Genomic DNA, 72,089 nt, shown 5'->3' on the forward strand with positions numbered 1-72,089 from the left:
CATAGTATCCATATATAGAGGTATAAATTTACAGATCCATACTCGGCATAGTACCCATAGAGGTATAAATATACAGATTCATACTCTGCATAGTAACCAAAGAGGTATAAATATACAGATCCATACTCGGCAAAGAGCCTTAAAAAATTTTAATTACTTCGTTTAATTCAAAGAAGTTTTTTTTTAAAAAAGATCAAAGTTTATATCTTGAACTATCTGCGTAGACAATTAAATCTGTTTATTTATAAATCTTTAATTCTATACTACAGCTTTTACTACTGTTACTATAGCATATTTAGGTGTACAAAATAGGAAATATGTTTTTCTTTTTTTATGACAAAATATTTATCATTCCATGTACAATGAAAGGGAGGGGAAGTTAAATGAAAGAGTGGGGTAGTGGGTTGGGGGGGGGGGGGTCTTAATAAAAACCTTTTTATGTCCTTGACTTAGCAAAACTTTCTTTTACAAGTCATTTTGGCTTTTACAATGTAATTACAACAGTAATGTAAATTTAACAATTCAATTATAAAATCAAATTAACTTTTTTCCATATTTTTCGGCATTACTATTCGTTGGGACGATGAACGATTAGGAATTAAATATAGAACTTATAAACGCTACCTCATAAAACGCTACCTCATAAAACGCTACCTGATAAAACTCAATAAAGGGAAAAGCGCTACTTTATTTTCTAATTTATTAACACCGCAAAAAAAAACATCAAAAGGCCAATTTGACGAAAATTTCGTAAACATTGTAAATCAAAGTAAAAGAAAGAAATTTGGTCTTTACAACAAACTCTGATTTTCTAATCTCTTTATCTTTGCATCCTAATGTCGGATCAAATAATCTTAGTTTGAAATATCAAAGATTTGTTGTAAAGACATTAGGGTTAGAAAATTTGAGTTTGGTTTGTTGCAAGGACTCAATTCCTTTTCTCTTTTCTCTTTCTTAAAGTTTGTCCAATATATAGAATAAGGTTAAGTATTAATTACAACAAACTTTTCTTCTATAATTACAGATTTAATTATACCTATCTTTAGACTTTTAACCCATCACAAACTGAACAGTTATTAAAACTAGTCCTCAACTAGGGAGAACTCAGTATTTTCCGGTCTGATCAAAGGTATTGTAGAACGTATTTTTAAGAGTGGCGTGTCATTGTCCATTTTACACCAGAAACCTTTAAATATCAAACTTGGTAACGATGAAGATGTCCCAAAGTGATTCAGGATGTCCAAAGCGTGTTCTTTATCAAACTAATGGTCGTCTGTATGACGTAATGACGTACTTTAGGGAACATTGTTTTGCCGCTATATGTCTCCCGTTCCAATTATCTATCCATCAGATAAGAAACTTACCTGAGACATCTAGGACCCAAACTATCCTCCCTCAAAGGACGGACAAGTTTTTATATATATCTTAGAGAAAGAACGGCCTCAGATGTCGAAATTTTTGTACGTAATATTGTTAATCTTGAGGGTTTGATCTCGACATCAAATGTCGGCGCTTATAAGTTTAAATATTATGATACATGCTAAATTCCTCATTAAAATTTATCCCTGCAGGGTATGACCATGTCAGGATATCAAAGAGGAATTAAATTAATCCTTGGGTCTGCATTGTAGTAAAAATATATATATAACTCCGTCATACCAATATTGTGATTGCTTAACTATGTTATAAATAACAGCGTATAACTTGTAGTTACGCTGTTTAGAACCCAATTCTACTTTTGATTTGGCTTGATCTATAGATCACTATTGTCTTTTTGACGTAGCAAACCAGATTGAGTCCTGTGGTAGTGGCGTTGATAGTTCACGGGTTTGTAGCAGTGTGGATTGTGTCCTGTTTGAGACATTGATCAATAGATTGCTATTGTCCAGTTGACAAAGCAAACAAGATCGCGTCCTGTGGTAGTGGCGTTGAAAGTTCACGGGTTTGTAGCAGTGTGGATTGTGTCCTGTTTGAGACATTGATCAATAGAGTGCTATTGTCCAGTTGACAAAGCAAACAAGATCGCGTCCTGTGGTAGTGGCGTTGATAGTTCACAGGATTGTAGCCATGTGTTGACATTTATAGTCAAGAGAATCTGAGTTGTACTTGGATAGATACTTTTTCGGGAAATTGTTATGGAGTAGGCGTTTTCTACATAAAATTGAGATCAATGATTGATTTTAAGATTTACGACACACAAGTTCTGACTTCTGGTCTTAAAAGCATAGCTGTTGGCCCGGTCTGAAAAGTTGGATGCATAATTTTGATATGTGTTTGGATCCCTGTGTAATAAATCCATGTTGATTGTTAAAAATTCCATTAAATGTAAATATTTTATTGTTTTCTTTTTTATATTTCTGAGTATAATTGAATATTGAGGTTAATACAGGCTTTATGTAGATATATATTTCTGTATAGCTGTAAGCCTTTATTCCTATTATACTATATGTGGAAATATATAATCTTGATAGAACTTAAGTTCCTGTATTGTGTAACCCCCCCCCCCCTTCTTTCATATTTCTTAGATATATGCTCTTTTACCTCCCATACCCCCCCCCCCTCCCCATATACAGACTACAGTTGTGGAAATATAAATGGGGCGTTGGTGATCAGGGTCTAAGGCTCCTAAACTCGGATCCATAGTTGCAAATAAACAGATAAACAGATCTATTTCAAACCTACAAAAAAATACAGTTTTAGTAAAATAAATATTGTTATATAAAATACATTTTGAATGTTTAATTGAATAAATTACTAATTGAGTGTGTCTGGGTAATTAATGAGTGATCAGAGATGAGAGGATTTAATGGATCAGCCTAAAACATTTTGATCTTACTTCACTGGTTAAATCGTCTTACTGTTCGATGTTTTCCTTCGTCGGAGACTGAGGCAGAATGCCGGAGTATTCTTTGGTTTAGACTTCTCCGAGATGAGGAGGGGTGGTAAAGACGGCATTGAGTGGGATAAAATTGGAAGGTATATTTATGTGCAACAACAGTGTTCCCAATAAACATGATATTATAAAAATAACCAAGTAGAAAATTTAACTCGCAGTGTTTGGGTTGGTTCACGATTTTTAAAGTATTTATTCACTTTGGTTTTCCATGATCTCTTTACTGGCTGCATATTATTTAGAAATGAATATTCAATATCATGTTTAGTAGTCTTTACATTGTCATTAATAAATGTTGAATTTGAAAATATTTAGATGTCTCTGATGACTGCATCATATTATAGTTCTTAAAGATAGGAGACATGCCGTTATAACTCTGATTGACATTACAGCTAGGGTATAAAGTAACCCTTGGACAACTATTTTTCAAATTACAAACACGTTTAAAAACAAGTTAATTTGAGCTAACAAAAAGTATGAATTTTTTTTATTTTAAAGAAAACTGGGTCAGCTCAAGCATTCTTTAAAATCATAAATCACTAATGGAGGTCGATTTAAAATTTTTTTCGAAACATGTGGATATGGGTATATAAAGTTGTGCCTTGAACCACTGAATATTGCCCATTTGCATTATAAGGATTTAAAGATAGATAGATAGAAAGTAGGACGGGTAAAATGTAATATTTATTAAAGTTGGGTACTATTGTTGTTTAGGTCAGAAAGGCAGCGATCACACGTCTCAACTAAATTAAATATTCCACCCTGCATGTACTCTGATTTATTGGTCCTTAGGGTTTATTTACGGCTCTGTCTATGGTAGCTCGAGTAGAATACGATTTAGAGATTGTGCGAGGGGCTGGGGGGGGGGGGGGGCACTAAATCCTAACTCCCCTTTCCCCAATTTTTGTTTCCTGTTCTAGAAAGTTCGGAAGACTAGAATATAGTTTATATTTGATGCAAACTTAGAAACCAAGAAGAAAGGGGATACAGGGGATGGATGTGGTGGAAGCAAATATCCAAAATGCCAACACTCAAAATATGAACAAGTATGAACATTTTATCACAGATATAACAACTAGGGACATGTCTGTTCACCCTTTTGAAATCGGCTCAAGAGTGTTAGTTTCAAAGCAATGTGCGAAAATCTATCAAGCCTTGCAGTCCTTGCAGTGCTGTCATCATACCACATTTTTAGAAAACGAAAAACACTAGACTGGGACCAAAAGACTCCATTTCTGAAAACCACCTCTGAATATCTAAACTATACTCATGTTAAAGTCTTGTATTGCACCTGTTTTTTTTTTAGCAAACCCTGTCAATCATAAAATGCGATATTCAGAGAAAAGAGTACTAGTATTAAATTGTAAACTTTTATATTGTTTAATGTATTTTTGCTTTACACAAGTATAAATGAAGAATATATTTGATGCAAACTTAGAAACCAAGAAGAAAGGGGATACAGGGGATGGATGTGGTGGAAGCAAATATCCAAAATGCCAACACTCAAAATATGATTATGGCCATAACATGAAAGTAGTTTATAGACAGGATATTAAAAATTAAACTTTGCATCCATTCCTCACTTTCTACTTATTTTTACATTTATCATAATCAGTGCCGGTGTTGGGAGTGGAGAGCCTATCCTTGAGAGCCTGTTTACGCCATTCCTACACAATTCTAGACATCAAAGCTAATTTTTGACACTTGCCGAGTACTTTGATTACAGGAAGACGACATTTGTGAGGAATTGAAACATCTTTTACGTTTTCCCTCTTCAAAAATACCTTTTAGAACTAAATGTGAATTTATTTATGTTTAACTGAGGTAATAATTTTAAATGTTTTAAAATTGCTATTGATGTATAGAATTGTGTAAAAATGGTGTAAACACAATTGGAATGCTTTCCACGCAGGACCCCGGAACATTGTAGCAAAATAAAGTGGAATACAAGAACTAAATTATCATTAAATGATGTATTAAGGTAAGGTACCTTTATACCTAATTTTATAAATGTAGTTTATTTACAGTGAAACCCTTCATAACGAATACATCGAAAGAATTCATCAAATGTCGTATTCTTCACTTTCTGATAATGGAATGTTGCAGATATTTAGTTTTAACTAAATGATTATATGGAACTCTTTAAAACTGTTCCCGCATATTCATGGCTATTTATTTATTTTTGTAAATACTAAAATTTACGTAATATAGTATAAAACTCATTGAAAAATTATCAAGACGACATTTGATAAATTCTTCCAATGTATTCGTTATAAAGGGTTTCACTGTATCTAAATTAGATTTGAAATTTTTTTGTTAATTTCTTGAGAACTTAAAAATCAGGAAAATAAAGGGACTGTATGTGTAATTTCAATTTTACCCTCCTTGACAAGATGTTACAACAGTACACTTGAAAGCTTTATTTAATCAATAATGTGGAAGATATTGTCGTTTTTCAACGCTTGACAAATGTTTTTTTTGACAATTCCTTTATTCTTTACTGCAGTAGAAATCCACAAGAACCAACAGTTAAAAAAAATCTCTTTTCAAAATTATAAATATTGATATCTAATTCAGACCTGATCAGAAAAAGTTTTTAATGGTACTGTTGTTTAAAATACATAAGTTTTAACCTGCAACTGAAGACGACAACTACATCCAATTCTGAAAAGTATTTAGACGAAAGGGTTGGATCGGACTGATGACGTTGAAGAATGGTCAAATACTAATTTTCCATGAAAAGTAATAGAACTCATATTTAGACCCTTCAATATCTGAACAGACACCATCTCCCAGATAAATATGAACCACATTTATTATTTTTTTAAAACATGTGGAAAACATATTTTTAAATTTTTGACAATACACACTTATGTTTTTTGTTTTATGAACAGTAATTTTAAATAACTCGCCATGCAAAAATTGCAATGCACTGTTCACAACGGTACCTTTTTCAATTGTGGTTTTTTCTACAAAAGGGACTTGTGCAATTATACTCTGCAAAAAAACATCTATGAATTATCAAAACTAAACACTTTAAACCCTAGAAAACTACAATAGCTTTCACATTGATAAAGGTTTTAAGGATTCCGTTTTGAATGAGGCAATGCCATCTTTAAGTTTTTTTTCTATTTTTGTTATTCTCTGAAATGTTTTATATTTTGTATCTCTGATATTTGATATATCTGTTCTCGTATACTGATGCTTATCCTTCCTCAACCTTAATACTCATCATTTACTGTAATACCTATCCATGATGTACCCTATCATACACTTCATGTTTCTTCAACACAAACAATACGATCTTTCTTCTTCCACAGACAGAATTCACTCTTTCCAAATAAAGGGAGCATCTACAGTAGTCGGCATTTATATCAATACAATGAAGACGACTTTCTATCTAAGTTTTGATGTCAAACAAGCTTATTTCAAGTTAAACAGTCAGCAAAGAGAAGCTGTTCCTATTCACTCTTGGCTACTCCCCTGTTCCCATACTCCCCTGAAAACTCCGCTTTTTCTATACTCCCCTGACTTCACCCCTGTTCCTATACTCCCCTGACTACTCCCCTGTTCCTATACTCTCCTCACAACTCCCCTGTTCCTTTACTCCCTGACTACACCCCTGTTCCTACACTCCTCTGACTACACCCATATTCCTATAATTCTCTGGCTTCGCCTGTGGTCAATTGTTCCCATAGCCAATTTCCACCCTATTTCTTTACTCCCCTGACTACATTCCTGTTCCTTTACTCCCCTGTTCCTATACTCCCCTATTTCTATAATCCCCTGACTACACCCCCCTGTTCCTATACTCCCCTGACTACACACCCCTGTTCCTATACTCCCCTATTTCTATAATTCCCTGACTACACCCCCCTGTTACATTAACCCCCTATTTTTACAATTCCCTGACTACACCCCTGTTCCTATAATCCCTTATTTGTATACTCCCCTGACTACACCCCTGGTGAATTGTTCCCCTAGCCTCTATCCATCAGGGGGGACTTGTCCAAGGAGATTGAGAGTTTGACCAGAAATGGATCAGGGAGGGGGGATTATAGTGAAAGGGAGGGGAGTCTTAAAAATTGGAGGAGGGGGGGCATGGGGGAGGGGATAATCGGCAATGGAAAAGGGAGAGGGTGTATGGATGCTGAGGAAGAGGGGGGGGGGACGTGACAAGAGTATAATATAAAATCTAAACATTTATTGGAAAATATCTAAAAAGTGGAGGGAATATATTTACGCAGGTCAAGATATATATTGGAATATAAAAACACAATCAATTAGATATCTAATCAATCAAATAGATAACTAATCAATCAATTAGATAACTAATCAATCAATTAATCATTTAGTCAGTTAATTAGTCAGTTTGATTAATAGAATTATATTAGGAAGTAAAGAGTATATCTATAAAAGATTACAGTATGTAAATTTTTTAATAATTTTTTGTAACAACCCCCTTCATAACATTAGCTCCTGTAAAAATGCAATGATAAAATATTTACATCATGGTGGACAAGGAAATTGGCCTGATAACTGCAATGAAAACAAAAAAATGAGGCATAGAAAGACGACATTTAAGCAATATTTTGTGTTTATGATTTTCTTAATCAGTCCATTTAAGTCCATTTAAGTGAAATGGATTTGTTTACATATCAAAATTGCCGTTTTTCATGTCCGTTGAACCATTTAAAATACAAACTTGACTCTAACAATCCTATTCTTCCATTGTTTTATGGGTCTTATGGCTAAGAATATTTCACTAGATTCTATAGACTGTAGCAATATATATAAAATAGTTTTTTAGAAATTTCAGAAATTATGCTTCATGCTGATTTTTCACGTTCAGGATTTTATGTGAGTGATTCTTTAGGATTGAAGCTAAAACTAATTCACGTTGACTAATGGGCCGAATACGAATCAGAAAATTATTTTAAGAATAAGTATAACATATCTCTGAAAATAAACTACACTCCATTATATGTAGGGTTGTTAATCGTTTTGTTTTCGAAAAAAAACGATAAGCAACAGTTTTTTATACGATCATTTTTTTAAAACTATTGGTTTTGAAAAACGATCATTTGTGAAAAAAATGTCATTAAAATAATTATAAGCTTTTCTCATTTTTTATTTTGCAACATGAACACATTTCCAGTATTAAAGTATTTTTCGAACATTTGAAAATTATATGTAAATAAATATCTTTTCGATCAAAAAAATATTTATTGTTTTATTTGTGAATTATCTGCCTCCTATGGTATTCATGTAAGAGAATATAAAAGATTATTATAGGAGTGCTGGGGTACTTGAAAACCAGGATATGCTGGGGGGGGGGTCAATTTGACCCCCCCTCTAAATCCCAAGTTTGATGTCCAAATATGACAAATTATACATCATTAGAAAGCTCTTGTGCTCTACCTTTAGAATCTGCAAAAGAAATTTGCAAATTTGCCAAGATTGATTTTTTTATCGCAAAATCCAGTTTTTAAAAGCCCTTGACCATGCCATTTCAAATATGCAAACATTTTTGCAAAATTTTAAATAACATGATTTTTAATCAAGAAAAACTAAAAATGTGCAAATTTGCTTTGACAGGGTGTTTGCAAAAAATATTTTTTTTTCGCAGAACTTGTGCAATTCGTTTCCTTATGTCATAGGCTTTCCAAAAAGCTAAATTTTATCAAAATCTGACAAGTGAAAGTGGGTCAAAACAAAGATTTAGTTTGTTACAGGCAAAAGCTGTCATTCAGGCAGTGTGCCTAAGGACTCAGGCAGTAAGTATTAAAGCCCGGTTTTAGGCCTAAAGGGAGGGCTTTGGGTATGTAAGAAAAGTAAGAAAATTTCAACAGCCTCAGACCAATACTTTTTGAGTTATGTAAAAAAAACTACAGGGGGGGGGGGCAAAAACCCACCCCCCAGCAGGAATAGGGTTCAAAATGAATCGATTCAGTGTGACTAGTAGAATGAAACATACATCGTTTCTCACATTGTTATAGTAATTCTGATTCATGTAAAAATATAAAAGAACTTAAATATGTAACTTTATATTTTTCGTAGAGATTATTATTATAATTATAAAGATTTATTCTAACACAAAGATATAAATACACATATAAATGGTGTAGTTTAAATTTGTTTAAATAAATTTTTGAAAATACGGGTTTCCAAAAGAAAAGAGAAAAATATGCAAAATTATGCACAAATAGACAACATTGATCATTACTCATTACATAACATATTTATCATTTCAGTTATTACGTAATCATCGAATCCTTCAACATATAAATTATTCGTTCTTGTATCTAAAAGTTCTTGTAAAACCGGAACTTTCCGTGCATGTTCCAATGGGACATGAAAATATTTCATTTGTTTCTTAACTAACATTTTACTAAGATCAGAAACATTTACAGAACAATCATTTGAAATAGAAAATAAATTTCTGCCGAAACTGTGTTAAGGTCATTTTTGCATAAATTAGAAAGAAATCTAATTGTGTACAACTACAGGGTTAAAATTACGTGTTTTATTTGCAAGGTCTAACTTTATGTAGTTTAGTACTGCACGGTTAAACAACTGTAATTTAGTTAGAAGTTTTGAGATCTGAGATGGAATTTAAAGAATTTGAGCCGCGGTTTAAATCCGCCAATACCCGGTTTAAATTAAGCGCCAGCTTAAATCTTGAAAAATTTGATACAATTTTAAGTGGAACCAACCATATTTAAACCGCGGCTTAAATTTAAACCACCGCTCCATCAAGGCCTACACCTACTCCAGCTCTCCGCCTGCTCCGGAGATCTTTAAAGATTATCCATGTAGGAGTAGTTGAAATGCTCTGGAATCCGGAGAAAGATCTGATAAGTATTGACATCAAGGATCTTTTCTTAGGAAAAGCTTAAAGAGGTGTACTCCCATAGGTTGTCTCCGGAAATGTTGAAGAAGCCCTCCGTAAAATCTTTACTCATCAAAATCTTCTAGGGAAAGTTGCTGGTGTGTATAATCCTGTGGGTTTGGTTACTCCTGTAACCTCGGGTCTAAAGCTAGATCTCAATGATCTCTGCCTTGAGAACCTGGATTGGGGCTGTATGTATAAAATGCCTTTTTTTCTACTACGAAATGTGCACCCTTCAGTAGGTGGGTGGTGAGGATAGTAAAGGTCGGAGAGTATTATGAATGCCAGAAACAAGCTTAAAACAATTGATTTGATGAGAATCAATACCCATATTGTATACCATGCGCATAGAATAAACACAGAGTGGGGATGGGGTCTCTTTAAAAACTGAAGGTTGTTGGGGTAGTGAGGGTAGTTCCTATACAGATTCAGCTTCAAGGGCGGGGGTCTCTCTAAAAACAGACGGTAGTTGGGGTAGGAAGGGTAGTTGCCATCAGATTCAGCTTCTAAGATTCAGAAAAAGCTTCAAAGGGTACAGTTTCGAATCGGACATGCCACTCCATGAATGAAGGTTAACTTGAAATTATGTTTACTGACCCATTGGACATCAGGGTTTTTCTAATTCAAAATGCCGTCATTATTTTAAAACATGTAAAACTTCTCTTTAAATCTTTTATTCATATTTATCACATAATTGTACGTAACTGTATATACAACCTTGGGATTATAGATATGTTATTATTCATAATTGGATTAATATTTCTTATTAAATTGTATATATGCGGTGCTGCAATTTGATATGATAAGGTTTTATTAGAAACAGTAAAATTAGCATCTATTGTTATCCTTTAAGAATTCACAAACAACTGTTTATAAAATCCGCAAACAGTTCGACCAAAAAATAGGATGGTTTTCCAGGAGTCGGAACTTCCGTTAGGATTATCCTTAATCTTTAACGCCTGATATCAATATCCGAAGTGGGCAGTTTTTATTTGAGAATAAATGCTTGAACTCTCAATTAAAGGTATCCTTGGATTTGGTTGGATATCAGATCTACGGATTAATTCAAACCCTCTTCTATATTCCTTGATTGAGGGATAAAGCATTGCACATAAATTTCATTAGAAGGGGATCATTAATTTGGTGTACTGTCCCGATTCGCCTTACAGAGTCTGTAATTGTTCTGTACAGCTAGCTCTAGCTGGTTAAAAATCGACCCGGTACTTGAAATGTACCGGAGTTTACAGTGATTGATCCTCAAATTTAATAGTGTCCTTATCGGATGTCGAGATCAAGCGTTCAAGATTAACAATATCCACAAAAAATTTCCGATCTCAGGTTTAGACTTTTAACCCTATTTCGCCTGACATCTGGTTTACCGACTAGCTGACTGGGGGGGGGATCACATTTACCCCCTCTATTTTCTTTTAGTAATACAAATCTTTAACATTTGATACGTTTTTGGAAAGCCCTTGGGCTCTACTTCAATAGTCTGCATAAAAAAGGCAAATTTGCAAAAATCTTAATATTTATTGCGAAATCTAGTTATTAAGCAAAAAATTGCGCGAATTGTAACAAATTATACATTTTTGAAATTGGAACTACAAGAAACATTGAAGGCCTGCATTAATCTTTTAACGCTGTATTAACCTAGATAAAGGAGTTTTTTTTACCTAGCTTGATCCAGATCTTTCTACTGACAACTTTAAATATATTCCTTAATAACTAGCCTGGTTAGCTGTTATTAAGTATCCGAACTCGTCAGAAAGACGTTAATTCTTTCTATTGGATCTGGTTCTATGTGTAGGCATCAAGAGAACTCAGAACAATCAGGTTCCTCTACATCTCTATCCAGTTTCTTGTGGCTGAACAGAACCCTGTGTGGAATAACATGGTAGTACACCCAACTTGATAAAAAAATAGAAAATCACAGTGCATAGAAGAAAGGGTTCTACGCTTCTCTTCCCCCTCCCTCTTGCCAGCAGAGACGGGAGCTCTGTAAACCTGGACCTAGAATACTGATGGGTGTTCACCAAGCACTATGATACCAGTTTATACTCTGCTGGTTGCAAGGAAAAGATTGATGTAGACGAGGCTGTATTCTGAAGCACTGCGTCCGAGATGAACTTACAAGAACCAAAATTCTTTTATCGAAAATATCCACTCCTTATCTAACCTTTCTTATCCCATTTGTCATTATTAAGGCGGAATTCTAACAATAAATATCCTCAGAATTTTCAAACCCCACTTAGTGCAGTGAACTTTTTTTATACAACTTGTGTAAGAATATTGAACAATGTATTTGAACATTTAAAATTTAGTTCAAAATTCTTAGTTAAAAAAATAAATTGAAAAACAAATATATTTTTGAAAAGCCCTTCCCTAGCGAATGCAAAAGTCCAAAAACATTTGCAAAATAAACCTAAATGTGCATTAAAAAAAGCTGAAAATGTGAAAATTCCCATTAAAGACGTCTGTGCAAAAATCTGCGCAAATTTCTTTGCAATCTGTTTGCTTTTGCTACAGGCTTTCCAAACAGCTGTAAAATATTGAAATCCAATGTCTGGAAGTAGGTGTAAATATAAATTTAGATTTAGGTAAAATAAGGCATTTAGGAAATATGCATTGGACTCAGGCAGTAAGTATAATAGCACAGATTTTAGCCTTAAGTGAGGGGCATGTGTTAGATAGAAAAGCCAGAAAATTTGAGCTTCCTAGCTCTAGTTATCGCAAAAAAATTTAGTTGATAAATCAAGCAGTCATCCTTAAATTTATAAGTGCCTGCACTGGATATAGAGATCCAGCGTTCAAGAATAATAATATTCCAGAAAAAAAAGTAGCAACTCAGCTGGACTGTTATAGTTTTGTATGCAAGAACATTTACTGTACAATACATTCATATATATAAGTTAAAGCGCGGTAAATACTGTCTCCATGAATCATGATAGAGGATAAAAGGATGTAAAGGGGTAATTTACTGGAAACAGAATGAAGAATGAAAGAGGGATATTGTTATTATGATGTATAATGATGAATATGTATGTGTTTATTTACAATTAGCTGTACACTGTGTTTACACATTAGCCCATGTATCCTGTAAAGTGGTAAATATTATATATTCATATATAAAATATATCCCAGTATTTTAGCTTTGTACAAAAAGATTTGTTCAAATGCAAAAAAAAATGTTATTGGAATATAAATATTTTCTTTAAACTATAATGCCTATTAATTCCATGTACATTGTACACTAGAGCTGAGGCGAGATTTAAAAATATTAAGTCCAGATTTTTCTTTTTCGTAATTTTATCGAAAAATTAGTAATTTTTCATAATTTTCATCAACAAACATACATTTTTGGACCACCCATCACACAAGGGTCTCAATTACAAATTTTTTTCATAATATTTATTTTTTATATGAGTTTGAATAGCAATTACTCCCCCCCCCCTGCAGCGTTCATACTCTGCCTTTTGTTGAAGAAATGTTTGCTTTACTAAACAATACCTAGTTAGTTTCCCTTCAACACTAATATTATTCTTCATGTTAGTTTATATACTTTAGAAATATGCAATTTATAAACTGAATACATGTTCATTTATGATTTTTTAAAGCAAAGTTTTTATTTTTTTATTGAAGTGCACTTTAAAATCATTGTTTTACTTTGTTATTCAATGTATTCGCTTAATAACGTGTATGATGTATATTTTTTTCTTTTTTTTCTTTGTATTTCTTTGTAGAATGATATCTAAAAAACGTCAAAAAGGACTGTGTCAATCTTTTTTAAAAATTAGGAACTCTTAGATTTGTTTTATTTATATGTTTTTATATGTATCCAATCAACGTCAAAACAGCTGAACCTATCGGGCCAAATATATGCAAACTCAAGGAAGGTTTATGGCTGGTCGAAATGGAAAAATTGGGCCTAAAAAAATGTCGACTTTCATGATCAATGAAAAATCCGCAAAACATTTGTGTTTATTAGTGTACAAGAAACAAATGGTGACCTGAAAACCAACTGTTTAGATTAAATTTGTTACCGGAAAAGGTGCGACGCACCCAGCAATATCTTGTTTGAACCCAGGAAGATAGCAGAACCCTGCCCGAATCCAGGTAGTTAGCAGAACCCTGCCCGAACCAAGGTAGATTGAAGAACCCTGCCCGAACCCAGGTAGATAGAAGAACCCTGCCCGTGAAACCCAGAGCCCAAAACTTAAGACAGGGTATCGTTATGAAAACCAGTTTTAAAACCCGGGTTTCACGGATGGGGTTTTGTGAATATCAATATTTTTGTCATGAAATGTTATTTTTCAGTTTGTTTATATTCTCCATTTTTTTCGAATCTCATAAATCAAAATGTACACAAATGTTAAGACCCCAAAAAGGAAACTCGGGAGTTTCGTTCAACGATACTCTTTTAAATTTTGGGCTCAGGTAGTTAGCAGAAGCCTGCCCGAACCTCGCGGAATCCTTTTTAAGTCAAGCAAAAGACTGCTCAAAAAAAACTTTTATTGACAATTGACTTAAAAAAGAAATCAATTTCAAAAGTGAAAAAGTGGTGGAAGTATATTATGAATTATAAAAGAATTATAATTATCATTATTATATACTTTCTACACATTTTAGTATGAATGGAAACCCCTGGACCTCATGAGCCTCCGCTATGCAGACACGAGCCTCCCAAATTTGCTAGGCAAACTGAACCTCCGCTATGCAGAAATGAACATGCGCAATACATCAAAATGTGCCTGAGTAATACAGGATTTTTTTAAATTTGTGTTTTAAGTTAAAATAAAAGATTTTTTTCAAACTTTTCGACATCTAGCGGTATGAGAGTTTTCTCAAAGATGGAAAGTATTTATCAATTATCAAAAATAGTGCCTACAGATCACTAATGAAGTGGTATAAAAAACTTTAGACTTTTTTTACAAGAAAAGGAAAATATTTGAATTAGATTTTATATAATCTTTTATTCTTTGATTTAAACAATACCTTTTTTTGAAGTTCAAATTAAATCCAGAAAAGTTGTATCATTTATTTGAATCTTAAAATTTATTTTTCTGAGTAAGAAATGTTTATTGTCTCATTATAAATCTTAAAAATCTTAAACCACTCCGCAAAAAAAAATTGTTAAAATTTTTTATTACACAAAAAATCCAAGATTTTAAAAATGCTTTGCTGTATGATGGAGGCTCGTTTACTGCATAGCTGAAGCACGGTCTGCAAAGCAGAGGCTTGGTCTGCATAGGGGAGGAGTATGTTATCTAAATCTATTCCCCCAAGTTTTCATTTCTGAAATTTTTTCGTTTTAAAGTCAATTATCATTACAAACAAATTTTGAGCAGTCTTTTGCTGGGATTCCGTTGGGTTAGGGCAGGGTTCTGCAAACTACCTGGGTTCAAACAGGATACTGCTGGGCTCATGGCTCCCCCTCCCTAGCCCAAAACAGGTATATGATGCAACCAACAAAATTTAAATCGCCAATAGAAAAAAATAATAGTCTAGAAAAAAATAACTAACTGACTTTGAATGTATATAAAGAAAAATTCCGCGTTTTTAGAAAATTGACGTTGTCGCAAAATTATGAATAAAATATGCCAATATTTATAGTTTGGAACAGAAAACATATTTATATAGCTGCTTTGTGCCAATAGTTTGATGAGTGTTAATTAATAGATAATTTTATGAATATATAAAGATTAGGAATACTGAATAATTTGATCAAAAAAACATAGAGGGATATTGTTATTATGATGTATAATGATGAATATGTATGTGTTTATTTACAATTAGCTGTACACTGTGTTTACACATTAGCCCATGTATCCACCCCCCTGTCATCATGTTGAATCCTTTTTACACAGCTGATGAACACTTTAAAAAGTAGGAGAGCCTGAAAAAAACGTCAGGTGTGCAACATACTTTTAGAAGCACAGGGGTTAAAATTCTTTACATTTTTCAATATTTTCCTTAATGGTGTTTGCAATATTTTTTACCTTGTTTTGCAACAATGAATGATTTTCACAAAAGAAGCATGTTCAAGATCATATCTGAATTGTTTGAACATTATAGCTTAGAACTTTTGAGTTAGATACTCTTAATCTCGATATTCACTGTAGAAACTTTTGATTTTCTGCTTAATCCTCTATTTTTTTGTATCTCTGATAGGTTCCTATTATTGAAAGTTCTCTCATTGGTTGTGCGAAAAATGTACGTCCAGGCTTCTAATTGGCTATTTGGTTAAATCAAACGCGCCGCCCTCATGGTTGAATTTTAGATACTTTATGGGATACCAAATAACGATTAAATTAATCTACAGATATACAAAAAAAAGATAAAGCATTGATCTCGATATCCACAATACAAGAGTTTTCAGCTCAGGCATACATTCTTAGTTTGAAGTTATACAGGGCATCACATATCATATTGGGTTATCTCCAAGTTCTTAACGCCAAAATATGCACATAACACTCGAAAAACCTAGTATTACATAATACTCGAAAAACATTGTAATACATAACACTCGAGAAACACCAAGTATTACATTTCACTCGAAAAACCTAGTATTACATAACACTCGAAAAACAAGTATTACATAACACTCGAAAAACCTAGTATTACATAACACTCGAAAACCTAGTATTACATAACACTCGAAAAACCTAGTATTACATAACACTCGAAAAACCTAGTATTTTCTGCTAAAAAGTTTAATATTAGCTATGTACATTTTTGAAAGGATATTGTCTTTCTAAATCTAGCACTAAGTCCCTTAAATCTTAATTTAGAGCTATAATCGATAAACTTTGATCTGGTTAGAATATGAGTGTGTTGTTTATTTACCGCTCTATGATGAATACGGAACTCCTAGAATCAGATTAGAGATTTAAAGTAAACAAACCTACTACGCACAGGGTGTCCCAATAAACATGAGAATTTAGTGACGACTTCTTTATATTCTTTGATACACGCATGGCATTGTTGCGTAAACAGAGTTTTTGTAAGATCCGGAATTAATTGGCATAATTTTAAACGCTAAATAAAGGCAGACAGCATTTTGGATGGGTATTATATTATGTTATGGGTATTACTAAAAATCACAAGTCTTTGGATTTTTAAACTATGGTCTACCATTTTTACATCTTCAAAATTGGCGGAGATATTGAGAAATAATTGTACAAATTACCATTTGTTAAACAATGGGATAATTGTTAAATTGTTTGTTCCGTGAACTTCGAAGATCCAAAGAATGAAAACCACGCATTGGAAAGCTAACAAGACGTACACACTATTTGTATCTTTATTTGATACACACTCTTTGTCAATTACCAATTATCGGAAATTAAAGACGATTTCAAAGTCTCCTCTTCTTCTTCAGTTCCCTGTTTTATGTTTACTAGGCCACACTGTATATATTTAAGAAAATTATAAACCTACTCGGCCACGGTCTTGAGACAAGGCTCAAATTCTTTAAATTCGGCCTCTGGTTAATAGTTCAGGGACTCTCCTATATCTTATCAACCATTTAGTGTTGAATTTTCGTTCCGCTATTTTATATTTTTTGTTGGGGGGATGTATTATAATTATTTAACTTTATAACTTACGCTATTTTCGACAGATTTTGAATGAGAGATCAAAATATGAATAAAAATTATCCAATAAACCGGGTGCACATAGATTCACGTGACACTAAATATATTTTATCATTCATAAATCTACTTTTTATAAATATATTTAAAGATACTACTATAACCTACTACATATATATTCAGAATATCACATATTTGACATCTTTATATACTTTTCTTTTCTGGGTGTCTGTTTGATACTTTGTCCGATTGTATCCAAAAAAATTAAAACGGCTGAACCGATCGGTCCAAAATTTTGCGAGGGACCTGACATGATCCTAGTGAAGGTTTATGAACATCAAAATTATTAATGTAATATATATTTTGAAAATGCGCCAATTTAAAAAGAAAAATATTTCCTAATATAATGCAAAATTGATTGGAAGGCTTTAGTGGTTTTTCAAACAATTAAAGAATTAAATTACTGCTTTTTCCATATTTTTTTTTCAGGAAAAATTTTTTCAGCTAAATGTTTTTAGAAATTATTTTTTTTTCGGACAGACTTTTGTATTTCAAGAATCTTTTATAAACATTTGATATTTTTTTATTAAAAATAGAAATACAGGAGAAATAAGTGAGTTTATTAATTGATTAAAAATTTAATAAATCCATTTATTTTGTTCTTAATTAGTGCTTCTTTATTCTAGGCAGCCTAAAGGAACTCTTGTTTTTTCAAGTTTCTCTTTATTTAAAAAAGGGGGCATGTCCGGTTCACAACGTTACACTTTAAACCCCGTCAGGACAAATGGAGGAAAATGTACGCTAGATTGTGACGTATGTATTTAGGTTAATCAACTACACTGATACCCCCCTCCACGAAATTTTGGTTTATTTTCAAATCCCTTTTCCACGTACTGCACCTAATAACAATGATCAATGTAGTTGATTAACTTAAATACACACGTCAGAAGCTAGCGTACATTTTCCTCCATTTGTCCTGACGGGCTTTAAACCTGTATCTCAGATCAACAATGTGAAGTGAAAGATATCGTAATTTTTCTAGATTCACAAATGTTTTTTTCTGACAATTTCCTCAAGTGTTTGTAGTAGATATCCTCATTTTACAGTTTTATACAGAAACCAGAGATAATATGAATCAAGGTTATAATGCAAGGAAAGTTATTTCAGAGCTGTACGCATCTTTAGTAATGCAGTCTCTGCGCGGTAATGTAAGCACAGGACAGATATTGAAGCCTGACATGGAATCCATCTTTCACATAAAATAGCAATGAAATATTCTGATCATAGAAAAATTTAATGCTTTTAACCTCCTCGGATACTAAATGAACACTGATGCATCTATTCTTGTTTACTCATTCCACCCAGAGAGAACTGGTTTCAATATGTACGCAGAGTATACGCAACAGCAATTGACTTTCCTTGCATTATAACCTTGAAATGAATCAACATGCGGTGATTTGGAATGCCATGATATTAATGGAAAACACCAGAAATTAAGTCGAAAGACCCTAAAATAGCAGTTGTTCTGAGCTGTTCAATATTAGTATACAAAAGATTGTTATGAACTTTAAAAATTTTGAGTTAAAAGAAATATATTGCCTTTTATTTTTCAACTTTGGCCATAGCAGTGAAAATTGTTTTATAAATTATAATTTCTCCTCTTCTTTAAATACCCTTTATCCCCTAATTAATCTAATCTTAAATAGAATAAAATTTTTTAATTTAAAAATAAAATGCCCGGTTTTATAAACTTTGAATGTGTTGACAAAGCTTGTATGTGTATACTAGATTGTGTATACTAGATTGTGTTGACAAAGCTTGTATGTGTATACTAGATTGTGTATACTAGAATGTGTTGACAAAGCTTGTATGTGTATACTAGAATGTGTTGACAAAGCTTGTATGTGTATACTAGAATGTGTTGACAAAGCTTGTATGTGTATACTAGAATGTGTATACTAGAATGTGTTGACAAAGCTTGTATGTGTATACTAGAATGTGTATACTAGAATGTGTTGACAAAGCTTGTATGTGTATACTAGAATGTGTTGACAAAGCTTGTATGTGTATACTAGAATGTGTTGACAAAGCTTGTATGTGTATACTAGAATGTGTTGACAAAGCTTGTATGTGTATACTAGATTGTGTATACTAGAATGTGTTGACAAAGCTTGTATGTGTATACTAGATTGTGTATACTAGAATGTGTTGACAAAGCTTGTATGTGTATACTAGAATGTGTTGACAAAGCTTGTATGTGTATACTAGAATGTGTTGACAAAGCTTGTATGTGTATACTAGATTGTGTGCAAAGTATTGAGGATTGAGAACTCCAAGTATAGTTTACAAATGGAACAACGCATGCAAGAAATGTAGTTCTATTGAAAGGGGGGAGAGAGGAGGAAAATAATGTTATTTTCTAAGTATGAATATTTTATGGTCTTTAACGAAGAGTGGACGTTAACGACGACCCTTTCACTGCGATTTAATGGTCTCACGCTCTCAAGCTTAAATTGTTGAGAATTTTGCCAATTACTTCTAAAAAAACAAAGCTAACAACAAGTGCTTTTTAGTGCTAAAATTTCCATGTAAAGGGCTACAGAAAAGCAAAAGTGAGTTAGATCGGTAAAATCTAAGCTCAGGGCGTTGCGACACTTCAAAGTCAACCCTTTCTTAAAAATTGATGAGACTGTTTATAAGCAGCCTGAATCTATGTGAGCTTTGTTAACGATTGTTAACAAAGGGTCGTCGTTAAGATCGTCAAAAATTATATAATCGAACTACTTTCGTTTAAAAACCAACCGATAGTTTTTCATAAATGTCAAACGATTCATCCCTAGCTGGAGGTCCCTGTGACGAACGCATAACTTTTTTGACAGAACTCCAAGTTCTGTTCTGAGGCTGTACAATTTGGCTGACCTTTCTAACAAACACTTTAAGCTAAAGCTTAGCTTTGGAATTCATAATTTTCGCTCTCGGTAAAAATTTAGAAATGCTTAAAAATGTATATTTTTACCTAAATTTTAGTATTTCAGCAAAATTAAATAAAATGAATAAATTACTTACTTACTTACCTAGGTAACGAGTTAAAACTTTAAAGATAAATTTCCGTATAAATACAATTTATAAGTAAATACAAATTTGCATAATATATTTAGAAAATTAATCCCTTCTTTTCCCCCTCATTTAACAGGATTTAGTTGAAGCCTCATTCATGTTAATAATTATAAGATTATTTTAGAAGTATTAGAATTTGATAATAATATATAATAATAATAATAATAATGATAATAATAATAATAATAATAATGGTATTGATTATAACAGTGAAGAATTATTTTAATAACATTTATTGATTGACTCTATTGAATTTACATTACTTTGTACATTTTTCAAAACATATTATTTCCAATTAGTTAGTTAAAAAACATGCATAATAACAATCTAGAAATAATAAAACATATTTCACTTATTTCAAACTCTACAAAATTTTAATCAATGTTGCATTTAACAACTTAAAACTTTTAATATTTGACAATTTCAATTTTTTCCTTGAACTTATTCTTTTTGTGGACTTTAAAATGAAACCTCAAAGTAAGAAACAAGTTTACAGTTGCAGAGAATCATAAATGTAAGGACACAAACAGTATAAATTCCGTACAGTCGTCTCTGAAGTCTCATCCTTTGTAGGTTACTCTGTATACTTGATGAAACATTAAAACTTTAGACGGCGGTGTCTTGATATAATTGTGGCTCTTATAGTCTTTTATGAGCAAGAAGATTTACTATTCATAATACCTTTTTCAGAGTTACAAACATTTGCATTGTAAATTTTTTAATCAAGCAGCTTTCCGCGCAATTTCTCGCAATTCCGCGCAATAAGAAAACAGTTTTGCGTAATTCCGTACAGTTGCGTACAATTCAGCGCAATTCCGCAGAACGGAATTCCGATTGGACACCCTAGGTGTCAGGCGTAAACTGCAGAGAAAAGTAAAACTTAGTATTAAGCGTGAAGATTAGTGCTATTTCACTCAAAAGTATTTACCTCATGTACATAATTATGTGTACATAAAAATGTACATAATTACAAATAATATTACACAGTCAAATACAGTATAACAGAACTCTTGAAAATTACAATATTATTGTTAAGAAAACGGAAACTTAACTTTGCTGATGGTTAAAAGTATTTTTAACAACTATTTATCTTATATCTTATATTAAAAAATGTGAGTGTTTTAAAAACAACATTTGTATTGTACATTGTTATACACTTACATCAACAAGTTTAATAATAATTTGGAAGATTTATAACAGTAGTTTTAACAAATTTAATGCTCAGAAAGGAAACTAATTTTTCTTCTAAAACATGTTAAAATGATTAAANTCCTATACACATTTATTCTTTTCCACCTTCTCCAGAGAAAGGTTAATAGTTGTTTTTAATTAATTGTTTTTTTTGCTTTCTTTAATTATTTTCAGCAAACCTTTTAAATATTTAATTTCTGAGGTACGGAGTTAAATAATATACTTTAAACTTAAAATTATCACAGTTAGTTCAAATATTATTTAGTTTTTTTTTTTAAATTATTCTACGATTAATTTACGAAAAGAATAATAACTTAAAAGGAGGGACTGCAGATAATTTGAAGAGTGGCGTGTCCGATCTACAATAGAACCGTTTATACCTTTCTCTAATTAAAGTTTACGGAGATATTCGTATTTGTAAAGCTGAAGATGGAAACCGATGGTGTATCACTGCAAACTCGATAGAAGAACAAGGTCAAACTCATGTGACTTTACTGGTCTGAGTTTGTGATCTCTTAGCTCCTATACTTTTAATTTTACGTACAAGTATGAGAAAACAATTGTATCCGTTTATATATTAGAAATTCAAAACATCCTTTCTTCATTTAAGAGAATTATGATTAAAACATAAAATATTTCAATCTTACTTCAATAAACGTTAGTTTGACATATTCATGGATTATTTAAAATAACAAATAGGACACTAGATGTCGTTTTCTCAAGATTTTTGGGATTTATCCTACACAATAACCCTGAGGCAGAAGCCCAAATGAGATGACTGCAGTCGATGTAGACCAGGCTCTCTTTGTGTCTTGTAATTCTACGCCGACTGCGCGTAACTCCTTTGAACGTCTGCCTTAGGGTTATTGTGAACGAAAAACCTCTAATTCTTGAAAAGACGACATCTAGTGTTCTATCTGTATTGTTATTGATCTATGGACGCATTGTACACAGAATAAATCCTCTAATCTCCAGAAACTAAAATTTATGCCTTAAAAATAAAAATATCAAAACATCATCCTTGATTGAACAAAGGTGTAAAGGGTACCGTTGTGAATTGGAAACGCCGCTGTACAAATGGTGGATTATTTGAAATTAATTTTAAAAGAGTTTTATTTACAATTTTGTTCAGTCTTGTTAATCGATATGCTTTTTAATACCAGCACTCGACTTTTTTCTAATCTTTGTCGAGATAAAAAAAAATTTGGGGAGAGGTTTAATTCTTTTCTTGATAGCTTAGATTATTGTACTTGAGCTTTTCTGCTGGTAAAATTTAAAATGTTTCTCCACGTTTACACAAATAAAAATGTGACAATTTTCAAGATTTTTTCTTTATAATCTAAATTCCAGTTGTTTACTTCACTGTCTTCACTTCTTTGTCTGAAAAAAAGATAAATGATTATCGACATTTTAACTGCAATTATTTTGTTCAAAATTTATTTTTTAATTATTATCAACAATAAGAATTAGTAGTATTTCCATTTTTATCCTCCGTTTTTCTTCTTTTAAGCATAAACTTCTTTACATTGAGGCCAATAAAATTCCGGAATAGAAAGACAAAGTGATTTGACTCAAGTTATGATTTTCAACAGTTCAATGAACATGAGACAGTGCGCAGTGAACACAGACCCATCTTACATATTTTTAACTTTTGCTTTACAACAACATCAAAAATACTAATTATTGCCTAAATGCCGTCTTTCATTTTACAATTTGTATGGGTGGGTCTTAGGAAATGAGTTTTTGCCACGAACTCTGATTTTTTATCCCTATATCTCTGCAACCTTTCAAACAATGAATTTTGCCTAAAAAGTCTAAGTATGAAATAAAGGTTGAGATGTGATTAGAAAATTTGGGTTTGTGGCAAAAACTCCGTTCCTTAAGAATTTATTTGCCTATTTTTTACTTTTTCTCCATAAGGTAATATTTTTAACATTCTAGAAAAATTTCACCTGGATTATATTAGTTTGATATCACAATATTCACTGTTATTGTATCCTGTAATCGAATCATTGTATCCGGTAACTGTTTTCTTATATCCAGCAGGAATATTGTTGTATCCACTAGTTGTATTCTTGTATCCAGTATCAGTATGAGTGTATCCTGAATACAGGGGAGTTAATCGTTTTATACGATAGAAAAGATCATTTTTTGTTTTGTTTTTCGTTTTTGAAAAAAATTCGCTAATTAATCTGATTTTTATGACAATTAATTAAAATTTTTTTCAAGAAAATTAGTTTATGAATTTTGTCATAAATGTTTTTTATCGAGACGAATAACCTGAATGTGTTCTGAAAAAAATGTAATTTCTCAAAAAAAGGTCGAATTAACGATTGTCAAAAATTAAAAAGGATCTAACATTGTTAAAGAAACGATGAACTAAAACTAAAAAAGACTTTTTTTAAATTTTAAAAACAACCGTTTTGCTTTTTCTTCGTCGATTTTAAAACAAAACGATCGTTTTTTCAAAAAAGTGAAAACAAGCCATTTCTACCTGTATATCCCTTCATATACTCCCATTGTTCTTTGGTTTCAGGTCGTAAACTTCTACACCCAGATTTACAAATTAAAGAAAACTATTTGCTAAATATAGTTATTGAAAATATTTATGCAAATTTTAGATGTGTCTCAAACCTTCAGATGAAAATTAAGGTTGTCACTTTTTTTAATTATAACTTAATATTAATAAATTTTGATGGAATTTTTTGTTTGTTTTTAGCATTAATCTTAAACATGACTGTCTTATAAAGTATTACTCCGGGGGGATTTTAAAGTTAGGGGGGGGGGGGTTCAGAATATTGACTTGAATAAATTGTTTCGTTTCTAAAATAAACTCCAATATTTTCTGATTGGTAGTTTATTGTTGACAATTTTTATTTATTTGTCCCTAAGATATTCTAAACATTAAACACTTTGGAATTTAAGCAATCTTTCTATTTTACAGTTTTTTAAGTTCCAACATATATCAAATACATTTAATTTTGATAACATTTCTAATAAAAATTGTTCATCAAAGTGTAATAGAATTCTAGATTAAAATGTCTAAAACCTTTTCCGATCCTCCCTCTTGATCCATATTGTCCCGATCCCTCCCTCCTTGATCAATCATTGATTTTTTATTTGAAAGATGGATCCCATGTCAGGCTGTGACACCCCTACTCTTGTGTTTATATTAGAACCCAAAGACAGTACACTGCAGTACAAAAAATGAGTACACCACTGAAATGACTTTCCTTGCCTTACATTCATTGCCCCCTATCATCTTTTCCACCCCCCACCCCCTCTCTCTATTGTAAAGCAAAAAAGTAAATTTAAAATTAAATACTTTTAAAATTAGAATCAATTGGAACCTTTGAAATTTAAAATATTATTAATTTCTTAATAAAATAACACTTCATATTTCAACAGACTAAAAATAAAAAAGTTTTGATCTAAAGTGTTGGATATTATTCAAACATAAATTTATAGATTGTGTTTAACGAGTTCACTTTTGATAAATAAGAGAAATTCGTTTTTTTAAATGTACAGGGTGTCCCAATAAACATGGGAATACAGTGACGAATTCGATATCGTCTTTTTAAAAAATTCTTTGATTTAGTATAGTGATACCTACTGAGAAAGCTGTAATCTGTAAGAGTTTCGTCTCCTATGTTCACATTTTGTTTGTTTATGTTTTGTCTACATACGGTTGTACTTAGTAAAACAAGAAAAATGCGGTATACAAACAGAGTAAACTTGTCCGTCTTCATTGTTCATCTTGCGGAGACATTATAAACACGTCTTTACAGTCTTTTATCCTTTTCATAAAAAAAAATCCTAGCAGACATAATAATATTATGGCTTTTGAAATGAGGTCTTACAATGCTAATTCATAGCAAAGACGATATCGAATTCGTCACTGAATTCCAATGTTTTTGGGACACCCTGCAGGATTGTTGGGATGACTTAATGTCCGCTCCGCTTTTTGTATAATTTCTAAGCATGTATACTATCTTCTCTTCCTATTGGTCCAGGAAAGAGTGTTCATATTACAGGGGTATATATTACTTTGATTGTTATACTTGGGGNTGAAAAAAGGGGATCAAACGGCAAGTTTTTCCATCCTTTTTGACACCTTAATACCCAAAAATTCATTTTGATAATTTAATTTCACAATATTGAGCAAATAGAATATTTTAAAACCCTAAAAAAGTTATTAAAATGATAAAATAACTGGAGGAAAAATAGTTTTTTTAAATTATATTTTAAAGAAAATTAACACCCTGTCATTTTAATTTATCGTTACAGAAACATCAAAACATGGCAGTACCAAATTTTAACAAAGACTTACAAAAAATTTGTAAAATTTTGTAAAATATTTTATTTTGCAAAATAATGTTTATATTTGTAAATGGTTCCTGTTGCTGTACGTCAAGGAACGAGGAGAATTTGTCTGACTTTGCCTAAAATTAAAATGCAGGTTAACCCAGAACTCTGGATAAATCAAAGAATTTATAAAATGTCGTCTTTACAATTTTTCAATGGGTTTTATTACTTTTATACTATTCTACCTAAATTTCAGTAATTCAACAAGAAAAAGCTATGAAATATGTGGGAACAGTTTCAAAGATCTCCGTATAATTTGTCTAAAAAACAATATATCTATTATCTACAGCATTCTTTTATGAGTAGTTTTGGAAAACGACATTTTATAGATTCATTCAATGTCTCCCGAAGTTTTGTGTTAAACTGTTTATAAAAATATTTTATCATCTAAATGATTTTTAAACGAATCCTTTTACATCTCTTTAATAGAAATAAAATTACTAGATATCTTCGTTATGTTTTGAAATTGATGAGTTCTATTTTCCATTTTAGAAAAAAAGTAACTCGTGAATGTCTACAGAACGGGCAAGTAAGAAAACGTATCTTTCCACTCATCGTTTAAGGTCAAAAACTAATTTTGCAAATCAATTTTTTTATTCATTAATTAAAGGATCACATCAAAATCTTACAAATGTTTAAAAATGGTGGCTTTGTTAAAAACATTAAAAAAAATTGTAGCCCCCCCCCCCCCCACCTCTCCAATTTTCCCTTTAGAGTATCATTTTATCATAGTTTTGTTTTTTATTCTTTTAATTCTATAACTCTTTATTCGTTCTGTTCATGGTTCCATTTTATTAATCCCAGATATGGTTTATGCTAATTAAACAAGGGGTGTTTCCTCATTTTTCAACAGAAATTAGACTTTTTACTTAATATAAAGGACTAAAAAGCAAGACTAGATTTCTACTTTTAATTAAAACTTAATTCCCTAACTATGCAATTTGCAAAAAAATCATTTAAGTCTGTTTATATAAAATATATTTAACTTAAATTGAGTTGCAAATGGGGAAAAAATTGAAGTTCTTGCCAAAAACTCAAATTTGTTAATCACTATATCTCTGCAACCCGATTACAATTATTTATTTTAAAATATGATTTTTGAAATTAGAAAAGGTTTCAACCATCATGTTTCAAAGATATAGGAATTAGAATATTTAATCCTGTGGCAAAAACTCAAATCCTTTGTCGTGGTTTTTTAGAGAAATGTTATTAGAATAAAAATACTTTTTTTAATGAAATATTCAAGTTCAGAATTTTTTTCCGGAAAGATCATTTAGTTTTCACCATTTTCCCCTGTTTTTGACCTAAAGTTTTCCCTTTTTAATCCTAGGATTTGTAAAATATAAAATAAAATAAATTTTGTTGACTTTTTAGTTTTGTTCTGGCACCAGGTGTTTAATCCCTCCCTGTCTCTATAGTCAGAATATTATTCTAGAGAGACAATTTATCTTATGTAGCAAGTTATAGTTTTAGACTTTTCATGATTTAAATTAATATATATATATTTATAAAAAAATATATAAACAACCGTACAATTTCTATCTTTAACTTAAACCCAAATTGACCGATTATTCAGGTCAAACCTTCCTTACATTTTAGTAAAGAAACTTAACATTAAATCAAGTTAATAAAAAATTAACAAATAATGTATTATGAACAACTTATGATGTTCCTTCTGTTTTCTTGTTTTTTACATGTCTCAATAAATCTTTGAATTTGCCCCATGGCAACGGTTTCTAGAGACTTTTGTTTAAAAATACTGTTAATTTCATCAAAATGTGATCTTCAGAATGTAGGTTTTGACCTCCAGAATGTAGTTTTTTTAAACTACCAGAACATCATTCTAAATAGATGTAGACTACCAGAATCTAGTTTTTAAAAACTACTAGACCACCGTTCTTAATAGATGTAGACTACGAGAATATAATTTTTAAACTTTTAGACCACCAGAATCTAGTTTTTGACCACCATCATAAAGAGTTTGACCTACATTCCCAATTATTCAAGTTTGACTGCCCAAATTTTGTTTTGACCACCATAATCTAATTTTTGACCACTTAAACAAAGTTTTTTACCACTAGATACCAAATTACCATTTTTATTTGTCTTAGATCTTGATAACCTGATTTTTACCTGATCGAGAGTGGAGTACTCATAGTATCTGTATAGGATACTGGAGTATAATGCGGTACATCGTAGATATGTGTAGAATAGGAACTAAATATATAAATATGTGTAGAATAGGAACTAAACATAAAGATATGTGTAAAATAGGAACTAAACATATAAATATGGGTAGAATAGGAACTAAACATATACATATGTGTAGAATAGGAACCAAACATATAGATATGTGTAGAATAGGAACTAAACATATAGATATGTGTAGAATAGAAACTAAACATATAGATATGGGTAGAGTACGAACTAAACATATAAATATGTGTAGAATAGGAACTAAACATATAAATATGTGTAGAATAGGAACTAAATATATAAATATGTGTAGAATAGGAACTTAACTTATAGATATGTGTAGAATAGGAACTAAACATATAAATATGTGTAGAATAGGAACTAAACATATAGATAGGTGTAGAATAGGAACTAAATATATAGATATGTGTAGAATAGGAACTAAACATATAAAAATGTGTAGATTAGGAGCTAAATATATAGATATGTGGAGAAAACTAAACATATAAATATGTCTAGAATAGGAACTAAACATATAGATATGTGTAGAATAGGCACTAAAAATATAGATATGTGTAGAATAGGAACTAAACATATAAATATATGTAGAATAGGAACTAAACATATAGACAAGTGTAGAAAGGAAACTACAAACATATAGAGAGATGTTGAAATTGAAAACATGATTTTTTAACCGAGATATAAGTATTCTTTCAAAATAAAAAATTGCATCAATTTTAAGACTTGGTCAATTTCAAAGTGTTGACTTATACTTTTTTCATGAGTAAAATATTTCCGTGAGAGCTTCAACCCTTAGGACTTTACTCTCTACCTGGACTGATATTGTGAAAGGAGAAGCTTCTGCCTGGATCTCATGATCCACGTGACGACAATGACGAGGATGAGGATGAGGATGAAGACGAGGATACCGGAGACCATGGGGATCAGGTTCAGGTAGAACAACGGAACAACTAGAAATATGTACAGTGTACATATGGTTTCTAGCGAAAAAGGGAAATTGTATTGCGAAAATTTTTTCTCTGAATTTCGCTTTAAACTGTTTCGTGAAAGAAAAAAAGGCGAAAATTTCGGCAAACAAATTCTCTTCATCAAACATTTATGGGAGTAAAGGAAGAAATACTATTTATTATGATATAATAAAACTTATAAAGCTCTTATTTTTACATTAGAAATGTATGTATTGTGAAATTATCAATTGCTGCAGCTTATGTATTATACCCAGCAAAGTTCAGCTTCAATTCAAGTGCAAATTACAAAAACCATAAAAGCGGCATTTTACAGTTAAAAAAGTTGCTAAAGACGATGAAAAGGACACATTCCTAAAATTTGTCTTCATCACAAAGTCGTAAACTTTAATTCAGGCATAAAGCAGATGTCCATTTGATGCAGAATTTTGACTTTGCAACCTCATAATTTCTCTATAATTTAGTTTTCATCTAAAAGCTAAAAAAAAATTGTTGATAGGGCTGACCATAAGGTTCCTTCATATAAATGTTTTAAAAATCAATAAAGTCGTTTTTTAAAGGGACTGTAAAGGAAAAATGAAAGGGGGTATAGGATAAAACCTGAGAATCTCAGGAGTTGATTGAGACATTTAAGACATCTTGTTCCTGTCTCGAGATATTGATTTAAAACGGTGTCAAAATTATACCAAAACGTATATATATGTAAGGTTTTGTATAAAACTCGTAATAATAAACAGATCATATTCAACAAATACGCATTTAACAAATACACAACCAATTTGAAAACAACGATCGATATCCCACAGGAGCCTGAGAAACTCAAGTTTGCTGCTATTGTTTAAATTTAATCATTTTTCATTTTTAATAGATATAATTGATAATATTATTTATGCGTCCGAAACATGTCAACAGAACTCCAGCCAATGACAGTGCAGTATTATTGTCATGTGTCCCCCTCTGTATCACGTGACCAGTATACTGCATTGCCATTGGAGGGAGTTCTAGTAACGTGATCTTACATATATACGTTTTGGTTTAATTTTGACACAGTTTTATGTCAATTTTTCGAGACAGGAACATCAGATAGATGTTTTATAGATATCATTCAACTGCTGAGATTCCCAGGTTAAAGACTATACCACCTTTCATTTTTCCTTTACAGTCCTTTTAATATGATCCATTGTGTGCAAGCCGTAGGTTATTTGCGCCAAAATTCTTGACTTTCTTGAATTTTGAAAATAAATTTTTAGAAAATATCAAATATGAATTTTCCTGAAATATGAAGAATGGAATAAAATTGTGATTTTAAGAATTTTCTTTTCTCGAAATATTTCTTTGACATTTATTCTTCGAAAAAGAAAATTAAAAATTATGAATCTTCTTTCAAGATGGCTTTTCTTTGAATCTGTATAATATTCAGGGTGTCATATTCTAAAAAATAGTCAATTATAAACACAATTATGTCCCAAGCATATAGGTCAATTATGTTCCAAGCGTAGGTCAATCATGTCTCTACTTGAACTACTCAATTCTCAAAACATTCCGACACAGACTTTATTATAAACCGACTTGAAAATCGTCTATAATTTCGGATAATTGATAAATAACAAGAACTAAATGAGAAAGGTTTAACATGAACGTGATGTGATAAAAGCTTTTTAAAATGTGGTCTGCCTTTGTTGTATTGACAAAGATATAATTGATACTCGAACAGTTTTGTTATTATTGATTAGAATCTGTACAATGAGACACAATTAGTACACCACTAGCACTGGAAAACTGATCAAATTTTGGATAGCGAAAAAAAGGATGTGACTTAATTCCCATGTTAATTGGAACACCCTGTATAAATAAACTTGGGACAAAATAAATTGCAAATCATTAACGGAGGTCGACTTTTTATTTTGCGAATTGTATCTAAAGTTGCGCCTCGAAACACTAAATATCGCCCGTTTTTTTAAAATTTTGAAAATTGTTTAATGTAGAGCACTAAAATTTTTTTTGGAGGAAAATGTCCACTAAAAATTTAAATTTTTAACAAATTTTTCTGGTTTTATCATTTATTTAAATTCCGTTTCTCAAAACAGATGTGTAGGTGCCAATATCAACAAATTTTGAAAAAAAATATATTTATTCAAAACGTGATGCGCGAAATGAATTTGAGAGTGAGAAAAAAACTTCCTTCTTGTTTTAATTTTTATCATAGAAACTTTTAAGCCGGAAAAGATCTGAACATGTTTATCAAAAAAATGGCAAATGTTCCCCCTCGTACCTACCCTCAGTATAAAATGGTGTAAAATATTACCGTTAAGATATGATTTCTTAAAACTGAACCCTCCGGCAGGATTAGTGGCCAGGCAAACATAAACCTAGATTATAAATATTATTGATTAAAGGAACTATAGACGTACATTTCTAGAGTGGCATGTCTAAGTCCGATACACAACGGAACCCTTTAAACCTTTATCAGAATACAAGGAGGTGGATAATTTAGTTTTTCTTTATTTAAGCGTGTTAGATTTTGACAATTTCCTACACTGTTTCTGCAACTGGAGATGCCGCTTTATAATTGAAGGGCCACTTAAATTTATGTCTTCGGAGCTTTAGAATGGTTGATATCGAATTAATGCTTAATCCTCTCTTTTTCTTGATCTCGAGATTAACTTAATCTTGTACATCCTGAAAAGTGTATAAAATTCAACCAATCAGAGTCGCGTATCAGAAACCAGAAAATTTAAAATATTCCGCGTCATTTGAGATTAATATACAAAAATGGGAGGGACTTTCTATTTTGGAAAAACCAGTTTTTGATTTTTCTGTACGATATTCATAAAAGAGTGGATTAAGCAAGAACTTAAAACTGTTCACATTGGATATTCGGATTAAGCAGTTGGGATAAATGGTATCCCATTCTAGAGTTCCAAGCTCAGTTCTTTAATTTAAGCATTTACATTTCAACTTCACATGGTTATCTTTATATTAAATAACTGTTTATGGTCAAACTTTAAGCAATAAGGTGTATATCTGCATATATAATAATAAACTAATTTTTTAGTATTTAGAATTTACTACTGCGCATTCAGTATTGAATTGTTTATTATATCGGGCTCAGCGTTCCAAAAATAAGCTATAAAAAAACAAGAAACAAATATTTACTTTTGTTTAAGACAAGGATACGCTTGTAAATAGTGATATGTATTTTAAAACACCCTGTAAAAATCATGTATTGTTTAGGACCATAGAGAATAGAATATATATTAGAGGGGAATTTAAAGAATCTCTCGGTATGAATTTTTTCAGTCCCTTTCAGCCTGAAAGGGAGTTCAAAGTGTACAAATCATGTAAATGTTCACAAATTATATGCAGTAGAGTACATTAATACAGTATGTTCACTAGACTATTCATTTCAATTTCGAATTTTTTAAAGCTGTTAAATAAAGTTTATAATAAATTAGGTGAACAAAAAACATCATTTGATTTATAGTTATAACAGAAAATCATCGTTTTTAAAGTGAAAGGCATAGAGTCTATGTGAAATGATCATTGGTCAATTATGAAACCAGCCTATTTCATAATTTGGGTTTCTTTTAATATTAATTTTAGATTTTCTATAAAATGATATTCCAGGGCCCAAAAGGTTATATAGCATAAATATGTGAAGTACACCTGCAGTATGGAAAAAATACAACAAAATGGCCGTTTTACACTTTTTTCTAGTAAATTCCCCTCTAATATATATTCTATTATCTTTGTTTAGGACCCTAAACAACAAGTAAATCTAATTTTTGATACTATTAATAACACGGTCAGGTTGTTATGTCATGAACTCATTACTACTAATTATTCTAATCATAATTCAAGGCAGGGGGTTAATATGCATACTTCATTACAATATCATACAATAGAATTATTAACCCAAAAAGGCAATTTTGAAGGTGAAAAAATAGTATAAAATGTTTTTATGATTTTTAATATGTGTATTAAAAATCTGCAAAACTTTAACGATGTTAATAATGTTTTTAAAAATTTGACTCAACATCTGTTCATTCATTGTTCGTTCTTCGTTTCTTCATACAACCTTTGTTCAATCTTTCAAATAGTATTCGTTTGTTGTTCCTTAACGGTTCATTCCCCCCTTGTTCATCGTGCATTTATTTTTCGTTCATCGTTCGTTCATTCTTTGTTCATAATTCGCTCAACGTTTCTTTACAGTTTATTTATATTTTGGATATTTTTTTCATTGTTTATATATTGTCCATAAATCGTTCATACATCGACCATGGAAAGTTTATGAATCGTTTATGCATCATTTATGCATTGTTTATACACCGCTTATGCATCGTTTATGCATCATTCATGTATCATTTAAAAATCGTTAATACATCGTTTATGCTTCGTTTTCATCGTTTATGCATCGTTTGCACAACGTTCATGCATCGTTAATGTATCGTTTACGTATCTTCCATAACGTGAATGCATTTGAAGAAGAAAAAAACAATATATTTTCACTAAAGCCCCAAGTTGTAAAACCCCACATACCTTGTCAATACTTAATATATACAATATGTATGCACATTCAGGCAATATATTACACAGTGTTTTCAACAATACTTCAGCTCTATGGATAATAAATTCAGAGTTATTAATAACATTACCAAAATACAACTGCAAATGCATGTATTCTTTGTTCTTTCTTTTAGTAAAAAAATGTCGCCAAGAACTTTGAAATTTCCAGTTGATGCAACTGATTTCTAAAAATATTCAGGGTTGTGTTTTTAAACATTGGTTAGTTAAAAATTTTAAATTTTTTAGCGACATTTTTAAATTGAATGAAAAAGAAGAAGACGATAATTCCACTGTTTTCTAGATACCACTGTACAGTGTACAACACTAAAAAATGTTTTACTTTGCATGTTTCATAAAGAAAGGAAACGAAGAGGTAAAGCTTAGCTCAGATGTACACAACCGACCACCCTTTTAATTAATTAATAGAGTGGTCTATTGTGTACATCTCGATATGTTAACGTATCTAACACTGTACACTTGTATATAGAGTGATCGTATTTCTTAGGGGATTTTATGGAATTGTTCGTGCATTTTCATTCTTGTATTAAAATAAACAAACAACTGCAGAACTGGAATGTACTTCAGTATACAATCCTGTGTTTACAATCCATATTAAGTGTCTATCTAATTACCTTTACAAATATTCAATTATCTACAGTTTAAAACCCCCAAGAAATACGATCACTTAATGTACAAGTGTACATCTGAGCTAAGCTTTACCTCTTCGTTTCCTTTACTAAGCCATGTTCACTCTATATTCTTTAAGTATACTGTTATAGTAAACTAAATTTTGCTAAAAAAGTTAATAGTTGCACTAAAACAGTTCTTTGTCACAAAACAGCCAACAAAAAAAAAATAACAGGTCAAGTTTTCCCCCAAACATCATTAAACAAATCTAATTATAGTAAACTTCTGCCATTAGACTTTTTATAGTGAAATCTGGAGAATAAAGAACATTAAAAAACTCAAAATATAAAATTGGTATCTTTTCGGTACTTTTGTGAATCCTCTTACCTTTGATTGAGCTGCAGTTACTGTAAATAAACTGTGGTACTTTATAACTTTGTTGATGATGTTGTTGTTGTTGTTGTTGTTATCAATATTATTCATTCTTATTTGACTCTCCCCGGCGTGTACAAGGTTCATATCTCCTAGATGTATGCTGTACTCTTCTCCTGTACTCTCCTGTACAGATAAATTTTGTTTTTTGATTGAATAATAAATTGATAATATTTATATTTATATTTATATATATCAATATAAATACTTTGATTGTCTGTTTGTATCCAATAAAAGTCAAAACGGCAGAACCGATCAGGCCCAAATATGTTGTGGGAGCTCTCGAGACCCCAGCGAAGGTTTTTGGATGATCGAATTTTCGAAACATTTGATTCTAACAAAATCCGATTTTTGAAAATTTTGAAAATCCACGAAAATTATTTTTTATTCCGCGATGCTTTTTTGTTTTACAATGTTTTCAAAGAGAAAATGTTTAAAATGAAATAGAAAATATATAAATAAATGTATATATACAATATATATGTATATATGTTGATTATTGATTGATTATGTATTTTATCGCCTTATTTTGACCAAAATTACCGACCAATGATTCCCCCAACAGAGAGAGGTTGGGTTACTCAACGTCCCTTGGGACAGTTTTCGGAAAAAATTCGCGAAATTTTATCTCAAAAGACGATAAAATTGTGTACAACTACTTTTCCGGGAAATTAAAAATTTTACTTAACCACTAGTTCCCTCGACCAATTTTGTCTACATAACATCCCTCGTTGCGCTCTGGATGTGTTTAGACAAAATTGGTCTTGGGAACCCTTGGTAAAGTAAAATTCCATTAACTTCCTTTCAATTTCAAGAATTATAAAATATATGATGTTTCAGACCTTAGAAGTAAATCTTGATAAACAAAAATATGTAGATTTGTGTCAGCTCTAGTTACACATTTTGGGCGTAGAGTCAAATAGAGTCAAGAAAATAATCAGAAAGTAACTGATGACCTAACTTAAATAAGATTTTTTAATCCCTATATCTTTTCAACCTTTTCGTTAACTTATGTTCAACAGAACGGAAAGTTGGAATTAGCAAAGGCCTACACCATAAAGTAAAAAAGATATAAGAAATAATTTTTTTTAGTATTTTGCAAGTGTTTTATCGGAGGTCTACAATATTAGACTGCAAAGGATCAGAATTTTAAAAAATTAGAATTTAGTTGACAAATTAAAATAAGTTGACCTGTAACCATTGAATATCAGGTTTTAGCCCAGAATCTACTTCACATTCTAGTTCCACAGTTTGGCCCTGAATATTAAATACATATTTAAAAATTACGCTTCCTCTCGTATAAAAATGTGTGAATGTTTTAAGCGCTATTTGTGCGCAAAACAATTACAAAATTACGCGCAAATCTGCGCAACAAACTTTGCATTTTTTTAGACTGTGAAATTTTTAAACCATTATTCCAAGATATAATTTTATCTTTTATTATTTATTATTTACAAGGAGTATAGCAAGGGCTGATGTTGTTGATAAGGATTTGAGTGGTTTAATTATCTTTCATTATCATTCAACACCACTTTCATCCTCTCCTTTCAACTCAGAAAATATTAAACTAAACAAATAAAAACTCCAGAAAAATAACAATTAAATAATTATGTAAAAGTAAAGAAACCTATTACTCGCCACTAACTATTAAATCTCTTTAGTGTTGAACTTTTATAGTTCCTTTACTTATAACATATAACTATAGAATACCACACTATCTCGGAAATACCTTGTTTTTCATGAATTGGAGTCAATAAAAGATTTAATGAACAACATAAAAATAGTTCGAATGGTCTCCTCTTCCATTTTATTAAATCCAACCTGCAGAACAACATATTTCCAAATATTATGCGCCAATTTTAAATTGTTGCCATGCCATACTTATCTAACACATTCATATATTTTGTAAATCATGTTTCAATATAGTCAACGCTGCTTTGAGTTTCTGTCTTTAGCTTTAAATGAGTATTGTGGTAAAAATATCTGGTTTGTTTGCGTCATATATTTTACTTAATAATGAGATTAATAGATATTTACATTAATAAGGATGCACTGTTGTAATTAAGTACGTTGTACACTCCTGTATGCCGAGTCCAATAGCGCCTGATCCAATCAGGGTTCAGCCATGTTTTTGGTTTCTATTCTGAACCAATAGAAATTGCATAGAGGTAACATGTTTCTTTCTATCTAGCTCATTATCCAATTAGAGATATAATCCTTATATCGGCGCTATAACAGTAGATGAAAATATTTACTGCTACTGAAACTATGGTGTGTATAACATTATTAGTTGAAAAAGTTCAGCTTTATAAAGGCAGTAGGATCATTTGATAGTACATCCTCAGTGTACTGCTAAATGACCCAACTGCCCTTGAGGTTAATTTTTCCTTCCTTCAATAGGAATGTTATGCAACGTATATCATGAAGTACATCGTGTACTGCATGGGAACTTTCTTATAGAAAAATAAATCATCCTGCGAGGAAGTTAAACCGCCTTTGTAAATAAAATAGAGATTCTTACAAAGGAGTTTACTTTGATGGGTGGAAATACAGTTAGGGCAGATTGTTAGATAATCCAGGGTTATCCACAATGGAGGAGACTGTAATAACGACCCCTAATTTCTTTAACTACTTCCACAAAATAGTCTCTGAAGTCTCGTACTTTGTGGGTAACCCTGTAGATAGCTACCTAAGATCGGGTGGACGTGGAATTATAGTAAGAAAGATAAATGAAAGTAAAAATGGATACATAGACAGATCTTAGGATAGAAGAATGCAGGATAGAAGGATAGATATATAGGGTAATATAGAAGAATAGAAGAATGGAAATATAGAAGAATAGCTATATAGGATAATATAGAAGAATAGAAGAATGAAAATATGGAAGGATAGATATATAGGATAATATAGAAGAATAGAAGAATGAAAATATGAAAGGATAGATATATAGGATAATATAGAAGAATAGAATAATGGAAATATAGAAGAATAGATATATAGGATAATATAGAAGAATAGAAGAATGCAGGATAGAAGGATAGATATATAGGGTAATATAGAAGAATAGAAGAATGGAAATATAGAAGAATAGCTATATAGGATAATATAGAAGAATGAATGAAAATATGGAAGGATAGATATATAGGATAATATAGAAGAATAGAAGAATGAGAACATAGAAGAATAGATATATAAATGGATGGAAAGACGGATAGATAGATGGATAGTAGGATAGATGGCAGGAAGGATGGATAAATAGAAGGATAGATGGATAGATGTCAGGAAGGATGGATAAATAGAAGGTTAGATAGATGGATGGCAGGAAGGATGGATAAATAGAAGGATAGATGGATAGATGTCAGGAAGGATGGATAAATAGAAGGATAGATAGATAGATGGCAGGAAGGATGGATAAATAGAAGACAGGAAGGATGGATAAATAGAACGATAGATGGATAGATGGCATAAAGGATGGATAAATAGAAGGATAGATGGATAGAAAAATCAATTTAAAATGACGGGATGAAAAGATGAAAGGGCCTGTTTTGTACACACAGTAAATAAATAAAATCAAAATAGAATTTTGCAAAATTTCAAAAAAATTGTAAAATAGATTTACATTTTTTTCTGAGAACACTGAAAGAGATCTATACTCTTTTTTTTGCATATTTAACATTTTATTTGATAGAATAATTTTTATCTGAAAACCATGAAACTTTCCCCAAAAAATCTGAAAGTTTTCAGACATAAAACTTTTAAACATGTAAAATATTTAGTCTGAAAAGACTAGGAGAGTTTATGGAGATAGTAAAGATTATCGTAGTTCTTCAGGTTTTGTTGTTGTGCTCATAAAAAAGTAGTTTGAAATATGTCAAAAAATGTCAAAATAATCGAATTGATGTAGGCTATACCTTTCCAAAATTCAACTTACATTCAATTTGGTTTATCTCACCCCATATTACTAAAATGAAATAAAAGTGAAAAATGTTGATAGCAGACTAAAGAAAGCAAAAATGACTATTTTTTGAGGGAAGCGTTTGCGAAATAAATCCAAGCAGATATAATTTGAACCATCAACAAGTTTTCTCGATACCATATAAATAGACCCATTACATACAAAATGGAACTGTGTTCCAAGTGTTCCTATTGAAATATGAAAATGTAAGCGTTTCTTCACTCATCCCATTTTTTTAGCAAATATTATCTTTAAATGAAAAAATGTAAAAATGTCCGATTCACAACAGTACCATTAAAATCTTTATCTGAACAAGTATGATTATTTATTTATTTAGTATTTATTTTCAAACACAAAATACAAAATAATAATGTATGATGGTTCAGCTTAAAATAAAACACAAAAGAAAATTTATTATGAGCCAATTGAAAATAATGTTTGATAATTTTGTTTGATCATTTTTGCTGAAACAAAGTATGCATATTGAAATCTCAACTAAATATACATTCATTGAATTAGATATCTAAGTTTATAATTTTGAAAACTGATTATTTTCAACTGTGGTTTTTCTGCAAGATGAAGCTGTCTTCACATTGTTAATCACATAACAGTTTCAAGGGTACCGTTGTAAATCAGGCATGCCCCCTATACCTGGTAGACAGTGGTGTTAGTGATATGTTTAATGACCGGCAGCTCAACCTGTGGGGATTCCACAGTCAGGTAGAACTCACGCTTAATCTGACCCACACGGTTAGTAGCCAGGCAGCTATATACACCGGAATCTAATAAAAATTTATCTTAAAAACTTGATCTCGATATTTAATGTGGGCACTTTTCAATTTAGGTTATCTTTGCAGGATATGACCACGACGGGATATCAAAACAAAATTAAATTAATCCGAAGGTGTGCATAAGCTGGATATCAACTTGATCCAGAGTTTAAACACAAAAGATCTGCTAGGATGCTACTGGGAGCAGCTGGGATCTGCTAGGATGCTACAACTCCTATAGAAGCGGCTGGCTACGATGCTAATCCTCCTCTAGGAACGGCTAGCTACGATGCTACTACTTGTTTAGCTACGATACTAATCCTTCTCTAGGAGCGGCTAGCTACGATGCTAATACTCCTCTAGGAGCAGCTAGCTAGGATGCCAGTGCTCCTCTAGGAGCAGCTAGCTAGGATGCTACTACTCCTCTAGGAGTAGCTAGCTAGGATGCTACTAACCCTCTAGGAGCAGCTAGGTAAGATGCTACTACAACTCTAGGAGCACCTAGCTAGGATGCTTCTACACCTCTAGGATGCTACTGCTCCTCTAGGACCAGCTAGCTAGGATGCTACTACTCCTCTAGGAGCAGCTTTCTAGGATGCTACTACTCCTTTAGGAGCGGCTAGCTAAGATGCTGCTACTCCTCTAGGAGAAGCTAGCTAGTATGCTGCTACTTCTCTAGGAGCAGCTAGCTAGGATGCTACTACTCCTCTAGGAGCGGCTAGCTAGGATGCTACTACACCTCAAGGAGCGGCTAGCTAGGATGCTACTACACCTCTAGGAGCGGCTAGCTAGGATGATAATACTCCTCTAGGAGCGGCTAGCTAAGATGCTACTACACCTCTAGGAGCGGCTAGCTAGAATGATAATACTCCTCTAGAAGCGGCTAACTAGGATGCTACTACTCCTCTAGGAGCAGCTAGCTAAGATGCTACTACTCCTCTAGGAGCAGCTAGCTAAGATGCTACTACACCTCTAGGATGCTATTAGTATTTCTGAAAGTTTGAATGTTGGGAATAAGTTTAAAAACAACTAACAAGGAGTATTGAGACAAAGTTTTCTGCTCGTCTTTATAATTCCTTAACTAGGATTTATTCCAGTTTTTAATCCTAAACCTACAGTGTTTAATTAGTATTTATTACAGTTTTTAATCCTAAACCTCCAGTGTTTAATTAGGATTTATTCCAGTTTTTAATCCTAAACCTACAGTGTTTAATTAGGATTTATTCAAGTTTTTAATCCTAAACCTACCGTGGTTAATTAGGATTTATTCCAGTTTTTAATCCTAAACCTACAGTGTTCAATTAAGAATTATTTTAGCCTTAATCCTATACCTAATAATACTACAGAAATTAACTAAGATTTATTTTAGTCTTAATCGTATACCTAATAATCCTAGAGATCTTAACTAAGATTTACTCTAGATTTAATCCTGTACCTAAAAATCCTACAGTTTTTAATTAGAATTTCTTCTAGTTTTAATCCTATACCTAATAATCCTACAGTTATTAACTAGGATTTATTCTAGTTTTAATCTCTAATTAACAAACCCAATCCTTTCTTAGACTTTACATCTGAAAAGACTAAAATCATAATTTAAACTTGTTTACAAAATTTAAAATTGTTATCTCATTTTTTATGTTACAGCTTTTCATCTTACAATAAAAACTATTTCTGAACATTTTAAAGCCAAAATGGTAAAAAAAGGTCATTTTTTTATCAATCCCCCCCCGGGCTTCGGCTCCCTCCCATGGTTTACCTGCTAGGGTTAATGTGTGAATGTGTATTTTGCTAGTTGTAGATAAACTTCTTGATTCTTTAAACCATGTTATATTTGGAGGTGGTACACCTAAACAACATTTTTTATTTAACTTTTAACTTTTACTTATTCTAATTCAAACACATCGATTCACTGTATTTTGAAATCTTTTTTTAGGATTATAGTTAAGCAAAATTAAAAATATTTCGGGTTACCTTGAAATCTCAAAAAATTGTTAAGTCAAACGCCTTTTTAGAGTCTAAACTACAAAACAAATGGAATTTTCTCAAAAAGGGCTTCACAAATCTCAAGCAAACCTTCGAATCAAACGCCTTTTCCAAGTCTGAACTTTACAACAAAGGTTAAATGGAATTTTCTCAAAAAGAGCTCCTCAGGAATTTATTTACTATAACACGGTTTCTCGATATTTATGATTTAGATAAATCTGATTTACTTATTTATTAAATTTACCGAGTGCTTCGCAGACCAATGAGAATTGTTCTCCTGTTAATTTCTTGTAAAGTGTGTTCAGGTTCATGGTAGATTCGGAGAAAAGTGGGCCTACTTCTGAACATAAACCATGCCTTTTGTTAAAGGGAATATTCTCAAATTTGAACCATGGAGGTAGCTTTCACTTATTTAAACAAAATTGTAGTACACTTATCAACATAAAAAGGTAATTTATAGAATTAAAATAATATAATATTAAATCTGTGTTTGTTTGTTTGTGTTCCAGATCATAACTCATGAACCCCTTAATCGATTTAACTTATTTTGATCGAGAAACTCTATATATCCACGCCTTAACGCCATGAAATATGCACACAATACTCGAAAAACCAAGTATTTTCTGCATGCAAATCTTTATGTTAGTAAATTACAATTTTTTAAATGATTCGTTCTTTTAAATATTTCTGGTTAGTCCCGGAAATCGCAATTCAAAACTATAACACGATCCAATATGATGTGGGACACCCTGTATATAACTTGATATCTACCAATTTCAATTATAATTATTCATCAACTAGATATGAAACTAGAACATATATTTTATAAGTTTAAACTAGAATACCTATACCCCTGAGCCGTCTTTATATAATGATCTGTAAGGGGACAATTGATTTATTTTACATGAAGAAAGACTGCTATAAAAATTTGCATCCATTTTAAAGACTTGACCAGCTTAAAGGTGTCGCAACTCAATGGTTTTAAATTTTACATCACTTTTTCACTTATACTTTTTCTAGCTAGTAAAGAGCATTTTTTTAGTCATTAAAAAGTAATTGGCAAAACTCTCATTTATTTTTTTGGTTAGAGGAGCTTGAAACTTTTGATCCCTGTGATCTGATTAAATGAGTTTATTTCTATCCATTCTTTTAAAAGTTATAAGCTTTGATTTAGCTGTTTTGTATCTGTTTAAGACTATGTTCTCAAATTATTTTTAAATTGACTTTTTAATTATTTGATTTAACTAAATATGGTGTTTTGATTAACCAAAGCTATAAAGTATAAACCAATTCATACAAATCTAAAGCTATGATCCAAACATAATTTTTAAATCAAATCTAACAAAAAACATTATGCCCCAATCCTGATGATTAACAATTCAATTGTTAAATTTTGCATGTTTTATGATTAAATTGTTTAATTTTACATGCTTAATTATTCCAAAGTTGGATTAAATGATGGCTTGATAAAGAATTAGAACTCGTAAATTTTAAATTATTTTTGTAAGTTTGTTAAATTTGTTCCATTGAAACTAATAGAAAAATAGATAATACTAAAATACATCTCATTCTAGTATTTTGCAGATTTTTTAGCGGAGGCACGATTTTTAACGTATACCGTCCATGTCCTGATAATGTAACGTGCAACTCGAAATTCAGCCGTTTTGAGAGTAATTGGACACAAACAAACAGACGACACACAGACAGACAAGTTCTATATTATGTAAATAAATAGATATATATGGTATTTTTACAAATATTGATTGAAACACCCTTATTTTAAACAACAGTATTTTCTATTTTCAATATTTTTGAACACTCTGTTGTCTGATGTACAATAATAATTTAATTATCTGGTCCGTCTCCCTAGATATACACTTCAAGGTTTATAGCATATTACATATATAAGTTGGAATATTAGATATTCTAGATACATATCGAATCATTCTTTCGAACCTTGGACAGTTTATGAAATTATGCCAATCTTGAATAATTTAGAACAATTTTTAAAGAACCCTTTGCCAATTTTTTGACAATTCTTACACAGACAAAGACAATGTACACTTATTTGACTACCCCTTAAAATTTACTTAAATATTTCTTTGACAATAAAAATTGGTCAACCATTTACCTGTCTGTAAACAGTTCTATGATCATCCTTAGACAACTTTTGGGCAATCCTTGGACAATTCTTCGATCATTTTTGGACAGTTCGTAAATCAACCTTGGATAATTCTAGGACTTTCCTTGGACAATTCTAGGACCATCCATGGACAATTCTAGGACCCTCTTTGGACAATTCTAGGACCATCTTTGGACAATTCTAGGACCATCCTTGGACAATTCTAGGACCCTCTTTGGACAATTCTAGGACCCTCTTTGGACAATTCTAGGACCATCCTTGGAAAATTCTAGGACCATCATTGGACAATTCTAGGACTTTCCTTGGACAGTTCTAAAATCAACCTTGGCCAATTCTAGGACCATCTTTGGAAATTCTTGGACCATTCTTGGACAATTCTAGGACCATCTTTTGACAATTCTAGGACCATCTTTGGACAATTCTAGGACCATCCTTGGACAATTCTAGGACCCTCTTTGGACAATTCTAGGACCATGTTTGGACAATTCTAGGACCATCTTTGGACAATTCTAGGACCATCTTTGGACAATTCTAGGACCAGCTTTGGACAATTCTAGGACCATTCTTGGCTAATTTCTTGAGAGTTTAGGTTGAATTGGAATTCCACGCCAGTATAACTATGATACGTTAGATCAAACACATAGGTTTGTTCTTATTGCACTAACATTTTTTTCATTTTTTTTATCATTCCTATTGAATTAAAAATGCAAGATATTAAAAATACTTTTGAGAAACTTTTATTCTGCAGTGGAAGGATTAGGAATTTACATTAGAAAATATCCCTCAAAGATTTCCCAACAAAATTTGCTGAGACACATTTTTCTCTAAACTTGTTTTCTTCAAAATATTACACAGGAGGGCAGGAGAAGAAAAATATAGGGGAGAGAGCGAGTGGAGAATAGATGAGAAAGAAAAGGGGGAGTGGAGTAAAAGGAGAGTGTATTGGAGGGGGGATTGGAGGGAAAAAAGAGTGGAGTTGGAGGAAAGTAAGTGGAGGGGGTATGAAAGGATGAAGTTGTTCATTTGAGTTTTAGTCCCACCATGAATAAAGCTTTAATCTTTTGTAGAAAAAATTATTTTTAAATTTATATTTTTATTCTTTAAATTAGTTCGCGTTACTAATTGATTCTTCAAATTACTTTTTTTAAGATAAAAATAGATTTAATTAATTTTTAGAATTAAATCATTTATCCAAAAAATGCAGAGTAATATTTTTTTTAAACCAGCTTGCATACATATAAATCCATAATAAAAAGACTGGTTTCTGCTGATAAGATTTTTTATCACTCTGTAATCCTTGATTACATAAAAGATTTAAGGTCCATTCAGGGTTTAGTCATGTGTTTGTTGTCTATTCTGAACCAATAGAAATTGCATAACGGTAACATCTATATTTCTATCTATCTCATTATCCAATTAGAGATAAATCCTTATATTGGCGCTTTACACTAAATGAAAATATTTACTTCTATTGAAACTACAGTGATATAAGCCTAAGGTGGCAAAATTCCAAATACTTTTTGAAATCAGAAGATAAATAAATTTCTTTATAGTACTAAAATGTAAATATCTAGGGACACAATAAGAGTATAAGTGAGTTATGCCAGGTTGTCGTAATACTTTAAAGTCGACCCCATATTCAAATCTTGTCATAGCAGCCTGGATCTCACACTCGCCGCTGGCAATGTACCAAACATCGTCTGATAACCAGACTTCTACAGTGTTCGCGAAAAATGTAAAGATGTATAGGCTGATCTCAAATTGAATTCGGTTTCGATCGCTGCTAATTTTGCTTCTATCTGCACAAAATCTTTTAAAAACTGAGATAAAAAAATAATAAAATGAGAATTAGTTGGACTTGCTATTGATAGTTTAACACCATTGCTGACCAATTAATATCAATATAAAACAATAGTCACAGTAAAGCTGAATACCTAAAAGCAAAGAATTAATTTTTTTTTATTTCTTTGAAACATATCTAAGTTCAAACAGGGCAAATATTAATTTAAACTTTTTCTTTCATCTCACATTTATTCAGGGAAAACCTGGAGATTAGCAGAGTAAAGTTTTTGCTCGCTGAAATTAAAAAAACAAAGTAAAAAATTTGTTTTATGTTTATCAAAAATAAGAATTAGAAGATTAAACAATCCACAAACTCTAATTTTCTAATGTTTATATCTTTGCAACTTTATGTCGTAGACCTTGGACATTTCAATCTATGTAAAATAATCAAATGGCAATGTTTTAAATATAAAAAGTCTACATCGCAAGTTGCAAAGATAGAGCTAAGAATTAAAATTTGGTGATAAGGATGAACCAAACCTCTATAGAGTTCATAAAGAAGATGTTAGTTCCACATTTTTTTTTTGAAAATATATTTCGTTTTGGGTTGACCCTCGTCAGTTCAAACGTAAAATAGCCATAAAATAAACAATAAAAAATGTTAATAAAACCACAACAAAATAAGCGAACAAAAAGGATTTTAAAAAACAATTGGGCGTCAAATGGACAAAAGGGAAACGAACTCAGATCATGAGATGGAAAAAAGATAATTTGCAAATATACACTTTATAAAAAATGTTCTAAGACAATTATTCCTTGAGATTGTTTCTGTCAGGAAGATTAAAAACAAACTGTTTATATGTATAATGTATAAAGTGGTGGTAGGGGGCGATATAATTAACGAACTTTTACGTAAATAGGTGGGGGGGGGGGCGGTGTGTTTAAGGAGGGATATTCAAACTTTTTAAAGAATTTGACATAAACAATACTCTTTTTTAATCTAGAGATTAGAAAACGTAAATGTGAAGCAAGATACAAATATAGTTGGTCAAAAATGAGAATAAAAGTATAAGAGAAAAAATTTTAGAGTTCAGTATTCACGGCATGAAACCAAAAAATAGTTTCTCTCTACAAATCCGAGATCCTTTCAGTGTATTCAGATTCCTGGTTTTATAGTCAGTAAGTTTTCACTTTTAACCCCATTTTTCCCACTAGACGACTTTTCAAATTCAATTCAATTGGTTGTATAAAGACTTGGGTCCGTGGAACTCCAAAAAAGTTCATTGTACGCTTTCGTTGATGTCTTTAATTATTTTATTATTATTTTAAAGCATGGTAGCCTGCCTTTATCCATGGAATCCGAGATATACAGTTCTATTCGAACCATTGTAGATCCGAAACCATTTATTCCTAAACAAAATATATATAGTAAATCTGAACCCATTTATTCCTAAACAATATATATATAGTCAATCTGAACCCATTTATTCCTAAACAATATATATAGAGTCAATCTGAACCCATTTATTCCTAAACAAAATATATATAGTCAATCTGAACCCATTTATTCCTAAACAATATATATAGAGTCAATCTGAACCCATTTATCCCTAAACAAAATATATATAGTCAATCTAAAGCCATTTATTTCTAAACAAAATATATATAGTCAATCTGAACCCATTTATTCCTAAACAAAATATATATATAGTCAATCTGAACCCATTTATTCCTAAACAAACTATATAAAGTCAATCCGAACCCATTTATCCCTAAACAAAATATATGAAGTCAATCTGAACCAATTTATACCTAAACAATATATATATAGTCAATCTGAACCCATTTATTCCTAAACAATATATATATATAGTCAATCTGAACCCATTTATTCCTAAACAAAATATATATTGTCATTCTGAACCCATTTATTCCTAAACAATATATATATAAAGTCAATCTAAACCCATTTATTCCTAAACAATATATATATAGTCAATCTGAACCCATTTATTCCTAAACAATATATATATATAGTCAATATGAACCCATTTATTCCTAAACAATTTATATATATAGTCAATCTGAACCCATTTATTCCTAAACAAAATATATACAATCAATCCGAACCCATTTATTCCTAAACAAAATATATAGATAGTCAATCTGAACCCAGTTATTCCTAAACAATATATATAGAGTCAATCTGAACCAATTTATACCTAAACAATATATATATAGTCAATCTGAACCCAGTTATTCCTAAACAATATATATAGAGTCAATCTGAACCCATTTATTCCTAAACAATATATATATAGTCAATCTGAACCCATTTATTCCTGAACAATATATATATATAGTCAATCTGAACCCATTTATTCCTAAACAATTTATATATATAGTCAATCTGAACCCATTTATTTCTAAACAATATATATATATAGTCAATCTGAACCCACTTATTCCTAAACAATATATATATATATAGTCAATCTGAACCCATTTATTCCTAAACAAAATATGTATATAGTCAATCTATAGCAGGGTATCATGATAACAACTGGATATCCCTTCAGGGTATGAGAACAACTGGATATCCCTGCAGGGTATCATGATAACAACTGGATATCCCTGCAGGGTATATGAGAACAACTGGATATCCCTGCAGGGTATGAGAACAACTGGATATCCATGCAGGGTATATGAGAACAACTGGATATCCCTGCAGGGTATGATAACAACTGGATATCCCTGCAGGGTACATGAAAACAACTGGATATCCCTGCAGGGTACATGAGAACAACTGGATATCCCTGCAGGGTATGATAACAACTGGATATCCCTGCAGGGTATATGCGAACAACAGGATATCCCTGCAGGGTATATGAGAACAACTGGATATCCCTGCAGGGTGTATGAGAACAACTGGATATCGAACAGGGATGAAATTAATCCGTAGATTTGTATAGAATGGAGATCAATGCTTAATCCCGGGATGCAAAACACTAAAATGTTGACCTCGAAATCCATTTGAATCAAATTATTTCTCTGACAAAAGTAATTTTGAGTCTTATCTTAATGAATTAAACAGGGGTTTCTTCAAACAAAAAGTTTGTGTTAATTTAATTAGAAGTTTGTTAATTTGACATCTTTAATGAATTAAATTAATTTCAACGTTAATTATTTCTTTTATTTTAGTTGTGTCGTCATTTAATGAATAAATTCTAAAGAGAAAAGTTTAAAAGAAAAAACTGAACTTAGACTTTAAGTAAATACTTTTAATCCTTTAGAAGTAAAAAACTAAAAAATGAAAGATAAAGAAAATCTAACAAAATTCAAAATTAAAGTTTTGTTAAAGGAACGGAGGGTCAGATCAAAAAAATTTTAAGCTTTGCTTGTAACTTTTACAAGTTTTTCTTTAGATTTACAGGGGGATTTTTTAATTTACAGGGGGGATTTTTTTAATTTACAGTGGGTATTATTAGATTTACAGGGGGGATTTTTAGATTTACAGGGGGATTTTTAGATTTACAGGGGGATTTTTAGATTTACAGGGGGGATTTTTAGATTTACAGGGGGGATATTTTAGATTTATCTGATGAAGCGGGGGGGGGGGGACGTTGTATTTTCTTCTTATTGTTTGAAAACAAAGCCTAGCTTGCAATTTGCATAGAAAATAATACTGCGGAGTCAGTATTTAGTATTCATTCGACATTTTCAAATATAGAAACATTTTTTTCCGACATTTCGGCCATAGAATAATATTAGAAAACTCTGCATTTCTTCCATTCTTTTAAGAACTTTTATATTTATTACTATTTATTATTTATTTTTGCTAAGAAAAAATTTATTACAATTATACATTCTTTAGCTATCTATATAATAAAACAAGACGTTCAAATATACGTTGCCTATAGCCGGCTAAACGGCTGGACCGATTGGGCTGAAATTTTTTGAGGACACTCATGATTCGAAACAAAAACAATCAAGCCATAAATGGCTGTCATTCATGATTGATCCTAGACTTTAGGGGGGGGGGGGGTCCAGAGATGGTATCCAGGAGGTTTGGAGTTGGACTCAATCAGCATTTATTTCTCTTATTTTAGATTATTATTTCTATACTGATTTATAGTATTAAAATTGTTTTTAATTGTTACTATCATCATTATCATTCATAATTGTTATCATTATGTTAGCTATAGATAGCCAAACGGCTTTACCGAATGGGGTGAATTTTTTTGAGGAAACCCTTGAGTACCCTGGGGGTAACATAGGATAAAAAATAGAAATAATCTTTTTTCAAAAATCCAATTTTTTTTTTGAAAATCACATTTTTTAAAATTCTAGATAATTTTTTACCACGGGCAAGGCCGGTGTTTTAGCTAGTTGTTAATATTGTTATTATTATTAAAAGCAGACGAAATCCCAGTTTGTCTGAGGTTGAGGCCTTATAGGAAGTAATTGTACTTCCACGGGGATTTGAAGCACATTTTTATTTTTAGAAAAACATTGTTTATTAAAAAATATTACCATTCTATTCATCACTTTGTCATGGTTTATTGTAGTTTTGCAAACCTTCCTCCTTTAGAAAGTTTAATTTGCCATTCTCAGTGAGTTCTATCTCAGGTTGCTGAGTTACTTGTTCAAAAAAATTTAATGCATCTTCCCTTTTCAAGTGAATAGTAAAAAATACGAAATTAGGAAAAGAATTTAATTACTGTTATTATTAACAATACTTTTTACAATTATTTTGAGACTGAAAATACTTCATTTATTTTTTTATTATTTGATCAATACAATCGTAATTATTTATTTTATATTCTATATTTTTAAAACTTACCTTTACACATGAGCACCCCTGCATCTTCCTTTGTTACTTGTTTGATCTTCAAATATTTTCTGTGTGTTTTATATCTAGTCCAGGAGTAATCTATTATTGTGCCCTAATAACAATAATAACAATACTAACAATAATAACAATAATAGGAAGAATCAAAGTCTAATGATATAAGATTGAATTGATCAGAAGAGAATTGATTGATTCTTAATCAAAATTAATTCTTTTTAATGTAATTTTTCTTTATCTTTATGAAAAAATATAATCTGAAACATAAAAATTTAATCCGAGTTCAATGTTAAAGTTAATTTTGTTGAAATGACGTGTACTATAAATGTAAAAGATATCGTTTGCTTTCTAAAAAAGTGTTTAATTCTACCGATATCCTCCATTATTACGTTAGCAGAAAACACCAACGAACTTTTACAGTGAAACAACATAGAACATAATCAACTTTCAATTTTAAAAACATGGATACTTCATTCTTTTTTATACACACTTTTCAGGTTACCGTTGTAACCCGAAATCTGTAAATGGAGTTTCAATTAAAAATATGAGTTCAGTCCCTTCAATTACAATTACGAGTTCAGTCCCTTTAATTGAAAATACTAGATCAGTCCCTTTAATTGAAAATACGAGATCAGTCCCTTTAATAAAAAAAACGAGTTCAGTCCCTTTAATTAAAAATATGAGTTCAGTCCCTTTAATTAAAAATATGAGCTCAGTCCCTTTAATTAAAAATACGAGTTCAGTCCCTTTAATTAAAAATATGAGTTCAGTCCCTTTAATTAAAAATATGAGCTCAGTCCCTTTAATTAAAAATACGAGTTCAGTCCCTTTAATTAAAAATACGAGTTCAGTCCCTTTAATAAAAAATACGAGATCATTCCCTTTCATTAAAAATACGAATTCAGTCCCTTTAATTAAAAATACGAGTTCAGTCCCTTTAATTAAAAATACGAGTTCAGTCAATTTAATTAAAAATACGAGTTCAGACCCTTTAATTAAAATTACGAGTCCAGTCCCTTTAATTAAAAATACGAGTTCAGTCCCTTTAATTAAGAATACGAGTTCAGTCCCTTTAATTAAAAATACAAGATCAGTCCCTTTAATTAAAAAATAGTACCTCTTTACTCCACTCCACATAAGGATTTGGTTTCCCCTCGACAGGGCAGGATATTCTGAAAAAAAACTTTTGAATTTTTAAGCAAATGAAAAAAAGGTGTCCCGATGAAGAAAAAAAATTTTAGATAGTTTTTAATCTTCAAAATTACAAAGTTTTTTTAGTGATTTGATTAAAAGTTAGAATAAAAAATACTTCTATCAATAACTTGAGATTTCTAAGATGTGGTCTTCCATTGCACCTTTAAATAAGACGAAAATATCAAGATTTCAAATTTTAATTATCTAACTCTTATATAAATAAATTATATTAGTCAAAAATAATGATTTTTGTATTATAATTTACAATGAGACCCATAAAGCTGTGGAATAGAAAGACAGCTGTGAGACTCAAATTATGATTTCAAATAGGCCAATGAATGTAAAACACAGTTATTGTGCAATGTGTAGTGTACGAAATCTCATTTCACTTCAAATCAGATAAATCAGTCTTCTTATTCCACAGTTTATAGGTAACACCTGTATTTGTTATTTATTTTATTTTTCTGATGAGCGGGGGAAGGCAGGCGGCCATGAGCCACCACTATTTCCCCTTCCGTGCCACATATTAGCTTTTTCTCTTCCGGCAGCCATGAGCCACAACTATTTCCCCTTCCGTGCTACATATTAGCTTTTTCTCTTCCGGCAGCCATGAGCCACCACTATTTCCCCTTCCGTACCACCACACTTGACTCTTCCGGGCAAAACATTTTTTAAATGGTATATTTAGGGCCTTTAAAGTGTGATTTTAAAAAATCCAGCCGCGTCACGCAAAAAAGCACAACTCAAACCATTTTTTCAATTCCACTTAAGATTAATATTTTGTGTGTTGAATTCTTAAACTGTTTTACAATGAAATTTTGACAAATTTGACTGAGTATTGCATCTTGAAATATCACATTACTGACTCATTATACTAAATCCGTCTTAAAATCACCCATTAACCAACTTCCCCCGCTCATCTGATATCAAACACGATCTTCTAGTCGATTATAAGTCTGTGTTAAATCAACTTCAAAAAATATACAAAATTTTGCCCTGATTAATGAAAAGGTGACATTAAATGTTAAAACAATATTAAATTTTTCTTTTCAGTTTTTTACCTAACATCCTCTCCAGTCTGTGCTACGATTCTGACCACAGATACAGGACTTGTCGGAGGATTCTTCTCCTCCACCCTTCCCCCTACACTACCCAGTATATACAGGGTACCTAGAGAAACAGAACTTAATTCCTTCCCCCTACACTACCCAGTATATACAGGGTACCTAGAGAACCAGAACTTGAACCCTTCCTCCTTCACTACCCAGTATATACAGGGTACCTAGAGAAACAGGGCTTAAACACTTCATTCTACACTACCCAGTATATACAGGGTACCTAGAGAAACAGAACTTAAACCCTTCCTCCTACACTACCCAGTAAACACAGGGTACCTAGAAAAGCAGAACTTAAACCCTTCCTCCTACACTACCCAGTATACACAGGGTACCTAGAGAAGCAGAACTTAAACCCGTCCTCCTACAATACCCAGTATACACGGGGTACCTAGAGAAACCGGACTTAAAACCCTTCCTCCTACACTACCCAGTATACACAAGGTACTTAGAGAAACAGAACTTAATTCCTTCCTCCTACACTACTCTGTATACACAGGGTACCTAGAGAAACAGAACTTAAACCCTTCCTCCTACACTACCCAGTATACACAAGGCACCTAGAGAAATCGGACTTAAATCCTTCCTCCTACACTACTCTGTATACACAATGTACCTAGAGAAACAGAACTTAAATCCTTCATCCTACACTACCCAGTATACACAGGGTACCTATAGAAACAGAACTTAAATCCTTCCTCCTTCACTACCCAGTACAGACAGGGTACCTAGAGAAACAGAACTTAAACCCTTCCTCCTACACTACCCAGTATACACAGGGTACCTAGAGAAACAACTTAAACCCTGTGTGGTGTTTACCAAAGTAAAGTGGAGGAAAAGAAAAGAAATAAATACCAAATTGTGCCTTGAATTAATATCATTAGAAAGAGTAATATAAATCAAAAGTATCATTAAGAAAAATAATAAATTGTCTGTTTCATAAATTAGATATTTTTAATATCACTGTAAACACAATTAGCATTGGTCCCCTCCTTTCCTTAGCAAATTGTTACTCTTAAAGGAAATATTCTTTAAATCTATAAAATAATACTGATTTGACCATAGTTTATAAATGATTTTTTTTTGTTTAACATTGTGAATATTTGGTTTAAGCATCTCATCTGGAATCTGGATTTACAGACCTAGGATCGAAATAAAACTGATTAATCAATTTGATCCATCCTAGTATCCGATTTTTCTAGTATCCCCCCCCCCTCGTCCCAAAACAGCGTACACAATCATTAATATATCCGGCCATGCAATGAGGCAAAATCAGTGTTAGCAAATTATTTTAACAATTTTCGAATTTTCTAAATCAGTGAATTTAGAATGAAATTGTCTAAACTTTGATCTAAGAAAATAATAACATTGTCTACACATTACTCAACTCACCTAACCAGAGCAGCATTATTTTCAGACCCAGGGACAGACAGTAAAATTTTGAAAAGATTCCATTTTTTCTTTAATTTGTACAATTTTCCGTTCAGCTGATTCTTTGTCTGGTTTCAATGATCCTTTTTTCTGTTCACTGCAGGGTTTCTGCTTCTTATAGTCGCTGTATCTATTTAATTAGTTTTCTATACTTCTTCTTATTTCTTCTCTGTTTCTTTATTTTTATTCATTTTTTATCTGAAAAGTAGAAAAAGTTAAATAAAAAATGTTTTCTCAGGTAAGGTAAGACCATAAGAATTCACCAAATTCTGTAATATACAATGAACTCATTTATACAATGAACTCATTTTCGGTGGCTGTACATTGGTTGTTTTTAAACAAATGCAACCGAAACTGGACTTGAACCGAAACATGAAATTGAACCCAGTATACAGATCTCAGTCGCAGGTTGTCCAGAGCTATATAGTTACACAATACACATATAATGATAACATGGAGCGAGGTAAAATAATTCATTATTTCAAAATATTTATCAAAAACCCTCTCCTCCTCCCAAAAAAAGAACATTATTGTTTCGACTAGTTTTTAGCCACTGAAACCGAGTATATTTCAGAATAAATTTGTGTACATTAAATAAATTCTCTTATAGCCGACCGTTTGGTTTTCTAAGTTATATACCAATTTAGTTTCAGTAGAAGTAAATATTTCCATTTACTGATAGCGCAGATTTAATTTTAAGGATTCATAACTCTAATTGGATAATGAGATAGATAGAAAGATAGATGTTATTGCCATACTATTTCTATTGGTTCAGAATTGACACCTAACACATGACTGAATCCTGATTGGATCAGGCGCTAATGGACTCAGCATACAGGAGTGATAAAGTACACACAAGGTCATCCACATTTAACAAAGAATGAGCTTTAAAAAGACTGTTGACGTAATTTCATGTGACAATTCATTTGAAGAGTGGTATGTTCTATTCACAACGGTACCCTTGCAACCTTTGTCTGATCATGGATGAAATATTCCAGGTTTTCTACAGAGGTATATTATTATATATATTATTATATCAATACAATGAAGACCAGCCCTACCGATGCTATCCCCCCCCCCTTCACAATTCCGCTTTATGCTACTTGGAATATTTGAGGACTAGTTTTCGGAAATAAGAATGAGAAAATATTGTTTCGCATTTCGAGGGTACAATTTAAGAAAAAAATGTTCGTTAATCCTCATCAAGCTACCCCCTCCCCTCCCCTCCTACTCAAAACTTTTTCATAGTTCAGGTTTCCAAACTAATTTAAAAATAAATATCAAATTTAAATTAAACAACATTACATTCATCAGTAATAATGGATTGCAGGAATTGCATTTAGTATCTTCTTTACTCCTTGAATAAGAATGGATTTTAGAAATTGTATTTTTATTTTCTTTACTCCTTGAGTAAGAACAGATTGTAGGAATTGTATCTATAGTATTTTCTATTCTTCTTGAATAAGAATGAATATCAGGAATTGTATCTAGTATCTTCAATACTCCTTGAATAAGAATGGATTGCAGGAATTGTATCTAGTATCTTCGTTACTCCTTGAATAAGAATGTATCAGGAATTGTATCTAGTATCTTCAATACTCCTTGAATAAGAATGGATTGCAGGAATTGTATCTAGTATCTTCGTTACTCCTTGAATAAGAATGAATTGCAGGAATTGTATCTAGTATCTTCGTTACTCCTTGAATAAGAATGAATTGAAAGAATTGTATCCAGTATCTTAATCTTAAATACTCAGCTTGAGTATAAGTGGATTATAGGAATTGTATCTATACTCCTTGATTAAGAATGGATTGCAGAATTGTAAATAGTATCTTCTATACTCCTTGAATAAGAATGGATTGCAGGAATTGTATATAGTATCTTCTATACTCCTTGAATAAGAATGGATTGCAGGAATTGTATCTATAAGTATTTTCTATACTTCTTGAATAAGAATGAATATCAGGAATTGTATCTAGCATCTTCTATACTCCTTGAATAAGAATGGATTGTAGGAATTGTATCTAGTATCTTCTATACTCCTTGAATAAGAATGGATTGTAGGAATTGCATCTAGTATCTTCTATACTCCTTGAATAAGAATGGATTGCAGGAATTGTATCTAGCATCTTCTATACTCCTTGAATAAGAATGGATTGCAGGAATTGTATCTAGCATCTTCTACACTCCTTGAATAAGAATGAATTGAAGGAATTGTATCTAAATCTAGTATCTTCTATGCTCCTTGAGTAAGAATGGATTATAGGAATTGTACCTAGTATCTTCTATACTCCTTGAGTAAAAATGGATTGTAGGAATTTTGCTCTAAGATTTACATATATAAATATACAAAAACTCAACAAAACATACAAACACAAATATTCTTTTGCCAAAACTTTCAACAAAAATTCATAGATAATCAAATTTTTTTCATATGAATGACAAAAATGACATTTTTGGACGTAAAATGTTATTTTACATGTCATTATGTCTCGCTGTATTTCTGTTTATTTATATTTTTTGTCTATTTTCTATTTTTATGTCTTGTCTATCTGTCTATTTACATATTCTTTTTATATTTATGTATTCTCTATCTGTTTATTTCAATTCGATAGTTTGTCTACCGGTCTAGAGTCCATCTCTACCTGTCTATCTTTGTCTTGTCTATCTGTTCATTCATTTCTTGTGTGTTTCTATCTTTATCTCTGCCCCCCCCCCTAGAAGTTTGTTAAGAATATTTGATTTATTCCTGCATCTTAGACCTTGTTTTCAATATTTTATCAGAATATTTCGTTCATATCAATCTACCCATAGATATAATTATCTATCTATCTATCTATCTCACAAGGCATAGACAGGGCGGTATGGGGGGGGGGGTTAAATTTTACCCCATACATATTTTTAACAATTTATTTTCTATATTTTTTTCAAATTGGTGGTGACAAAATCATAATCTGCTTTAAGCTGCTTATTTGATAGTACTGAAACCTACTCTAGAATTGTCTAGCTGCTCTATGCTGAAAGCTGCTTAGTTTAGGGTGCTGAAACCTACTTTCGAATTTCTAGTTGCTCTATGCTTTAAGCTGCCTAGTTGAGAGTGCTGAAACCTACTCTAGAACTGTCTAGTTGCTCTATGCTCTAAGCTGCTTAGTTGAGAGTGCTGAAACCTACTCTAGCACTGTCTAGTTGCTCTATGCTCAAAGCTGCTTAGTTGAAAGTGCTGAAACCTACTCTAAAACTGTCTAGTTGCTCTATGCTCTAAGCTGCTTTGTTCAGATTGCTGAAACCTACTCTAGAACTGTCTAGTTGCTCTATGCTCTAAGCTGCTTAGTTGAGAGTGCTGAAACCTACTCTAGAAATGTCTAGTTGCTCTATGCTCTAAGCTGCTTAGTTGAGAGTGCTGAAACCTACTCTAGAACTGTCTAGTTGCTCTATGCTCTAAGCTGCTTTGTGGAGAAAGCCTACTCTTGAATTTGTTAAACTTATACAAAGCTTTAAAGCTGAGATTAGAACTTGAAATAGGGCCGAGGCGTAAATGTATATTGTGAATTTATGTCAATTGATATATTACAATATGTTTATTGTATTCAAAAGAGAAATTACAGTTTAAAAAAAACTAAATTTCAAAAAGAAAAACAAGGATAGCTCGATCAGTCGTTCTTGATAAGTCAATCAATAACTTATAATGAATAATGACATGCCTTTCCATAGAGAGTCAAGTTAATTTACATTTACAACCCCTTTTAAAATTGTTTGGATTTATGCATCTGAACGCTATATTCTAAGTTTACAAGCTTTGTCTCTCCAAATTTCTCTGATCTGTTCAGATATTGAGGATTTAGAAAAGATCCAGAACAAGGAGTGTCCTGAAATTTTATCTTTCCACACCTCACGTTCTTCTAACATGGAGCTATGGTGCACAGGGATCCAAAATTTGAAAGCCCTCAGACATAATCTATGAGAATTTGACCATATATTTTTTAAAAACTAAAGATATATGTCTAGAGCTATAAAAAAGCATAAGCGAGTTGGTTCGATTAGATCAATAACTACGGGTGTTGATACAACTTTACATAGCATAAAGCAGGATCTTTGCATACATTTTGTTTTTTCACTTAAAATCACCCCTTTTCCACATCGATTGATTTTTGGAGCAATCTCCACGAATTTTTCACTTGTAAGAATGTTGATAAAGAAAAAAGTTTTTTAAAAAGTTGTGAAAGGTAATGAGTGGAAGAAAGTGGTTTATATTCCTTTAAACTCAGTCAAAAATGCAATTTTATCTCTCTTTTTTAAGTTAAAAACCCAAACATATATCCCCCAAATAATTTTAAAATTTTCATATTTTTTGAAACCTCTGCCTGTTTCGAAGATCTATATTTCAGGATTTAAGATTTAAATTTGAATCAAAGAATGCTTTCACTAACTTTTTATGTCACTCGACCTATTTGATTGTTTTAATAAAGACCAAAAAATTTTTTGCACCAGTTAAATAAGTTACAGAGACTGTAAGAACTGACTATGTTAAGTTATCGTAAACAAAAATGTTCTTTAGCGAAAAAAAACAGTGTTTGTCTAGGTAGCATACAGGATACAGGGAGAACATTACACCTCTGGAATAGAATTCACTTCATGTGTTACTTTAATGTCGTCATTATATTCCGCAGTTTTCTGTGGTTCTCTATGTATAACGATGTATTTTTTAACTAGCTAACATGAAAATTATAAAAATATGTTATGTACATATATACTCGTATGTTAATCAGCAGGGCAGGGTTCGGAAATGTTAGTACAGTACAAGTACACACTTACAATATTTACTTTTCTTTTCTTTCTCACTTAATTCTATAACTTAACATATATTCTTTAGTAAAGGAATTGAGTCTTTGCCACAAAATTAAATTTTATAATCTCTCTATCTTTGCAACCTGATGATGTTATCCTTTGATATTTCAAAGTTAAATTATTTGATTTTAAATATCACAGGTCTAAAACATTGGGTTGCAAAGATATTGGGATTAGATCATCAGAGTTTGTAACAAAAGCTCAATATCTTATTCTTAAATTTAGAAATGTATGATGGATAAAAATCAAGAAAACTATTTGGGATACCACAGTTTTATCATCGTCTCATTAATATAAAGACGAATTCTATCAGTAAACAGGGTTATTTAAAACCTACATACGACAAAAAAAAATATAAGAAGATTTCTTTTTGAAGGAATCCAAGAGAAAGGTGTTTTTCTTTGACGGAAACCATAGAAAAAAGTCGCTCTGTCGGAAACCACGGAATACATATTCTCTTATGGCAAATATAAGTTCTTTCCGTTAACAAAAATTACGAAAAAGTATCTTTGTGGACGCGTGAAATTACACAGAAAACAAGAATTGTAGTCCTCTATAACGGAGACGGTGGAAGAGTACTGTTCTCTGTTGGAAATTGCGGGAAAAGTATTCCTCTTTGACGGAGTCAGAATAAAACTGAATAGAAACGGAGGAGAAACCATTGGTCGGTACAGTACAAGTAGAATCCACCGAGTCGGTACAAAATATTCCAGAATAACCATCTTTTGATTGTTTACAAAGAAACATTGTGATACTTTTTCGCTGTATTCAAGAACTAGCTTGAGAACCCAGCGTAGTTAGTCCCACCGTTTACCCGCGCTATGTCGTAAATTACGATTATATCTACAAATATAAAGTGGTTATCTCTGTTTGTTTGTCTTTTTGTTTGTTCTTCACTTGGTTTAAAATTTCAAATTTGAATGATTTTTTTATAGAGAAAGTTTAGATTCCAGGCATTGCTGGGTTCCAAAGCTAGTGTTTATGTAGATTAAAATAAAATTAAAAAGTGTATTATTTAATTATTATCAAAACAAAGTAACCTTTAATATTTCATAGATAAGTCTCTTTAACATCTCTTAATTAAGAGAAGTGATCGATAATTAGGAGAATAGATGAAAGGGGGATAAAAGATAGATAGATAAAGAGAGAGAGAGAGAGAGAGAGATGGATAGATAGATAGATTGATAGAGAGATAGTTAGATAGATAGATAAGATTGAAGAGGAGAGAGAAGAGAGAGAGAGAGAGAGAGAGTTTCAACTTTTAAATTTCGAGGAAGAAATTCATCATTCAAGTAAAAATGTAAGTAAACTTTTACCCTCTAATATTCAATAACAAAAACACACATTTTTTTCTCTTTTTTCTAGATTTTTTATTGCAATATTCAGCTCGGATGTAACCTTTACATTTGCCAACATTTTTTGACATTATCTTTGCATTCAAGTAATTGATTTGCACTGCTAATTAATGATTAACCCTATCCCTGCTGGGGTACTTGAAAACCAGGATACGTTGGGGGGGGGGTCAATTTGACCCCCCCCCTCTAAACCCTCCCCGCCTCCTTCTCTTTTGGGGGGGGGGGTCCCCCCCCCCCCATCAGGCCCATGGCCAGGGGGTCAGGTGCATCCCCCTTATGTCTGAAAGGGGGGTGCAATGACAAATTTGCACCCCCCTAGTCCAGGGGGGGCAGAGGGAGGTACAAAGAGAAGCATTTAATTAACAGGGGGGTGGAGGCAGAGAAAAAGGGAAGGAGATTCTGGGTTTTAATAAAGGACAAAATAAATTTAGAAATAAATGAATCTTTGTTATTGGAAATATTGACTAAAATAGTTTTTGTTGGATAAATGAAGGGTAGAATAGGACGGGTTAGGACATAGGTCAGATCAAGATAGGACACAGGTCAGATCAGGATAGGACGGATTAGGTCGACAGGTCAGACCAGTATAAGATGGGTTAGAATAGGTCAGATCAGTATAAGACGGGTTAGGATAGGTCAGATCCGTATAGGATGGGTAAGGATAGGTCAGATCACTATATAGGACGGGTTAGGATAAGTAAAATCAGCATAGGATACGATGATTTAGGACAAGCTAGATCAGGAAAGGACGGGTAAGGACAGGTCAGATCAGTAAGGGACGGGATATTTCTGGGTAGATTCTGAAATGGTTTATGGCAACTCAGAGGAGGGTAGGACGGATTTGAGCAGGGCAGATCAGTATAGGACTGCAGTTAGAAGTGTATGTAAGTTCAGGACAGAACGAATTATGATAGACCAGATCAGTATAGGACGGGTTAAGACAGGTCAGAGCAGGATAGTACGGATTAGGACATGTCAGATCAGTATAGGTCGGGTAAGGATAGGTCAGATCAGTGTAGGACGGGTTAGGACACGGTTCAATCAGTATAGGACGGATTAAGACAGGTAAGATCAGGTAAGGACTAGGACAGTCTAGCACAGGTCTGAGCAGGATAGGACGAAATAGGACATGTCCGATTAGTAAATGATGGGTTATGTCCGGGTAGAACAGGGATGGACAGATTCAGACAGGTCAGATCTGAATAGGACGGATTAGGACAGGTAAGGCCATGTTAGGACAAACAAGGAAATGCCACTTATAATAGGACCAGTTAGGAAAGGTCAGTCAAGAGATTATGCAGTCAAAACAAGCGGTAGGAAATAATTAAATCATTTACATTCGAATTGCACACTCAATGATCAAATCATATGGTGTACACAGTACACTTTACACTGTACACTGTACAGGGCACTCTTCTAAATTGGGAATTCCTCTTTTTGAATGGAGGTTTACTTGAAAGTGCGCTTACAGTCTCTTTAATGAATGTGTTTGTATACAAATAATTATAAAATAATTAAAACAAATTACCCACTAATTGCAGAGTTTAGTTATCAATTATGTTTACAAGAGAATATAGTTCTTTCAAACAATCATGAAATTTAAAATTTAAAACTGAATTAGTAAGAGACTGCTTATACGTAGATAGTTAACAACGTAGTTCAGGTTTACAGACTATCATGTTACACAATATGTATTACAAATAGGGGGGGGGGGGAAGAGAGTGGTGAAAATTAGGGTTATCTCTGGAAACCACAGAGAATTCAGGATTTAAAGTCATGATTTTTAAACTATCAAAATTATTTCTTAAATCAGCATCCTTCCTTTTCGCATGGTTAACTTCATCCAATTCTATGACACTCTTTGCATTTTCCGTCCTTTCAGAACTATCTTTTTTCAGGTTTCTTGTTTCCACATTTTATTCACTCTCTTGCTGTTTTCTATTATCTCAAAACTATTGACATACATAGTTTTTAACTCATGTCTATCAGGAGATATCTGTTGGTCTAGTACTGCCTTAATCTCTCTTTTCTGTGTTGGTTCCTTAGGACTGAAAAACAGACATGTTTCCTTCAACTCTGCATCGTACAGTCCCTTGAGCATTTCATCCTTAAATTCAACCTGGCTCCTCTTATTTGGAACATATGCTTGTACCCATAACTCATCCTAGGCTGTATGATATTCTCTGATATCTTCACCACTTTCCTGTTTCCTGTCTAGGTATTCCTGTTTCTGATATAACTTCATCTTTTTTGTATGTGCTCTTCTGGTCTTCTTCTCCTTTCTGTGTTTCTTGTCTAGATATTCCTGTCCCTTGCTATCGTCATATTTTTGTTGTGAGCATCATTTATACAAAGAACACTCCTGCTCCTCATCTCTCAAATGCTACTCCCATTTGAAAAAATGGTATTATCTCTTTTCTAGTTGCCCCTATGAGACATGAAACCATCATCCTTTTTATAACTTTATCTAAGATTGTTTCCCAGTCATCACTAAGCAGATGAGTTTCCACGTTTTCATACCATTTGAACATTACCTATGGATTTCCATCAAATTTGGGAGCTCTTTCAATGAAGCCCCGTACTCTTTCTCTTGTACTAGTTTTGATATCAAACATCTAGTCATATGAATCATCCGTTGCTTCCCCTGTTTCCACTACTCTCTGTAGATGTTCCATACGTTTTTTCAATTCATCCATTTTTTTTATCTGCTCCAACATTGCTTTTATCTACTTGAATCTTGTTAAATGTTTTCCATTCTTCAATTTTCTTTCTTTGTTGCAACTCCATTTCTTCCACTTTCTGCAACAGGACTTCCAGTTCTTCGTGTTCAAGTTTTCCATCCTCTCTTCCAGTTAACTACATGTTTGGTCTTCTGATGTCTGGTTCTTTATCAAAACTGTCCACTTACATTCTGTTTACACTGTCCACAAATTGTTGCTTCACTGTTACTGTTCTTGTTTTCCTCCTTTTCCTATTTAAAACAGGTAATCACTTGCATTTTTTATTCCTTGGAGTCTGTGGTTTGTTTTGAATAAATTATGCTTGTAATATTATAGTAATAATCCCCATATCTTGGAAACCTGAACCTACCTGTATATATAATAATGATTCTAATTAACATGCCTGGTATCTATATTGATTTTCGTTAATCTCTGAACAGACCTATCGGTCAATTACATTTTTACCTGTATCATTAAACCCAAAATATAGTTAGTTGAATATGAACTCTGTTTAATTACAGTCAGATTTAGTTCTCAGTAGAGAGCAAAGAGTTTGAGAAAGTTTTATCAGGATTGATACATACTTAAAAATACTGAGAGAGTTGTATCTGGATTAATACATACTTAAAAATAAGCTGAGATAGCTGTATCTGGATTGATACAAAGTACATACTAAGAATACAGAGAGGGTTGTATCTGGATTTATGCATACATAAGAATATAGAGAGTTGTACCTGAATTGATACAGAACTATAGGAGTAAGGCATTTTTACATACATAACTATAATATATATAAGACTGTTAGGTGTATTAATTCTATTGGAAAGTTTTGGTTTAATCAATGTGAGTAGATCTTGGCAATATTTCTTCTGTGGATCTCAACAAAACGGTTCTAGACAGAGAGTTTTAAAATACACATCTAGATAATACAAAGGGTTTTAAAAAACACATCTATAGATAATAGATAGAGTTTTAAAATACACATCTAGATAATAAAGAGAGTTTTAAAAACACATCTAGATAATAAAGAGAGTTTTAAAAACACATAAAGATAATACAGAGAGTTTCAAAAAACATCTAGATAACTATATAAAAGATTGACCCTGGCTGAAGACATAAGCGAGTCTGATTTTTTAATCGTCAGCTAGTTAACGAACGCTTGGTTTTGCCTCATTCAAAGGTTTACATTTTTTCTAACAGTTAAAACTTTGGATTATTTCAAAACCTGGTTTAAAAAATACTAGAATATCGATTCCCGACTCTATCTATATATTAGAAAAGTGTATGTGTATATCTAGTTTACTAGAGTTGTATTTATCAATGTTTCTAAAAGTTTGATAATATCTAGAGGAACTGAATATTGGAAGGATATATAATATATTCATATATATTCAGATCTGTGTAAACTTTTTCTTTCTTATATATTCTTAACTTGTTTATTAACAATATTTCTGTCTCCTTTCTAGTTTGAAGGGACTGTAACCCTAATTTCAAGTAACCCCCTTGCAAAGATGGCAATGCCTGATTTTAAATGGTATTCTACCCCCCCCCCCTCCCCTTTCTAATAAAGTTTTTTTTATAGTTTTAAGATATTTAACTTAGACTTAAAGGTTCTAAAAGCGTATTTCAAGTGACCCTCCATGCAAAGATGACAATGCCTGATTTTCTACGGTTTTCAGGGAGCCTCATTGTAGTAAATACCTTACTCCATAAGGGTTTTTCAAACTCGTATCTGTACAGGTAGAACTCAGTTTCACTGTACTATTAATGTCAAAACCCGGCATCATCTCATCCGCTATCAATTTTCAATACGAACACAAGCTAGTAAACCATCAATGCCAGACCAACTGGCACAATCTCGTTGGCTTTCAATGTCAACACGAACACAAGATAGTAAACTATCAATGCCAGACCAATGAGCACGATCTCGTCAGCTATCAATGTCAACAAGAACACAAGCTAGTGAAATATCAATGCAAGACCAATGGGCATGATCACGTCAGCAATCAGTGTCAGCATGAACACAAGCTAGTGAACTATCAATGCCAGACCAATGGGCACGATATCATCAACTTGTTCATTCAGACAAGGACCAATTACTCTCTCACCGTAATCAATGCAGAGTATCTTCCAAATAATGTGTATGTTACATACAGATTATCTTTAATATACGTATTTACAAGATCAGCGCGGATATATATAAGCGTAGTCAAGCCAGTTACTGACAGAGTCATAAGTTAATCACAATAAAGGTTTTGACGCATTTACAGACTAAGCTAGGCTAGATAATCCAATTACAAGTTTTGCGTAGTTAATGATAAGCGCATTTGGATTTACAGACAATTTACAATATAATTTATCTAGGTATTTTCAGATTAACAAATATTGAGATTGTTGTATTTATTATATCATTGTCATAAATGTGAAAAGTAATAACCCAGCCCCAAGTGATTTTATTTTCCAATAAAATATTAAAAACATTTTCTTTGATGTGTCAACCATAAAAGAACTTCACAAATACATTTTTCCAATCTACTTCCCGGCCCTTTCTTCCTCCCCAATGCTTCCCCTTCCCCCTTCCTTCCTCCCCAATGCTACGTCTTCCTCGCTCCTTCCTCCTCAATTCTTCCCCTTACTTCTTTCTCACTTCTAACCCCTTCACCTTTCTCAATTCTTCACCACTTGCCTTTCTCTATTACCCCTTCTTCCAACCTTTTCCCTTTTTTTCCTTTATTTGCACTATTCTTCCTCCCTCTTCCTTCCTTCTCTTTACATAATTTTTTTCGTCCTTCTCTTATCTCACCTCCTTCCATCTTCTTCTCCTCTTATCTTACCTCCTTTCACTTTCTTCTATCCTTTTCTTACCTTATTCCATCTTCTTCCACCTTCTTCTCCTCTTATCTTACCGCCTTCCACTTTCATCTATCCTTATCTTACCTTCTTCCATCCTCTTCCACCTTCTTCTCCTCTTATCTTACCGCCTTCCACTTTCATCTATCCTTATCTTACCTTCTTCCATCCTCTTCCACCTTCTTCTCCTCTTATCTTACCGCCTTCCACTTTCATCTATCCTTATCTTACCTTCTTCCATCCTCTTCCACCTTCTTCTCCTCTTGTCTTACCTCATTCCACTTTCTTCGCATTATTCTTCCTCCCTCTTCCTTCCTTCTCTTTCCTTCATTTTTTTGTCCTTCTCTTATCTTACCTCCTTCCGTCTTCTTCTCCTCTTAGCTTACCTCCTTTCACTTTCTTCTATTCTTAACTTACCTTATTCCATCTTCTTCCACCTTTTTTCCTCTTATCTTACCGCCTTCCACTTTCTTCTATCCTTATCTCTTCTTCCATCCTCTTCCACCTTCTTCTCCTCTTGTCTTACCTCATTCCACTTTCTTCTATCCTTATCTTACCTACTTCCCCCTTCTTCTCCTCTTATCTTGACTTCTTCCACCGTATTTCACCTTTTTTCCTCTTATCTTACCTTCTTCCCCATCTTCTTCTCTTATTTTACTTTTTTCCACCTTCTTCAGCCTTCTTTTACTCTTATCTTACCTTATTGCACCTTCTTCTTCTCCTATATTACTTTCTTCCACCTTCTTCCACCTTCGTCGCCTCTTATCTTACCTTCTTCCACTTTCTCCTCCTCTTATCTTACTTCTTCCCTCCTTCTTTCACCTTCTTCTCCTCTTATCTTACCTTATCTTACCAAGTATAGTGAATTGTATATATTTGTTCAAAAATATTAATTATTTTTAGTTTTTCACAATTTCTGTAAGACTCCCCCCTCCCACCCTACTCCATGTAAGTTTCCCATTTAAATAAGAAAAAACATCGTCTACCCATATCCCCTCCCCTCTGTCCCCATGTGCTGGATAGTGGCAAAGCCATCCGTCTACCCCAGTCCCCACCCATGAGACCAAACCATGATAATCCCCACATCTTTGCCAATATCGCTATAGAACCCAGCATCTCTACTTTAACAGTCTATCATTAATTTGAATCATTAATTAAATGATTAAATAATTAAATAATGACCCTCCATTTTAAGAGTTGCATGTCAGATTCACAATGGCATCTTTTAGGTGTCAGGTACTTTCCCAAAGGCATTTTCCCAAGGGCGACTTCCCAAGTGACAATTTCCCAATAGTCAACTTGCCAAATGTGCAATTTCCCAAGCGGAAACTTCCAAAAGGCACCGCAAGCTGCAAATGGGGCTGCGGCTAGGATGGGCTAGGGAGCCGAGCGCTACGGCTAGGGTGAACTTGGGAAGTTGCCGCATAGGAAATTGCACATTTGGGAAGTTGCCTCTTGGGAAAATACCCTGGGGAAGTTGACACTTGGGAAAATTCCTTCGGGAAAGTATCTAACATCATTCTTTAGACTGTTGTTTGAGCAAAAATTATAAAGTTATCCCTAGTGTTTAATGCGAAAATTGAATATTTTCGATTAAAGAGACTGTAAGCGTAATTTCAAGTGATCCTGCATGCAAAGATGACAATGCCCGATTTACATCGAAACCATTGAAACCTTAATCTAATCAAAAATGTGGTTATAGATACTATCGTTTTTCTGACACGAAAAGTTTTTATTTCTGTGAGTTTTTCCATTCTTCTTGTAAACAAGAAATGCGCATGTCACTTTCTCAGAGAACCCGCAAGTGAAAATAAACAGTTTAATAAAAAAACATTGATATCTAATTCATCCTTAAAGGGACTGTAAAGGAAAATGAAATGGGTTATAAGCTGAAAGCTAATCCCTTTAGCTCTTGATTGCAACCCATGAAAGTAATATCTGATGCTTGAAATTGAAATAAAACTGTGTAAAATTTATACGAAAATTCATATATATACAATTTTGTTTAGAAATAGTAGGTTTAAACAGATCATATTCTGAAAACAAAGATATCCGAGAGAAACCTAATTGTAACTTTGTTGACTTTAAGCGGGGTTTGACATGTGGGTGCTACATGGAGGAAATGGATAAACACGTCTTGAGAAAAGGCTACAGCATTTGAGTCGGTAAAATCGTCTTCCTTGTATTTCGAATTTGTTTTAACATTACTGGGGGTTAGATTAAAAAGGGATTTCAATTTAACAAAGATTAAAACAAATTTGAAACTTCAAAATCCAACCAACCAAGATATAACCCGCCTAGATTTCCATATTTCAAAATGTTGACTTTAAAAGTCACTATAATAAAATAAAGAGATCTAAAAATGGATATTTCTAACATTTATTTAAAAACGAGAGTTTTGAAATATTTGCACTTAAGGCGGAGTTAAAATTGGTTGATTTAGAAATTAACAAAGGAATAAATGATGAGTATTTGGGGGTACTTCATGGGAGTGATGTAGAGCTTCATGTTGGTGGAGCAGATCAACAGGTGCGTTGCGCTGAGTATCTGCGTCATCATCTTAAAGGAGTCATGGGGGTGATGTAGAGCTTCATGTTGGTGGAGCAGATCAACAGGTGTGTTGCGCTGAGTATCTGCGTCATCATCATAAAGGAGTCATGGGGGTGATGTAGAGCTTCATGTTGGTGGAGCAGATCAACAGGTGCATTGCGCTGAGTATCTGCATCATCATCATAAAGGAGTCATGGGGGTGATGTAGAGCTTCATGTTGGTGGAGCAGATCAACAGGAGCGTTGCGCTGAGTATCTGCGTCATCATCATAAAGGAGTCAAGAGGCTCCCTGTGTCGGAGCTGTTACCGGCTCAACTCTCTAAACCTGACTGAGCTGGGATTTGTTATAGAGGGGTGAGGCGGGAAACGGATGAGCGGGGTTTGACATGTGGGTGCTACATGGAGGAAATGGATAAACACGTCTTGAGAAAAGGCTACGGCATTTGAGTCGGTAAAATCGTCTTCCTTATATTTAAAGGGGGGGTTGGGGGGTTGGGTAGAGTTTGCTCCCCTTATTGGAGTCAAGGGTGAGACGTGGGGTGGGACACTGCCCCAGCCCCCCAAGCGTATGAGGAATCAAAAAGTGACACTCGACACAAGCGGAACTAACACAAAGTATAAGTATAAAACAGAATAAATGAATTTCCTAAAGGGAATAACAAGTATGATACTTTGAGGAGAAAGGGAGGGGGTAGGGGGGATATACGGGGGAAACAAGAATTAAGTATGATTTATTAAGTGTATTATTATTTATTATATATGATTATTATTTACAATTTTAAGGATAATTGGTGACAAGGAGTTTACAACAAGGAGGTTATAGATAGGGGGGAGGGGAGAGGGGGAAGGGGGAGGGGAAAGGGAAGGGAAGGGAAGGGAAAGTGAAAAGAAGGAGGGGAAAGGTGGGAAGGGGAGAGAGAAAAGTAGACAAAGAAAATGTAGGAGCAGATTAAGGAGTTTGTCATGGAATAGCGGAAAAAGAACCAAGAGAACGCGGAACCATGAGAACATGGAACCATGAGAGCATGGAACCATTTGAACAAAAACAATCAATTTAATCGTTCAACCGAAAAAAAAACTTTTTACTTAATTAACGATTTTTTCAAAATATTTGGGGGAAATTTAATCGTTCAACCGAATTTTTAAAAAAAACTTTTTACTGAATTAACGATTTTTTCAAAATATTTGGGGGAAATTTAATCGTTCAACCGAATTTTTAAAAAAACTTTTTACTGAATTAACGATTTTTTTCAAAATAACGATAGTTTTACTGAACGAACGATTTTTTAAACAAACTTTTAAAACACGATAGATTTTTACTGAACGAACGCTTTCATTGAACGAACGATTTTACTGAACAAACTATTTTACCGCACAAACGATTTTACTGAACAAACGATTTTACTAAACAATTGATTTTACTGAACGAACGATTTTGCCGAACGACCGTTCAGTGAGAAAACGAACGAAACAGATGGAAAATGAACGATGATTTTAAAATCGAACAAAATAAACTTTGTTCGAAGGATTGAAAAAAAAACGAACGAAATGGGTCGTTCACGAGCGATGAACGCACAAAATGAAAAAATCAAACGTGGCCAATCCCATATCTAGCCTTGATCTATGTGAGTAGTAAATATAATTTTAATAAATACCGCTATATTCTCAGTACTGGAAAAGACTAAAGGAAATAAAGAACTATTTCAAATCTAATCTTCACACATCTGAGGCATTTGGAGAAAAGGCCTCAAGCACTTTGTAGAAGTAAATATCCTCTCTCTGGAGATATCTTTATTGAGAAACGTTTCCAGATATAGATAGTATCTATATATAGACTTTGCTTGTCTGTCTGTCTGTCTGTCTGTTTTGTAAGGGACCTTACATGACCCCAGGGAATGTTTATGGATGCTCATAATTATTAAAATGTTTGTCCAAAAGTTTTTGATTTTTTAAAAATTTAAAAAAAATGCGCGATAAAATATTAGTTAACCTCGAATCTTTTTTTGTAATTGTTTTATACCGTACAAAGAGAAGATGTTCACAATTAAAAGTTGAAATAGAAGATGGGCGCGAAGCCTCCTAAAACCCAAGTTTATATATACATATAAATATATATATATATACATATATATATATATATATGTATATATATATATACTTTGCTTGCCTGTCTGTTTGTTTGTAATTTGTCTCCAATAAACGTCAAAAAGGCTGGACTGAATTTTATGTGGGACCTTACATGACCCCTAAGGATCATGTAAGGTCCTTGGGAAGATTTATGGATGCTCAGAATTACAAAATGTCGTCTCCGAAAAATTGTATTTTCGTAAAATTTTGAAAATCCACGAAAAAAATGTAAATCCGCAAAAAAATTTATTATTGCTTTCTAAATATAAATGCTGTAAGATTGAGCAACTATTAAAAGTTAAAATAGAAGATGAACTTGCAAAGCGCCCTGATTGGCCTAGTAACATATATATTTTAAAGAATTGTGGAAAACGGCTAAAAATCTCTTGACAAACCCTCAGAAACTATATTTGAATAAGATGTAGAACTTATGTCATATGTGTGCATGCAGTTTAGGAAAAAATAAATATTCCTTGATTAAAAGGAGCGAAACATGACAAATTCTGATGGTATAATTAAAGCTAAAAGTTAGGAAATAAAAACTTTAAAAGAAAGAATTTAATTTTCCACAAACTCAAATTTTCTAACCCCTATAGCTTTGCAACCTTTCATATTTCAAACTTATGTCATTTGATATAACAAATAACATTGTTTGAAATACCAAGGTTTACGACATCGGGTTCCGAAGTTATAGGGATTAGAAAATCAGGGTTTGTGGCAAAGACTCAACTCGTTAGTTTTTTATTAAATTAAAACCCAGCTAGTTATCATACAAACATGATTTAAGAATTATGTTAATAAGAAATATCTTTTAGAGGAGAGATAAGCACATTGTTCATGGTGCTAATTTCTATTAAAGGGACTATACGCGTAATTTCAAGTGACCCTCCATGCAACAGACGGAGACACGTGACCAGTATACTCACTGCCAGAGGTACGGACGTATAAGTAATATATCTATTAAAAATGAAAAATTATCAAATTCAAAAAATAATAGGAGCAAACCTAAGTTTCTCAGGCTTCTCTGGGGTATCGTCGTTTTCAGATTGGTTGCGTATTTGCTGAATATAATATGTTTAAACCTAAGATTTTATACAACAATATATAAATACAAATTTTCGTATAAATTTAACACAGTTTTATATAAATTTCTCGAGACAAAAACAATCAGTTAGAGCTCTATGGGTCTCTTTCAACTCCTAAAATGCTTAGGTTTCAGCCTATACCCCCTTTAATTTTTCCTTTACAGTTCCTGTAAGTAATATAAAAACTATGAAATAATTTCAATAATTTCAAATTATATATATAATTTAGATAATTTTAAAGTTATCGTATTTTTCCAATTATTTAATTTTAATTTTATACTGTTTCATATATTAATTAAATAAATTAGGAAAATGTTGGATATTAAAAAACTGAAAAATGTTTAGAGATTAAATGATCAACTGAATTAACAATGTTTAAAAAAAAAACATTTTCTCGAAAATGAAATCGAATTTTTAGATGAAAATTTTGTTTGTTTTATTATTTGCAACTTAAAGGACCTATTAGTGTAAAGGGGCTCTT

General features: G+C 32.2%; 1 protein-coding gene across 1 annotated transcript; it reads right to left on the bottom strand.

The window, feature by feature from the left end:
- Positions 1-23,634: 23,634 nt before the first annotated feature.
- Positions 23,635-54,270, bottom strand: LOC111697992 (fibroblast growth factor receptor-like 1). The gene is made up of 16 exons (XM_023468196.1): positions 54,038-54,270; positions 52,592-52,700; positions 51,454-51,508; positions 50,331-50,433; positions 46,832-46,897; positions 41,807-41,902; positions 41,336-41,425; positions 39,461-39,591; positions 36,046-36,111; positions 34,810-34,980; positions 31,535-31,598; positions 29,076-29,214; positions 28,181-28,264; positions 26,080-26,124; positions 24,177-24,229; positions 23,635-23,785 (listed from the first exon to the last, which is right to left on the bottom strand). Exons 1-16 carry the CDS (start codon positions 54,051-54,053, stop codon positions 23,640-23,642), a joined length of 1,434 nt encoding a protein of 477 aa, XP_023323964.1. The 5' UTR covers positions 54,054-54,270; the 3' UTR covers positions 23,635-23,639.
- Positions 54,271-72,089: the final 17,819 nt, after the last annotated feature.

Source organism: Eurytemora carolleeae, unplaced genomic scaffold (assembly GCF_000591075.1).
Source record: "Eurytemora carolleeae unplaced genomic scaffold, Eaff_2.0 scaffold296, whole genome shotgun sequence".
NCBI lineage: Eukaryota > Metazoa > Arthropoda > Copepoda > Calanoida > Temoridae > Eurytemora > Eurytemora carolleeae.

Coding starts and splice junctions, on each gene's coding strand:
- LOC111697992 (XM_023468196.1), bottom strand. Junction 34,981..36,045: donor CTGATATTCAATGGTTACAG/GTCAACTTATTT, acceptor TTATCTGTACAG/GAGAGTACAGGAGAAGAGTA. Junction 28,265..29,075: donor CTTTCACAATATCAGTCCAG/GTAGAGAGTAAA, acceptor TTATATATTTAG/TTCCTATTCTACACATATCT.